Genomic DNA, 72,089 nt, shown 5'->3' with positions numbered 1-72,089 from the left:
GAGAATTGTCCATGGGATTTGGATGAAAATGGTCCAGGACATTGTCAAGGGTGGTGTCTGTGGAGAGTTGCAGGTGCAAACCTGATTGGGAAAGGCCGAGGAACAAACGAGAGAGGAAGAACTGGAAACATCAAGTGTGAAAAGTGGAGTGGATGCTGCCTCCAGGAGATGCTTCTTTTATGGGGAATGATCCTTTAATTTTCTCGTAAATCTGAGTGACTATTTTCTCTAAAGAGCTTCCTCCTGTTCTGTCTATATTGCAGCACAGATTAAGGCACTCTGAAATTCCTCTCTTTTTGGTGGTTATCCTTGAGGTTGGATCCAAACCAAACAATAAATTCCTCCCTAGACAGAAATCTGGACACTGTGACACTCCCCGAACAAGACTATGTGTTCTTCCCCTGCCTGGCTGCAGAGCTTGACGCTGGAGCCTTTTCATGCTTCCTATCACAGGGCCTAAGGTAAAATGGGGCTGGATTATATATATGCAGTGTTATAAACTGCCAGATTTTATTTTATGTGAATTTAAATATTTTCCTAAATTCTGTTTGAGGTAGACACTTGAGTTAATTGCAATGCCTAAACATAAAGTCAGTCTATAGATTTCATCTTCTAGTAATAGGGAACAAATCTGGTTGAGCATTCTACTTCAGAAGGGGACAATGGAGTCCTAAGGAGCCTGTGAATGCTCAGGGCGAGTTAGGGGTTTTTAAAGTGCTGTCTCTCCTGTGGATAAGGCAACATCCCAAGTGAGATCCTCAGGTTTCCACTGATAAGGCTCCTGGCACCTGGCAGGAACCCCTACAGAAGGTAGACCACCTGGAGCTATCTCTGCCCCACACCTTCCTTTTCTTCTTCTTTCTTAAAAGAGACAGGGTCTCACTCTGTCACTCAGGCTGGAGTGCAGTGGCAAAATCATAGCTCACTGTCATCTTCTCTCCTGGGCTCAAGCAATCCTCCTGCCTCAGCCTCCTGAGTAGTTACGACTGCAGATGTGCACCACCATGTCCGGCTAATTTTAAACATGTTGTTATTGTTGTTGAGACAGGGGTCTCACTATGTTGCTTCGGCGGGTCTTGAGCTCCTGCCTCAAGTAATCCTACCGTCTTAGCCTCCGCTGGGATTACAGGTGTGAGCCACTGTGCCCAGATGGTGCTCGTCCCCCACGCTTTCTTTACAAACACAGGTAATTAAAGACGTATAAATAGGACACTCTTCTGACTTCTGTGCCTTTGACCCTGTTAGTGTTACTGAGCAATGGGCTCACTGTCTAACACACATGGAAGCCAATACCATGCAGAGGCTAATGAGAAAGAAAAAGCTTTCTTGTGAATCAACTGGCAAGGACATGGGAGGCAATGCCCAAATCGTCTCCCTAATGCAGGTGTGGGTCCAGCTTCTGTGGCCTTTCTAACTGGTCCCAGGTGATGTCAATGCAGCCGGTCTGCCAGGCTGGTGGTATTAACAATCAGGAGGTTAACACTTTTCCCATTGCACATGCCCAGGCAATTTTGGCTCTGCATTACCTGTAACAACTTAAACAATGGCTAATCAGTCTCAGCTGGTCCCACAGTTACACTAGCATAAGCCCAAGTCCTATTTAGGAGTAAAATGAAAGCTCAGCCAAAAGTAAATAAATGCATAAATACATAAAGAGTGCCAAAAAGGAAGCTAAGAGCCTCAAATCATAGAAGCCTATTATTCGGGGTTGGGGGGGATTGCCCTCAGAAATCATCCAACCGAGCCCCTGTATTCTGCAGGAGAGGAACCAAGGGCAAGGGCAGGAAGCCCTGAGCTCAGCCCTCCTTTGCCCCATGATCTGTATTCTCCAGAAGGCAGCATCTGGCAGAGAAAAATAAGAAACCTGCCCAGAGAGATCTTGTGTAAAACCCCCTGATTGTCATCTTTCCTTCCTTAATTTTTTTTTCAGTTGTGAAAGATATATATTCTGAAGAACATATATGGCAGGTATGAGTAGTTTCCTCCTGCTTCTGGTTCTACATTCTTACTGTGAAAATAAAATCCTCAGCCGGGTGCAGTGGCTCACACCTGTAATTCCAGCACTTTGGAAGGCCGAGGCAGGTGGATCACCTGAGGTCAGGAGTTTGAGACCAGTCCAGCCAACATGGTGAAACCCCCGTCACTAATAAAAGTACAAAAAATTAGCTGGGCATGGTGGCATGTGCCTGTAATCCCAGGTACTCAGGAGGCTGAGGCGGGAGAATTGCTTGAACCTGGGGTGGAGGTTGCAGTGCGCTGAAATCACGCCACTTCACTCCAGCCTGGGAAAAACAGCGAGACATCGTTAAAAAAAAAAAAAAAAAAAAAAAAAAAAAATTCCTCCAGGCTGCAAAGAATGAGGCTTTTGAATTTCTAGGCTAGGAAGTGCGTGCTGGTGAAATGAGACCCTGCATGACATCATGCAAATATTAATGCCGACCCACCCGGCTGGCCTGTGTAGAACCACCACCTCCCAGCTTGGGCTGGCTTCTGGCCACTCACAGCACTGCTGGCAGTTCCTGTGCAGGCAGGGATCAGGCCCAGGGCTAGCTTGGCCCACCCAAGCCCAATGCCCCCTTGCAGCCAGCTCAGCAACTAACTGGCAGGGGCCTTCTTGTCATTGTTGTCGCTGCAGCACCTTCCTGCAAGAAATTCCACAAGGTCACATCCTGCAGGCATGTCTGCTAACTCTGCACAGCCTAATCCAAATATTTAAAGGTGCCACGTGCATGTAAACTGATCATTCAACTCATTGGGAAAAAAAATTTTAAAACCCTAGATCCTGACTGTCGGTCCGCATAGTAGAAGCCCTTTTATCCAAACATTATTGACTAAGGGATCATTATTGATTAGCTGGTCATCTAATTAGAAAATAATTCAAATGAGCGGATGGTATAATCCTAATGGCATGACAGAAGTGACCCTTTCATTGATTCTTAACAAGCTCCATGGTTCTTATTGGTAAAATGGAGTAGTTGTCCAAATGGGTAGGGTGCCCATGCAGCTTCCTCTTCTTCCCAGGGGTTGGCAGAGATGCCAACCTTCTTGCCCAGTGCTCTTGAGTCCCAGAGCAGTTCGAGGCTCCCATCTCTCAAACCCACTTGCTCCTTCTCTGTGGCTAAACTTTCCCTTAGAATCCACCTATGACCCAGCCTCGATGGATCAACTCCCCGCCTTCTGCCCTAGGCCCATTTCCACTCCTAGGCCCAGCAGCCAGGCCAAAGCCCAGACCTGAGTTCACTGGCCTGGGGTGGGGCAGACAATTCACTCCTCACATGCTAGACTTAGGGAAGAACTATTTTGCCCCCAGATACTCAGCCTGGCCTCCCAGGTTGGCTCATGGCCTGGTCCTGCTGCTCCCCTAGATGCCCTCCAGGGGTGGATATGCCAAGATGAGAGCTGTGATCGAAGCAGTAGGTCTTTTTGGCAAGCAGGGGTCTAACAACTAGAGGAACTGTGTCTGGGCATCAGAACCCACCAGAACCACACCTGCCAGCTCACCGCGGGCAACTTCTGCAGCTTCTACCACCCAGAGATGGACACCACGGCCTGAAGCCTTCCTGTACTTCCTCCCACTGGTGGGCTTATATCAGCCACATTCATGGCCAAGTTGGTGAGGATGAGCTGGGAGGGAAGTGGTGCCTCTGGTGGGGAGTCCCATCCTGAGCAGGGGACACTCTGTCCTCCTGGCTGCACTGTCATCAATCTGGATCATTCTCATTTCTTTACTTCCTCTGCCACGTGACACAGTGTGCTAGATGGGGGTAGAGCACCTGCTGTCACATCTGTCTTTGAGCATGACCATCGGAATTACTTTGGCCAATGGGATGTTAGCAGGCACAACATGACCAAAGGCTTGACTTACACGTGCTTGTGGGGATTGACTTGTCCTCTTGCACATTGCAGGGTCTGCTCTTTCTCTTCATCTTAGGCTACCTCTCTATTGCAATGGCCTGGCCTAGGAGTCGAGGTAGGTGTGGGCCTCAGCTTATTTTCTAGTTGGCTGCCGCTGGACCCTCCCTCTCCAGCTTCTACCGCCTCTAAGAGTAGAGCTCCTTGGAGTTGTTTCTCTTTGTGGAGTGACTCCTTTGTAGCTTCCTTCCCCATTTCCAGGGCTGCTGCTTCCTTTTTTAAGTCTGATCCAACATCCACGTTGACTTACAGAATCTGAAAGGTTTGCCTTATCTACTGAACTTTTGTCTTGTAGCTGAAATCACACTGTTTGCCTCTCCTACTCTCCTGCCAAATAACTTCAATGAGACAGTATTCCACAGAAGCACCTAAGCAGACCAAACTTTTGAGGGTAATAGCAGACAGTAGTGAATAGATTCCTACTAAGGGAGAAAGCAACAAAGGAAGTGAAATTTTAAGAAATAATGTATTTTCAAAACTCCACATACCAGTTTTTCTATACAAAAGTAATATAATTCCAAAGAGTGTTAAATCCTTCCGACATCAGGACGTTTGCAAACACATGTGTGGTACTCAGGTAGGCACTGACAACCCTTCCCCCAGCAGCTCACTGACAAGCATTGGTTTGAACCAATTAGACACGTGTGTTCTAGGGAAACCCACTCCTTTGCAAGCTTAAAGAAAAATTATAGACAGTCTAATCTTGCTCTACCTAGATAAGACAAATTCTTAGTAGGCAAATGAACTCTTTTATTGTAAATTAGACACATTTTGAAAGTTGCTTTGGCCAAGCACAGTGGCTCATGCCTGTAATCTCAGCACTTTGGGAGGCTGAGGTGGGTGGATCACCTGAGGTCAGGAGTTCGAGACCAGCCTGACCAATATGGTGAAACCCTGTCTCTACTAAACATACAAAAATTAGCGAGGTGTCATGGCATGCGCCTATAGTCCCAGCTACTTGAGAGGCTGAGACAGGAGAATTGCTTGAACCTGGGAGGTGGAGGTTGCAGTGAGCCAAGATCACGCCACTGCACTCCAGCCTGGGTGACAGAGCGAGACTCCATCTCAAAAAAAAAAAAAAGAAAAAAAAGGTGCCTTGAACTTCCATGGGTGTGTGATCTGTGTAGCTGCGTGGGGCTCCAAACTCAGAATGGTTTAATGCTCTGGGTTTAATGCTCTGCTCTCTTGAGTATAGAATTCTTAACTTTTGAACAGGGGGGCCCTGCATTTTTGTTTTGTACTCGGCCCCTCAAAATAGGCAGCCATTCCTACTTTTAGGTCACGATTAAGAAAAGAAAGGTTCTAAGTGTACTTCCATGGCTTTTGCTCTCTGTCTAATCTCTTGTTAATTCACACGCATGGCTAGAATCTACTTTGAGACTGGAACCCTCTTCCACAGTAAACTGAGCTTGTAAAACTTTGCCCCTTTTAATTGTGGTGGGAAGGGTCATGGGAGTTGCTCTTAGTGGCTTTTCATGGCCAGTGGAAATATAATATTCCCTCCCACCTCCCCTACTCTATTCACAGCAGCCCACAGCCATGGGTTTATGGTCATCACTCCGGGCCTGCTTTTCACCTCTGTCCTCCCAGAAATAAAACAAACGGTGAGATTTTGCTCTTTTAGGGGAAATGACAAGTTCAGCAAACTTAAGACTGCATTTGTGGCCATGGTTTGAAAAGAAAGCCCAAAAAGTGAAGGAATATTAACATGGTGGGCAGTGGTCCAGCCCCAAGGATGGTTAATTTGAGATGTGGAGTGGCTGGGACCTGAGACAGCCACCAGCAAACTGACTCCAAGTGAGATGGATGTCCCTTCCCTGAATCACAGGAAGACATCCCACCTCCCAGGCTGCCTGTTAAGGATGTGGGACTGTGTTATGAATATTTAATCAGTACCTTTTAATGGTTTGGTTTTTATCATCTCTCTTACTTAAAAATAATTCTGACTTCATTCCTCCCCCCAAATATAAATAAAAGCAAAATAGCGCTGAGAGAGCATTTGCTGTGGCTTCCTAATCATTTTTCTCATTGTAATGCCCAAGACTCAGTGCTTCCTGGGTGTACTTGAGGTTAGAAAGATTCTCTAAAGTGCTCCATCCTTCCTTGTTCCCCTCCCTCAGTTCCTGGCCTTTGCAGGAACTAAAGTTCATGCCTCTTTTACTGGAAGATTGTCCGAGTGATTAATTACCAAATAAGAATAGAGTTAGCCCTGGATCTTTAGTTCCCCCACCTCCTGCAAGACATTGAGTATAATTATCTAGAGAGTTCATTAAATGCATGATAGTTATGCTAGTTCTCCCTGAACAGAGACAAATGATGAAAAATGATTAAACTGCTCGCCTAACTAATAACTCATGGCAACAATTTTATATGGAAAGTCACATAAGGAGTGACACAGCATGAATCAAGAATAACCTCTGGAATAAACTGCAAATAGTGGTAAGTATTGAAGAAAAGACAACATTTAACCATCTAAACTGTCCTGCAGTGACCTAGCCCTAATTTTGCCTCAGTTGATCAGTAACAGCTGACATTTATATGGCACTTCACTGGTTATAAGTGTCTTATAGGTACACAGTCGTATTTTTAGGTTCATGATCTGAGAATATCCAAAAGGGTAACTTCCCACTGGAAATCCTCATTGTGGACTTGGACAATAAATAATGAAGATGAGACTTCATCACAGGAACCAAGTGACCGGAAGGGCAATGGGGACATGGCAGTAGCGCCTGGCACAATAGCACCTACATATTCATCCTCTGCAAAACTACCCAACACGCAGAGCTTCCTCACCCCTCCTGGCTTTTCTCTCTTCTACCTCTGGGCCTCCCTCCCCTCAGCCTGTTAAATGGCCAACTTGCCACCCCTCCCCTCCTCAGCTTTAGCATTCAGTTCTTATTGCTGCATCTCCCTGCTTTCCAGAGCTCCTGATTACACAGGAGCAACATCTAAGCAAGGCCCATCACTTTCCAGACCACGTGGCCCCTTTGGTTGCCTTGGCCTCACTGTCCAGCGTCCTCTACCTTACCCTCCTTGCTCTGAGAACACTGCTTAAAGCAGGCAGCTCCATGCACAAACCACAGATGTGTTTTCTCACCTTGTGCCTCTGCCCAGAGCACCTTCCTATCTGGACCAAAAGTCAGCACACTTTTGCTGTCAAGGGCCAGACAGTAAATATTTGAGGCTTTGCAGGCCACACAATCTCTGTTGCAACAACTCAACTCACAAAAGCAGCCACAAACAATTCAGAAACAAATGAGCATGGCTGTATTCCAATACAACTCGATTTATAGAAACTAGAGTTGGAATTTCATGTTGTCATGTGGCATAAAATATTATTCTTCTCTTGATTTTTTCAATTATTCAAAAACGTAAAAACTATTGTTAGCTTGTGGGCTATATAAAAATAGGCAGTGGGCTGGATGTGGTCCAGGGAATGTAGTTTGCCAGCCCCAGGCCTAGACTATTACTAGTCTTTCACAGCCATGTCACATATCACTTTATTTGGTAAACTTCCCTGAGTGTTGAGCATTTTAAGCAAAAGGCCCCCTGCCTATGATCTGATGGTGTTACGGGATCTTTGGGGTGTTGCTTTTCTTGCTGGAAACCTGTGGCCGGTGGTGTCTTTGCCCGAGTTTTGCTTTGGGCCTGCTGGGCTTGTTCCACCCACTTGGCCATGTAGGCTGTACTCAGCTCATACCACCAGCCTGGATCCCACACCTCCAAGGGAGACTGTGAGTCACGCATGGAGCGGCGAGGGCTGTGTGAGCAAGTGAGGGGTCCAGCCACTGTGCAGTCAGACACACCGGCTGCTGCCATGATGCGGGCAGCTCCAGGTGCCAGCATGGATGCCAGCTGTCTGCAAGGCTGCGGCTGGACCAGGCACACCACAAGCAGCTTCCCCTGCTGCCACCAGGAATTGTGATGGTGCCCAGAAGCTTGGGGATACCAGGAACCACAGGGTTCCAGAGACGGAGTCACAGCCCTGGCTTGGGAACTCACAGGTCTGGGCCCCCTGAAGGGCCACAGCTCTTCTCTGCTTCTCTTCACTTGCAACATGGTGAGCAAGGGGCATGTTTCCACTCTGTGTTACAGCTCTTTTAGCCCTGCCATTTGATGGGTCTGAGTTCTCGTCCTGCAACCAGAAAGAATGAGTGATGCAGAAAAGTGGAGGGTGAGCAAGACAAAGGGGAGCTTTGTTGAGCAATAGAACAGCTTAGAGGGGACACACAGGGGTTAGGCCCTTTCTGCAGCCAGGGCATCCCGACGAGTGTTCAGCTCCTTGCACAGAGGAGACCCTGGAGTGAGAAGCTCCTCTCTGCAGGCAGGTCATCCCATCATCTCTGCAGCTGTCAGCAGAGAGGCAGCACTGGACTGGGTCATTCCTGTCTACATGCAGGTTGTCCCATCATCTTCCCAGCTCTCAGCATAGAGGAGGTCCTGAGTGGGTAGCTCCTCTCTGCAGCTAAGTCATCCTGATGTCTGCTCAGCTTTGGCAGAGCCTGGGGCTTTTATAAGCCACAGAATGGAAGAAGTGAATGCCAATTGGCCCATGACCGTGGGTGGGCCTGGAAAAGGAACCACAAGCTCCCACTCCAGTCGGCGGGACTGGCAGCCCAGCCCACAGCCTTCAGGCCCTCCCTGATGTGAAGGTAGGGCCTCACCGGGGACTCGCCCCCCTTCCGCCAAGGAACCTGTCTGCCTCCTGTCGATGTTTATGGTACCCAGGCTGTAGGTGCCAAGGGGCACCTGTAGGCCAGTGCCAAGCTGCCCTCAGCGCCCCCTTGGCTTCACACCTATACTCGTTGGCACCCAAAGTCCAGAGGGGGCCAAGGTGGAAGGGGCCTGGTGTGTCAGCACTGCCCTAAGCATGCACACCCAGCCAGGCTGTAACAGCATTTGACTCAGCCCTGACTTTGCTGCATGATCAGAGCAGGCACTGACAACAGGGAGAAACTAGGCAGCGGGAGCAAGCACTTTGGAGCCTGTGAGGGCAGGGGTGGCCTTCATGGGCCTCCAAGAGCACAGAAATGTCTGGGTCTGCAGTTTGATTTGGGTGGCTGCAGCTGCACCCTGAGGGGCGGGGCTCCTGCCTGCTCCATGGAGCAGGAGGCCTGGGTCTGCAGCTGCAACTTGGGTGACTGCAGCTGCACCTGGGAGGGTGGGGTTCCTGCCTGCTCCTGGCCCCTCCAAGAGCACAGGGCTGCCCGGGTCCACAGTCATGGCTTGCGTGGCTGCAGCGGCACCCAGGGAGCTCCTGACCCAACTTGGAAGGGGTGGGGCACCTGCTTGTCCCCAGTTCCCACTGGCTTCACGGAGTGTGCATACCTGGCCGCACCTCCCTGCTGCAGCCAGCGTGATGGCAGCGGCTGCTCCAGATGGCCCGCCCCTGCCATCAATGGGACCCAATTCATACTTCTTTGTCAGCTCTTTCCATTAGATACTGATAATCTGCTTACATTTCTGACTGTCTACCAGCAACTAAGGCCCTTACGGGCAGGGCTGGTGATCCAGGCCTGGCCTGCTGCTCCCAGCAGCCACTGAGTGGAATTGGGCACTCTGGGATGGTGTCTGAGCCATCTTCTCTGATTTGCCTGGGGCCCTAGAGGACAACAGATCACTGAGCGTGAGAAAGGGGCATGTGGGCCACAGTGGGGGCCAGACCCAGTCACCTGGTCTGGAGAGAAGGAAAAAGTCATTATGGAAAACATGTACCGTGGTCTGAATGAGTGTGTCTCCCCAAAATTCGCATGTTGAAACCTAATCCCCAAGGTGATGGCATTAGGAGATGGGGCCTTTGGGAGGATTAGAGGCCCCAGAGAGCTACTCTGCCCCTTCTACCATGTAGGAACAGTGAGAAGTCACCATCCATGAATTACAAAGTAGGCCTTCACCAGACACAGAAGTTTCCAGCACTTTGATCTTGGACTTCCCAGCTTCTAGAACTGTGAGAAATAAATTTCTGTTGTTTATAAGCCATCCAATCTATGGCATTACAGCATAGGAGCCTGAATGGATTAAGATGGCGTAAAACGATGCTTGAAACATGAAAACTCCGGGAAGGAGAGTAGGTCCTCCAAGGGGGGCATGTGAAGAGGAGGGCATTTCCCTGCTGTAGGAGTCTTCTAAGGCTTGGAGGTAGTTTCCTGCCTCAGAGTAACCAGCACTAGCCCAAACCCATAGGCTCAGGATTTCCCACAGTGCCTGGGGATCTGCATTTTAAGTAGGTACTGCAGGTGATTCTTCTACAAATCACAGCTTGAGAATGACCCTGCCCTGCTTGAGTTCAGACTATTTGGCAGTCTCTGAAGATTGCTTCAGGCTTCATCAAAGTTAGGGACATTGGGGTAATCGCCTGTCCAGCACCCATATAGCTCTAGCAGGAAGCACAGATATCCCAAGGACTCCCAGGGGTCCAAGACAACACTGGCCACCATGTGGGCATCCACAGAGCAGTAGAACACAGTGCATCCATGCAAGTGAGCTCAGCAACGGTGGGCAGGGCCAGAGCAGCGGCAAGACACCGGTGGAGAACAAGACATGAGGAATGTGAGGAGTAGGAATGTGAGCAGTTGGGTAGACACTAAGCCAGCAGATATAGGACAGGCCTAACTCATTACTCAAGCCACCTGGAAAGGTCAGACGCATAGACTCTGCCGTTAGCCTCTCTGGTTTAAGTCCTAGCTCTACTTCTTACTAGCTGGGTGGGTGACCTTGGACAGGTTATTTCATCTCTCTTTGCCTTAGTGCCTCATCAGTAAAATAGCGACAATAACAGTTCCTACTCATGGATTGTTGTAGGATAAAATGGGTTAACACATGTGAATATATCAGAACAGTATCTGAGATGCCATTGGCATCATGCTGTCATTGCTGTCATTGTTATTACCATCAAGAATCCACAGCTAGTAGGACCTAAAAAGCATTTATGCTACCAAATTAGTGTTTGGCAAACAGTTGTTCAACTGCACTGAACTATGTCAAGCTGCAACCTGGGTCTCTCCTTGGCCAGTGTGTACCAGTCTCCAAAACTAACTCTACCCTCCTGTTGGGGTCTCGACTCTTCACAGAGAAAAATGATTGACTTCAGGTAGGCTTAGGAACCAATAAGGAGGAAACGCAGCTTCTAGAATTGTACTACCCTGACTCTGCCATTTAGAGTATGGTCAAACTGCTTAAACTCTATAAGACTTCATTTTCTTATCTGTAAACATGGCAATAACCTCCAGCATATGGTTTTTGTGAAAATTTGAATAAATTACATTCTATTTAAGTTACTGATCTTTTCTTCTCAAAAAGAAAAGCAATCTAGCTAGGGTTATTTATATGGTAATGAACTTAACCTGGTTGAAGTGCCAGTATTTTTATGAACATTTAAAAAAGCAGAAAGCGAATCTATTTAAATCATACATATTTCTAATTGGTGAGATAAGATCAGGGGTCCCCTCTTTTGCCTTTTTTCTACTGTTAACCCACCACTCCAAAACCCACAACAGGAGAACAGATTGTCTGGATATACTGTATTTATTTTAGATGTTCCTATGGAATAAATTCCTTCTGAATTTAGTGGCTTAAAACAACGATAAACATTTATCATCTTACACCATTTCTATGGATCAGGAAATTGGGAGCAGCTTAACTGAGTGGTTCTGGTTCAGGGTGTCTCAAGAAGTTGTAGTCAAAAGTCATCTAGGGCTGCAGCCAACTGAAGGCCTAATTAGAGGTGGAAGATTTGATTCCAAGATGGTGCACTCACATGGCTGGCAAGTCGGTGCTGGCTGTTGGAAGAAGACCTTATTTCCTCATCATGTGGCCCTCTCTGCAGGGCTTCTTGAGTGTTCTTACAATGTGGTAACTGGCTTTCCCAAGAGCAAGTAATCCAAAAGAAAGCAAGGGAAGCTGCAATGACTTTAGTGACCCAGTCTCAAAAATCCCACTCTCTAATTTCACAGTATCCTATTGGCTGCACAAGTCAGCCTTATTCAAAGTGGGAGGAGATGACACAGGGTGGAATATCAGCAACAGAATCACTGGGGGCCATCTTATAGGCTGGCCACCACATTTACAAAGGACTTAAAGCCTGTTTTCTTAAGGACTAGATTAAATTGACTTTTAAAATATGCTGTTCTACTCTGAAATTCCCTTGGTCAACACTTCACCAAGATTCTTTAGTTTAAACAAATGCTGGAAATAGGAAGTTAATTCCCAAGGCCATATTTTGCTTATTCCTGACTGGGTATGGTATGAGTGGGCGGATTCTTCTGGGGGAGTACATCAAGGAATGAGACATGGCATTTCTCACCCTGAAACAAATAGTTTAGTATCTTCTCAAACTTTGTATTGCTGGCACATGCGTGCTAAAAGAAAAACCTTAGACAGATTAAATTTAACACGGTTTAGTTGAACAAAGAATGATTTGCAAATTGGGCAGCCTCCCAAGCCAGAGTAGGCTCAGAGACTCCAACGCAGCCATCTGGTGGAAAAGTTATGGTCAGAAAAAAGAAAGTGACATACAGAAAACAGAAGTGAGGTGCAGAAACAGCTGGATTGGTTATATCTTGGCATTTACTTTATTTGAACATGGCTTGAACAGTTGGCCCCCTTTGATTGGCCAAAACTCAATGATTGGCACAGAAATAAGTTACACTCTGTTTATACCTCCATTTAATTTATAGTTCACCATATAGGGAGAAACCTTTAGGCTAAATTTAAAATACATAAGGAGGCAGCTTTAGGCTAAACTTGATTTAACATGTGTGTATGGTAGATACCAGAATATTTTGTAACAATATCCATGTTCTCTTCTTCTTGAGATAGGTCCTTTGGAATAGTTCTTACGACTGGGATGTAAGCAGAAATTATGTATGTCATCTTCAGACTGAGGCGGTTGAGTGGAATGTGATTTATCCATTCTCTCTCTCTTTTGTCACCTGTTGATAGGATGCAAAGCATTGGTAGAGGGAACCATGGTACTAGAAAATGACAGAGCAACCAGTTTGAAAGAGCCTGGATCCCTGAATGAATGTATGGAGCAGAGCTCTCTCTCTGCCTCCTGAGAGATCCATGTTGAATGGTGGTGAGAGTGAGAAATAAACCTTCATTGTACGAAGCCACTGAAATGGGTTTTTGTTATTGTAGCAAGTATTACTTGCTGCTACTAATGCCAAGTATAAATCATATTTAAATCTTTGCCATCCTGGGATTCAATTTAATTATTACAAAACTAAATTCTTGTCTACTTTAATATTCATGTTTTCTCATAGAAGATACCATTTTTTAAACAATAAGAGTGCCAAGCCCCAGAACATAGCTCTAAGGTGAAAACGTATAATGTCATAACTTATTACATGACATTTGGGTCAAGAGAATAGAGAAGATGGTGGGGTTTAAAAATAAAAAGTAAATAAGGGTTATAAAAAATGCAATACTATATAAAAATTGATCCAATGTATTCAAAATTTAAAGACTCTCTATCTCTTAATAAATACCAAAGTACCACAAGATTCTTTATATACACCAAGGAGAGGCCAGTAGAAAAAACCTTATAATTCTAGAATGAAGGATCATCTCCAGAGTCCTCAGTAGGGCACTTATAAACAGCTCCTAAAATCTTATCAGCACAATCAAGGGCTGTTTCTCAATCTCTTTCTATAAAAAACTAGACTCTGTATTAGTCTGTTCTCAGGCTGCTAATAAAGACAAACCCAAGACTGGGTAATTTATAAAGGCAAGAAGTTTAATTGACTCCCAGATCCACGTGGCTGGGGAGGCCTCACAATCATGGCTGAGGACGAAGGGGAACCAAGACACATCTTACCTGGAGGCAGGCAAGAGAGCATGTGGAGGGAACTGCCTATCATAAAACCGTCAGATCTCGTGAGACTTACTATCACGAGAATAGCACGGAAAAGGCCCACCCTCCCAATTCAATTACCTCCTATAGGGTCCCTCCCACTACATGTGGGAATTATGGGAGCTACAATTCAAGATGAGATTTGGGTGGGGACACAGCCAAACCACATCAGACTTTATTCGTTTTGGTTCTTCCTTTGAGGAAACTGAGTCCCATAAGGAAATGGAGGAAAACATGGCCAGCAGTGCTGACTCTCACCCCATTCACTTCCCGCCCTCAAGGGTGTGCTGCCCTTTCCTTAGCACCACCCACTCCAGGGCTGTCACCATCGCAGTGGGGGCTCTCCGTGTTTCCTGAGATCTCAAACGCAAGCGTTTCTTGGGGCAGCAGCGAGGCGCCTCGCCATGGAACCCCCGGCTCCCACGAGGGCTTCGGTGCCTGCTGGCTCTTCCTGCTTTGAGCGTCCGCAAGAGAAGCCCCCTGCTGGCCACATTCGTGGCGTGGGGACCTCGGGCTAAATAAATTTCATTTCTCTCTTCTCCCTCCTAAGTGTCTTCCACTATTTTCCTTTGTTGGCTCTGGACTTGTTCCAAATGCAGCCCTACTAAACTTTCGGGGGGCCTGAGTGTTTCTGGCTTCAAGGGGTGCAGTGGGGCGGGGCGGGGCGCAGAGGGGCCGGGGCTGCGCTGGGAGATGGCGTGTGTTAAGTGATCGTGGACACAGTGGTATTTACAGCCTCACTAACGTGCCTTGTCTTGCTGCCTTAGCCTCTGACTGTGAATAAAACAGTTCTCCTATTTTTTTTTTTAAGACAAATGACAAATAAAGCTGGGTAAAGAAAGTAATCGTTTACCTTGTGTCTTGGGACATGACATTTCTTTTCTAACATCTTTCGGAAAGCTAGAGTTCCCTAATGCCCTGCTAAAGAAAATGATTGACATCTTTCAGAGGGCGAGGAAATTTATGCGCTGTAAAACAATTTCCAGGACGTTGGAGATGAGTAATTTCCCTCTCTATCAGTATGTGTACAAAAGAAAAGGGACCCAGGGCACTGATGTAAACTGTATGAAAAATAAATGAGTGGCAAAGGAATAGTAAAAATACTTGAACTGAAAACAAAGAGAAGTAATCATGTTTTATAGTTTGGCTGTAGTTACTGAACAGTTGATTTAGATGACTAAGTCTAACCCATCTGTATTTACATGATCTGGAAGACATAAATTACTAACATGTAGAAAAATTTTGGAGAGGGGAAGTAAGCTACAGCTTAAGTATCTGATGAAGTTATCTAGCAACTCACTTTTTCATCTCTGCTGAAGTCCTGATTACATCTAGCATGACTGTGCCATCTAGTGGTTTCACAGTAACTGCCTGGAGTTGGAGGATACAGTTCGGAAAATTGCTTTGAATATCCCATGAACTCTTGGGTAGGTGCAAAAGTAATTGCTGTTTTTGCCATTAAAACAGCAATTTCTTTTGCACAAATTTGGCCCAATAAGAAAGAGATTGAAAGAGTATTTCCACGGCACCCACATGCAGCTAGTTCTGAATGACTTAAGCCAATCATGGCATGAAAGCTCACGAACTTCAAACAAATGCCTAAATTGAAACCACTGATTTCATCATCTAAAAGCATCTACTCGGTGTCAAAATGCGTATTGTGGCTGTATATCAAAGACACCATCAGGGTCTGTGGGCTTTGTCAATGTCCCCAGATGTTTATCTGCTGAGGAGAGGAGCTGCAGACTTCTCTTTCCTCTGTTTACAAGGTGCTAAGAGATACTGAGAGTATCTGTAGCAACTAATAAGGATACAGAAGAACCCACAAACTCAATAGCCATCCGTCAAACAACCAAAGGCTGATGTTCTTCACACAATAACATTGACTTCCCCATATTTCTTGCTCTGAAATGTTGGGGATCTTTTATCATTTTACCTTTAAAGTTAGAGCCCAGCCACACCAGCTTGTGCTCTCTCTTCCTCTACCTGGAATCCCCTGCTCTCTCATCTGCATTCTGGAGGCCACCAGTGCCCACCTAAGGTTGTTCCCAGCTCGCAAATGTCTCCAGTTCTGTGCAATCCCCTTCTAAGCCACTCACATTCTCAACTGCCAACCACAGTAAAAGAGCCACAAGAAACTCAGGGAAGAAAAATTAGAAAACAACATCCAGATCTCCAGGGAAGGAATAGTCATAGTTTACGTTACAAGTTGTTTTGAATAACTGCACACTTCATGTAGATCTATAAAAACGTCAATGGACAGAGTGGTAAAACAGCTAGGCTAAGAGGGGAGCAAGGCGGGGCCAGAACCCTCTATAATCTTTGGAAATGTTAGAAAAATGGAAAAGTGTCATAATTTTTTAAACGTAATTCTACTTTTGAAACTAGAGTGTTCCAAATCATTGACACGATTTTGAGATATAATTTACATAACATAAAATTCACCGTTGCAAAGAGTGCAGCTGAGTGGTTTTTAGTATATTCACAAAGTTGTGTAACCATCACCTCAAACTGATTTTAGAACATTTTCTTTACTCCTAAAATAAACCCGTATCCACAGCAATCACTCCCGATGCCCCCTTCCTGCCCCGGCCCTTGGAAATCACAAATGTACTTTCTATCTCTATGGATTTGCCTATTCTGGACATTTTACACAATTGGAATCATACAATATGTGGCCTTTGGTGTCTGGCTTCTTTCACTCAGCATGTTTTCAAAGCTCATCCATCTTGTATCATCACAGTACTTTCTTTCTTTGTATGGCTGAATGATATTCTGTTGTATGGGTATACCAAACTTTACACATTCATCAATTGATGGACACGTGTTTTTCCTGCTTTTACTATTATGAATAATCCCGCTATGAACATTCTTACACAAGTTTTTGTACATGACTTTTTTTCAGTTTTTGTACATGAATATTTTCAAAATGCTCTTGGGTATATATATCTAGGAGTGGAATTTCTGGTTTACATGGTAATTCCATGTTGAGAATTCTATGTGACAATTCTTTAACTCTGAAAAACTGTCCAGATGTTTTCAGCAGCATCTGCACCATTTTACATTCCCACCAGCAATGTATTAGGGCTCTAATTTCTCTATATTCTTGCCAACACTTGTTATTTTCTGTGTTTAAAAAATATATTACCATTATAGCCATCTTAGTAGATGTAAAGTGGTCATTGGTTTTATTTTAAAGAGCAAAAATTAATGCAAATACAGACTACAAAACAAATCAACGCCCTTTGGAGATTGAAAAGATCCCATTATAATAAAGTCAACTACATACTTCTACCTCACTTAGCACAGAGGAGAATAATTATACAGCCTGTTCGGGTACAGACTTTGCTACTAGGGCGTTTGTAGGGTGAGAGTGTGAGTCAGAACTGTCTTCGTTCATCCCACTGGTGCAAGAAGGTTCTCTACAATTTATCTAACAGTTAATCATTTCATTCAGTTTATCCAGTGGCAGGAAACTCTTTTCTTACCATTTTATTTATAATTTCTAGAATGCCCTTCTTGACATTTTCAGTTTGTCATCTTATAACTTCCTGTAAAGTTTAAAACCAAGTGACAAATTTTAAAGTATACCAAGCCACTTCCCATGTCCTCAGTCTCAATACTTCTTTCCATGAAGCCACCTTCACATATTAACCTTTTCTATATAGTCATAGTTTCCATTCCTATACCATCTCTGACACCTTCCTCTAGATATTACAATGTGTCAATATCCTTCTAAGCAGCTATCCTCAAATATGAACAAAATGTGCTCTGGCCAGTGGGGAATACCATGAGACCTTTATCGGTTGTGGTACTGTGTTTCTCTTAATAACACAGTGCAAGTCTGCAGGGCTTTTTGCAACTATATAAGATAGCTCAAATAGGGCTTCCACCGAATCTGCTAAAATCCTCAAGACTTTTTCAAATGACCTGCTGTTACCCTGCTGCTCTTGGCTAGTTGGTTTTTGAAGTTTATATTTCTCCATATTAAATCTCATTTTAAAAATTTTAGTCTATAATTCCAGCTTGTTATAATCTTTTGGATTCACGTCACTATGCCAGCTTTCTGTCAGTTATGAATTAGAAAGATATTTTTATTGACGTTTGACCAATTCCTTATTATGAAACATGTGGAAAGCCTCCTCTCCAGATGAGCATCTATTCTAGGAGGCAGCACCATCCAGCAGCAATGACAGAATAGCTGTTCACTTGTCTGCCTACTATTACACTGAAATCTTACTGTCCATGTTAAATACTAGTCACTTAATAAATATTTGTTTAATTGAATTGAATAATTTCCCTTTCAAATGTCAGCCTAGAGCTTTGTTGATGTCCCTTGATAAAAATCCCACTCTTTAGCTATCTTAAGCCATGGTTAAAAAAAAAAAAATCAATGACACTTTCTGTACAGCTAACAATTCACTTCCTAATATATCCTCCTTCATCTTTCAAGTTCTCATAAAAATCGCTTACATTTTTTCAAGCTTTTTTATGTGCCATGATTTATGCTAAGCATTCTATGTAAATTAGCTCATTTCATCCTTACATCAAACCTGTAAGTTCCATTTTTATTTTCATTCTAGGTATGAGAAAACTGAGGCACAGGGAATTTAAGTAAATCATCCAGGGTCACATGGTCAATTGCTTAGCAGAGTCAGAATCTGAACCCAAGTCAGTTCCAAGCTAGAGCTAGAAAGCCTTTTATGAAGTCATGACCATCCCCTAAAAAAGGAGAGAAACTCCTATTAGTGATATGCTACTGACAGCATACACTTTTTTAGCCACATCCCAAAGATTTCTGCCAGTAATTGACACCTTTCATTCAAAAGTGACCCACAGGGGAGTGGTTGCCTCGGAAAGAGGAGGGAATGAATTGAAACTGAGGTAGGAGGCAAGACTTTACTCCAAATTAGGTTGAAGACTGGCTGAAACAGGCAGGAGGTGAAAACACCTCTCCATAAGACATGTATTACTCAGGGCTCTCTAGAGGGACAGAACTAATGGAATATATATATATATATATATGAGGAGTTTATTAAGTATTAACTCGCATGATCACAAGGTCCCACAATAGGCCATCTGCAGGCCGAGGAGCAAGGAGAACCAATCCAAGTTCCAAAACTGAAGAACTTGGAGCCCAATGTTTGAGGCCAGAAAGCATCCAGCACGAGAGAAAGATGTAGGCTGGGAGGCTAGGCCAGTCTCTCTTTTCACATATTTCTGTCTGCTTATGTTCTAGCCATGCTGGCAGCTGATTAGACTGTGCCTACCCAGATTGAGGGTGGGTCTGCCTTACCCAGCTCACTGACTCAAATGTTCATCTCCTTTGGGAGCACCCTCACAGACACACCCAGGATCAATACTTTGTATCCTTCAATCCAATCAAGTTGATGCTCAGTATTAACCATCATACATGTCCACCAGTGCCATGTCAATTTATCATTGCTATGGCAACACCTGGAAGTTACCACTCCTTTCCATGGCAATGACCAGGAATTTACCACCCTTTTTCTAGAAATGTCTGAATAACCTGCCCCTTAATTTGTATGTAATGAAAAGTGGGTATAAATATGACTGCAGAACTGCCCCTGCTACTCTGGGCATCCTGCCAATGGGGTGGCCCTGCTCTGGAAGGAGCAGTCCCTCTGCTGCTGCTGTGCACGGCCACTTCAATAGAAGTTGCTAACACCACTGGCTCATCTTTGAATTTTTCCTGAGCAAAGCCAAGAACCCTCCCAGGCTAAGCCCCACTTTGGGGGTTCACCTGCCCTGCATCAAAACCAAGAAGAAACTAATGAGGTATTACCCATTCATGTGTAATGCCTTGTCACTTTTATTTTTAAAAGAATGCAAAATTACAAAATGTAAATATGTATTTATTCCAAGTGCTGGATTCCTATGTGTTGTTATGTTCTAGACACTTGCCTTCATTTTTCCAGTTACTGAAATAATATTTTTAAAAGCAAATCTGCAGATGTGTGGACATTTTGATGCATGTGAAATTGCTGATGTGGCTGCCCTTTTGACATAGCTAAAGGAGGTAGGTCTGCAGATTTTTACATTTTATCACAACAAATTTAACATATGTCAGCAAAATGCAATTGAAATCCCTTTAGAATGGTTATAATCTTCATAGTTTCTTCTAGAAGATCAATTTACCTTGCAACACTAGGGAGAAAACACCCAGAACCCCTTCAGGTCCGCTGATTCCTCTCAGTAGCTCCAACAATTAGCTTCTATTTAAAGAGCAAGGCCAGGGCATTAGGGAATGGCCTAATGATGAGATCTTAGTGTATGCAAATTTACTGCACATGGTGGCAGCAGGAGGAAATTAAACAATTGTTGACTGATTATTTCTAAGATACAAGATCATGATGGCTTTTTTCATATACTTTTCATACATGTTCCAAATTTTCCACAGGAAAAGAAATTATTTTAATATATCCTCCTTTGTCTTTCAATGTTTTAATTCACTTTGAAGTTTATCACTGAATGCATTGACAGCCTTAAACACTATTCAATTGGCAAGTACCCTCGAAAGTGTACTGTCCCCTGATTGCAGTGAGTGCATCTTGGCTTCTATCTTTCTGTCTGTTGCCTACCTAGTACACAGTCAGCTTTTACGTCTTTCTTTATTTTATTTACTTTTCAGAGAGGGAGTCTTACTAATGTTGCCGAGGCTGGACTTGAAATGGACTCAGGTGATCCTCCCATCTCAGTCTCTGGAGTAGCTGGGGCTACAGGTGTGAGCCATCACCCACTTGGGCTCACATCTTTCGTAATGTTGTTTCTTCGTGTTTTTTTCTTCTCTCACCTTCTAAATTCCTGTTTCTATGTACTATATGCTGGGAAATTAAATAAGTGTGCTTTTTAGAATTGATGGTAAAATAGAGTAAACTAATTCTAAGTAAATGTTTGAAGAATGTTTTGTTGTGGAGGATTGTTCTGCATCTTTAGGATGGGTTTTGTGACAGTTATTTTACGGATCTTAGAGGGAAAAATTACGTGGGGGATTTGGAGCATCTGAACCAGAGGGCTGAGGTTTCTACAGATCCAAATATCTGTCAAGTGAGTCATTCTTATATTGATCCAAACTCTGCACACTATTTGTTTTACCCTTAGAGATCCTATGAATAAACTATGTCTTGCTGCTGAAACTAGTGCCTTGAAAATCAAAACTAAGACACGTGAGCCATTGTGAAAAAAATATATATTTTTTCCATTTCTATACTTTATTAGATGATGAAAGTCAATCTTCTGGTCTTTTCAGTCCAACAATTTATCTTTAGAGCAAGTTCACAGAACAATTTCTGTCCCATGGTTAAGTCATTTGGATTCAACCTTATAGACTGATTTCTGAAGAGTGCTCTGTTTTACAAAGTACATAATTGTGGTTGTTGGGTTCTTAAGACACACGTTACATGATTGCTTATATTAATATTGTCTCCCAAGAAGCCTGTAATCAGATCCATTTTGTTTTGAGACTGAAGATCATTGGGAAAAGCTTTTTTTTTATTTTCAGAGATTATTGAATTGTTTAATTCCATTTTTAGAGTGGCTATTTATTTCCCTTGCTGTCCATTGAATTAGAGAGAGTTGACACTGACTCCATTTTATAGAAACATACTTTGAGTTATTTTTTAGGAATAAGAATAGTTTGAATTGAATCTCAAATATTTCTCTTCCCACTGTGACTATCACATCTAATATGTAAATTGTGCTTTATGGCTTCAAAATATACCTGATCTCATCTGGCTCTTAAATGAAGAAAGCAGGCATGGCTGATGTTACCCAAAGAGGAGGAACACAAAGGTTTTCTTCTGACTCCTGCGGAGGAGGTTTCTCACCACTCTGAGTGGCTGACAGCATTAGTCTTTGAGATGCCTGGTTTTTCCCTCATTAAAGAATCTTTGCCAATGTTGACTTAGCAGTTTTTATCTGCATTTGCTTCCTAATTTTTAGGTTTGATAAGGAAGTCTCACTTCAAGGCTTCATTTTATGAATTAATGATTCCAAATGAGAAACAGTGAAGAGCACACATAATTTACTATATAGAAGAAAGCCAGTGAGCTGTCAGAATCTCTCCATTCTAAACTTGACTTTGAAAAAGATAGATCTGAAAATTGGATAAATATTCCAGCTTTCTTTTTGTGATCAATCATTGAAATATGGTTCATAAAAAGGAAAATGGCATTTTTAAATCATATCTATTTGTATGTAAGACTTGGAGAAGTTTTAATACCTCAATATAATTTATCATTTTGAAGTGAGTCATTTATCTCCATGGCTATGATCTATGGCTTCTTCTATGTCTGGAATGCCACATGTCATGTTAAAATTAAGACTGCAGCTTTAAGTGATGAAGAACGAACACTGGAATATTCTTTAGAAAAGCCTTTCCACACTCAGGCTATTTTCAAGTGAGCTTATGTTTAGAAAACTTAATGAAATGTGATCCTCTGAATTAAGGTATATATATTTACACACAAGAGTGCCAGAAAAAGGGAAATAGCTTATTAGAACTTGCCTTCCTTATTGTCTTTAACTCTCCTGTTTTTTGTTTTTTTAAACAAGTTTTAATAGGGTCACCTGCCTTAAGTCTTTATTGAAAGTAGACGTATTTTTAAAAATAAGAAATATTCATGCAATTAACAAATACTCATAGTACCTCAAGTATGGACTTAGCCATTAAAACGCATGTTTAGATATGAATGCAGTCTTAAAGAATTAAAGCCACCACCATTAGCTTTGATTTTAATGTCCTGTATTAGTTTTAATTAGTGGACATCCTGTTTCTTTTAAGCTATATTTTCTCTCCAGCTCCTCCCCGACAATTTCCCGCTTCTAAGGTCACTGCCAGTGTTCACGCTGGCTCTGGTTGAGTTTCTGCCTCTAAGCTAGGAAACTCTGAATTTGCTTTCAACATGGAAAAAAAATCACGCATGGATGAAAACTGGCATAAGTTAAATCACTGAATTCCCTTAGTCTTTAATTAAGGGAATTGCAGAAGTGTTCATTTAATTACATTTAAACACCTAACTGAAAATCAGAAGTCCCCTAACTTCTAAGTTCACAAAGAGTCTGTGATAAAAGTTTCACAAGGCCCCATTTCAATTTTATGAACTGAATCCTTGCTTGATACTTTGGGGGTCTCATATATTTCATAGAGTCATTTTTTGTTTTGATGGTTAATATATGTTGTTATGGGATCACTGGCCCAATTTTCATTCTTTCAGAAATTAATACTATAACTTTGAAAGGTAAAGAAGAGACCACACAGGAACCAGGGAAAAAGCTACTTGAGAAACCAATTTGTAGTGTCATGGGCTTTGAAGGAGCTGGCCCAACCTGCCAACCAAATGATTGGGCCAATGCACTCAAACCCCTTCAAGCTCCCCTGGCCTGTTGCTGGGTGGCCACGTCACAAGCTGGTGGCTGGGCCCTGATTCTGCAGGTGCAGCACATTAACCCTAATTTGTGCTGGGGCAGCAGCTAAGCCTGGCAGTCTTTGAAATGACATTTTGAGACAAAAGTGGGGGGCTTATTTTGTCTTTCCTACTTCCTGCTTCTAGTATAATTGAGTCCTTGCCAGATGACACTTGGCAGGATGCTAAGCCAGCACTTGATTCTTACTGCTGAAATAGCGTGTGTGTGATTAAAAGCTAAAAATGGATGATATTTGATCCCTAAGTCCAAATATTGCCCCATGGAGGCATGCCAAAGCAGGTTTTCTATTCTGAGGAGCCTTGCTGGAAGACAGCTGAGTACACAGGACCATTTAGGAATCTCTGCAAAGTCACAGTCCTCATATTGTTTGCCAGGTGCTGTTCTAAGATCCCTAAATGTATTAACTTCATAATCCTTACACTGATTCCATGAAGTAGGGACTACTGTGATCTCTTCCCCCTTTCTACTTGTAGATGTAGATCTTCAATGGAGGTGTTGAAACACTTGCCCAGGATCACCAGTTAGGAGTAGGGCCAAGTTGTCTGGCTCCAGGGCCCATGCTCCTACCCACTAGTCACTGTGTCCCAGTGTCCCACCGCACCTCCAGTGAGATGGGTTCATTCGTCTGCAGTTCACATGGGTGCTTTGAAATCCGGGAGGAAAAGGCATCATTCCTCATTGCTGTCAGGGCTACAAGGGCACTATCTTTCTTACTTCTTTATTGTAAATGTGCTACTCTCTTTTCTAGAGATACTGGTGAGCTCTAGAAAAATGTTCCCTTCTCTTAAAAAAATTTTTTTTCTTAAAACAAAGATAGAGAAAGAAAGAAGGAGGAAGGCAGAAAGAAGGGAAAAAAGGAAAGGAGGGAGCGGGGTTAATTCAGTCAATGGGAAGCATTGGTGGGAGGAAGAGAAAACTCAAGGTATGCCTCCTCCACCTCTCATCCTCGGGTGGCGTCGTTGGCTGTGGCTGCATTGCCCTGGCACCAGCTCTACCTGGCAAGCTCGCTATGGTTCCAGCTTCCTCCCGGTGCTCCCAGACCTTGGGCTCTAGTGAGACCCCTCCACCCCCATCCCTCTAGCACTGGGTAGGAGAGGTCACGGCTAATCACTCTTGCCTTGCTCTCCCCACAGTGCAATCAATTCCTTGTTTTAAATTCCCCTTCTGGAAATAATTAGCATGGTATCTCTCTACCTGGCCAGACCTTGTCTGAGCGGCCCTGTAATCTCTTAGAGTGCAGCAGCGTGGGGTGCATTCATTCCTTCCAAGAGCAGAAGATGGACTTAGAAATAGCCTTTCAATTTCTTTTCCAGTGCAGAATTTCACAAAAGCATAATGTTTAGTCAGCTCAATGCTACCAGTCTGTGACCAAAACTATATTACGAATGCAGGGCGCCAAAGAGTAAAGAGGTCACACTAAGCGTAACCCCCTCCTGCTGCCCCACGCTCTTCACACCCCCGCCCCCAACACTCCCTGTAATTATGTGTTGTAACTGGTTCATCTAGCTACTAAATCAGAGAGACTCAGGCACCCTTTTTTCCCAGGAGTTCTCCAGCAAAAATGCAGAAAAGCTTTTGAAGTCTTGTAACCATCCAGTGGTGTCATTCACATTGCAAGGATTCTTTGCAATGACAACCTTACCAGCTGATACCTGCCATGGCCCCCAGGAGCCCCAGGACACAGAGTTGAGGTAGACTGGTCTCTGCTCCCTGAGAGCTGAGAGTCTAGCAGAAGGCTTGGCACCAGGAGGAGGGTGGCCAGCATCATAGGAAGGGAGCCCAAGATGCTCAGAGGAAAGAGATGAGCCCAGCCTTCCTCTTTCCCTACTGAAGTCTGATGGGAGAATCCAGGGAGGCTTTGACAAAGTGACATAAGGCTTGGCCTTCAAGGATGGGGACGTAAATCTGGGAGAAGGACATGGAAGGGGATTCTTGATCTGAGCAAGAAGGGCAAGCCAGGGGCCCACAGGGCATACAGAAGGTTCAAGTTGATTCAGTGGAACCCCCTGGTGGGAAGCAGACACTCTGAGTGATGGTCAGGCTCCCTGAAGCTAGATTCACGGGCTTGTTCTATTTTATATTCCGTCTGCACTCATGCTCCGTATAGCTTCTCCTCTCTCTCTCTCTCTCCAGGTACCCCAGTTGGCTGAGCTGATCCTCAGGAGACGAGGAGGCACAATCACAGCTCACGTCCTCAGCTTCTCTCTGCCTCCTGCTCACCCGTTCTCTCCCTCTTTGCCTTTATCCAGTTGCCCTTCCTCAAACCCACTTTAGGGATTTTCTTTTCCATCCTCTAGTGGCCCTGCTGTTTGCTTGCTAGTTAAGTGATTTATACATTCCAGGCTGGACCCAAGACAGTGTGGAATGAAAACCAAATGCAAATTGTCTAGAAGGAAGGGCCAGAATAAACACAAACTGAAGACCCCAAACCAACAGTGTCCAAGCTTGTGCATGCATCTGCGCTGTCCCCATGGGGCCCTCCAACTCTGCTCAAAGCAATCTCCAGGGCTGTCCTCCAAGGATAATGGGTGAGTTGGAGAAAAGATCTCTTTGTGCTTCCTTCTTTCCTTTTTAAATTTAAGGTGGACGTGACCTCAGGGCTTTGTACAGAAAACCTCTGAGGGTCAGTTGAGTGACCCACTTGCCCTGCCATTCCCCACCCTGCTGGAGTCCTCCTGCTATTTCAGCTCCATCACTACAGAGGCTCAATTCCTGCACTCTGGGGTTCAGATCTGCATCTGCTAAAGAATCTTCCAGAACTGCAACTCCCATCTGCACCGGGAGCATATCTGGCCCACACCAGCTCAGGCACTGCGTGAAGGGCCCCAGTTATTCAGTGTGAAATTGTGTAAGACTTTCTCCTGGAGACAGGACCTTTGCAATTACAGCTTGAGGAATTGTCTTTACAATAGCCACTTCCTCTTAGGGAGTCAGCAGCCTGGGCTCAAATCCTGCTTGGTCACTAAGATAGTTTTGTGACTCTAGACAAGTCACAGCACCCCCTCAGCCTACATTTCTTCATCCATTCAACAAATATTCACATAGCAACTACTGGCACCAGGAATAGAGAGGGGAGCATGTTGATAAGTCATCTTAGAATTTACGATTGCATTATGGGAGTTACTCAGTAAATGAGTTTTTAAAAATCAGGGGGTGGGGGGAAACCTTTGAAGAACAATTTGGCAAGATCTAGAAAAGCTGAAATTTGACTTCTCTTTGACCCAGTAAGTCTACTCTTAGGTATATGCCCTAGAGAAATTCTTAAACATTCCCACAGGACAAAGAATGAATGTAAAAGAATTTAAATGACAACTCATAAGAAAATGAAAAATGTGCAGTATGTTCATACAATGGTGTAGAGCAGTGAAAATGAATGACCTAGAGCTGCACATATCAACATGGACTATCTGACAAGCATAACTGAAGAATGTTGCAGAAAAATATGTAAAGTATAATGCCATCTATGTAGAGTTAAAATGGACAAATATTAGATATTATTTAGCGGTAAGAGTATTTTTTACATGCATGGGCTTTAACAAGACCACATTAGATTAGTGCTTTCTTCTGTGGAGGGAGGAAAGAGGATGGAATTGGGAGTAATACATAGGTGGTATTAACTGTATTGATAATGTTTTGTATCTTAACCTATGTTGTAGTTACATAGTTTTTGTTATAATATTCTTAGGATTTTGTGTCTATATTTTAAACGTTGCCCTATAAAAATTTTAAAATTTATTAAATAATGATAAGTGCTCTGAAGAAAATAAACATCTGAAGTGATTGAGAGTGACTGGGGTTTGGTTGGGGGTACTGGAGATTGGGTGGTCAAGGAAAGTTTCTCAGCAGAGGTAGTGGATTGAGCTGAATCATGACTGACATGAAGGGAGCAGCCATAACAGTATCTAGGGGAGGAGCATTGCAGGTGGATAGAACATCTAATGCCAAGGGTCGTGAATTGTAAAGGACCTAAGAATTTACCCTCCTCGCAAAATAGCAACGTAGCCTGACTTAGTAGTGTGGATGCTGACAGAAGATACGAGACTACTGGGTCAAAGCAAGATATTTTATTATTCACAGCAGCAGGCAGCATGCTCTTCCTGTTCACACTGCTTCTCCTTGTTCCCCTCCCATGGTCAATGTTCAGAGATAAAGTCAGTATAACCTGCTCATGGATTTGGATGTGCAGAATAAGAGAATCACAGAAATTTAAGATGATGATATGGTTTGGCTATGACCTTACCCAAATCTCATCTTGAATTGTAGTTCCCATAATCCCCACATGTCATGGGAGAGAACTGATGGGGGATAATTGAATAATTGGGGCAGTTTCCCCCATGTTATTCTCACGAGAGTGAGTGAGTTCTCATGAGATCTGATGGCTTTATAAGGGGTTTCCTCATTCACTCAGCTGTCATTCTTCTGCTTCCTGTCACCATGTGAAGAAGGGCATGTTTGCTTTTCTTTCTGCCATGATTGTAAGTTTCCTGAGGCCTCCCAGCCATGCTGAACTGTGAATCAATTAAACCTCTTTCCTTTATAAATTACCCAGTCTCAGGTATTCTTTATTAGCAGTGTGAGAATGGACTAATACAGAAGATTTCTAGATTTGAGGCTCCATCCCAAAAAGTATGAATTGAGGGGCCAAGTAAGGGGTAGAAATGACTCAAAAGTAGTATTTTGAGCATTAAAAGGTTGTGGTGCCTACTGACATCTAAGTGGAGGGACAGAGAAAGCAGCTGGGAGTAAGAGTTTGGAGTTTCAGGGCAAGGTCAAGGCTGGAGGTCTAGACCAGGGAGGGCCTGGCAGATGGAAGGTGCTAACAGCCCTAGGACTGATGAGCTCACTTGAGAGCACTTGCCACATTTACCATACTCACCTAGTCAGCAAAATCACCTGGAACACGTTAAAAACACAGATTCCCATGTCCCTTTCAGATCTTGCATTCTAAAATTTTATGACTAGATTGAGATATATTTCTGCACACATTCAATATGTACTGAATATTTATTGAGCACCTATTATGTTTCAAGCACTGTGCTTGTTGTGATTGGTGAAGCTATAACAGCATCCTGTGGTTATGAACAAAGACCAAGAGAACCACTGAGACTTTGGCACTAACTTCATTGAACCAACAGACCAGCATCTAATATCTACCTCCAGACTTCTCACTAGGAGGGAAAAATAATCCCTTATTTGTTTGGGTTATAGTGAGGTGTTTTTGTTTGTATTACTTCTGTCAAAAGCATTCTGACCTCATACACACATTTTATTATTCTATTTATAAAACTAGTAAGCAAATAAATAAAACAAATCTCTTTGGGGAAGGGGGGCTTTAATTAATGTTTGATTAACTCAAGCTGAATAAGCCAAACTCCCTTAAACCATCAGTCTCAGTTACAGGCTTTGTTTATTAAAATCTTTTAAACATTCTAAACTTCTTGTGTAATTTATCATATTTAATTTTCTATTTTAGCACTTCAAATCATTGATATGACAAGATTATAACCAATTAAGACAAAACATTCTCATATATTTAAGCATCTCTTGTAAATCTAATACATTAAACTTATAGTAAATCTAGTCTAATACTGTTAATGAGCCAAGTTAAATATTCTTATACCTTTCAACTTCAAATCACAAACTTAAAATCAATTTCACATTTCAAATTGGAATCATAAGCTTTTTAAAGATTCAAATCATTTAAGGAGCATATACAAGATTATTCCTAAACTTAACATGAAAGTATCAGTATTATGGATTTGAATTATTGCATTATTTCCATAATGAATTCTACACATTCCCAGACTTGGAAAATCATTTACCCAACAAGAGAACAGGTGTACTATTTACTATTGTCAAGGACTCATGCCCACCAAATGGTGGACAACTCAGATGAGCAGAGGTTGCTTAGGATCTCGGGTCATAAGATAGTACTCCAGCGCTGGGAGACAGTGCCCTGAGTGCTGTGGTTACTATGGGAACAGGAGGCTCCCAGTTTTCACCCTTCAGGGGGGTTTGATTTTAGAAACTTTATTCCAATTACTTCCTAAGTATTAGTTTTATTTTTAATTATTAGAGTAGAAGGAAGTTGGCGACTCCACCTAGGTTAGCTAACAACTTCCTTTATGATCTCATTGGCTTTTGCGTTTACTTGGCACTCTGCAGGCATTGCTAACATATTTCCATCCCGCTCTAAAGACATTTAAATGCTGTTGAATTTAATCCTGAACATTTGGCTCTGAGCCATGACTCTCAGGTCATGATAATAACATAAACCATTCCCCTGCCTCATGACTTTTTAGGAATTTCCCAAATGGGATTATAGCCTCTCACATTTCATTAGAACTACTGTATTTAGCTTGGCAGGATCTCAGCTTTGGGGGCTGTTCTCCCTCGAGCCTGGCCCTGGATGTCCTGGACGTCATTCGCTGAGGCCACCCAGATAGGGAGCGGACCTGGCATCAGCCTTAGATGCGTCAGCCCATTCCCTCCACTACCCCGCTGGGAGTTCCTTACCGTTCCCACCTCCAGTTCTCTGCTATTCACCCTCTCTAAAAGGTAGATAAACGCAGCGTTTTTTGAGTGTCCAGCCTTTTTTGTGGGCTGAATGGGGCAGGCGAAGGGAGACACAGTAGCAGCAGAGCTGGAGCAACATTTCTTCTGGACCTCTAATTACTTGTTTATATGTGTGAATTGAAAACACGATGTTACCTCTGTTTCCATTTCACACAAATTATAAGAGGGCACTCTGCTGATACCTAGCAAAATAAAATTATATTTCTCATGCCTCTCTGGCATAACATCCACTGATAACTATGTGTTTTTCTTCCACTTACTGATATTCCTAAAAGATGCTTACAAAATGTCTTTTAAAATATCACATCAGTTTGAATACTCTTTGGGAATTCCAATATTTAGAAAAACTAGCCTGGGTGTGGTGGTGTGCTCCTGTATCCCAGCTACCTGGGAGGCTAAGGTGGGAGGATCACTTGAGTCCAGAAGTTGGAGGCTGCAGTGAGCTATAATCACACCACTGCATTCTAGCCTGGGTGACAGAGCAAGAATAAAGTAAATAGAGAAACCAATTGGTGGATCATCTTTGTAAGGTGAATCACCCCCAGTTTGTAAATTTGGCTTAAAATGGGGTGCACTTTGCTGGGGTTTGAGCATGTGCAAGAACTATTTACCCCCAATTTCATGCATCAGAGAAGTCACTCTTCCTTTCATAGGGAGGAGCAAATAAGAAGAAATATTGAACTGTCCTCCAGTACTTCTTGATGGAAGTTTCCATTTTGTGGACAGAGGCAGGAATGTCTAGGAAGAAGTCAATCTTAGTTCCACTTTATGTATGTTTGTATCAATTTTCTTTGGCCCGAAGTGATACTCTATTTAAAGCTGTATTAGACAAATATCAACCGATCTTAGTGTTTCAGAAGAAAATCTTTATGCCTTTCACTGTCCTATTCTGATTTCACCAATTTCTTCAACTTTCCTTCTCCCCTCCTTTTCTTTTTTGTTATATCCAGTTTTATTTTCCAAATTCAGAGTTATGTGTTTTGGGGAAGAGACATCCAGCACCTACACACATCTGGGCCTCCTTCCTTGCAGGTGCAGAGGGATGATAACACTGATGACACTGCTCCACCTCCTGTGAGGTCACATGACTAGTTCTAGCCAAAGGGCTGTGAGCCTGAGGGGGTCACTCCTGGGCCAAGGTAGGATGGAATTGTTGGGGTGAGCTCTTCCCGTGTTTTCTCCCCCTGCTGCCTCTAGGAAAGAGGCAGCCATGCCCTAGAAGGTGCATCCCATAGGATTACTGGGTTACCCCATGCAAGTACTTGTCTCGGAGGGTTTCCAGGCCTGCAGAGGACTTTGCCTGCCCAATAAATGAACTTTTATCATGTCAAGTCACAAGCATTGCATTTGTTGATTGCCAATGCCCCATGATTCTCAAAATGTAGCACCCAATCACCAGCATCAGCAACACCTGGGAATATATTAGAAATGGAGCATTTGGGCACCACCCAGCCCTACTGAATCACACACACTGAGGGTGCGGCCCAGCAATCTGTGCTTTAACAGACCACCAGATGTGTGATGCCAGCAAGTATGAGGACCATGGCTCTACCCTGTGCTGGCTAACACAGCTTTCAGTTAAAAATTCCTTCTTAGCAAAGTGGAGTCTTCAGGTGAGTCCTATTGGTAAGACACAAACCATTTTCAACTTTCTTAATTAAGTATACTTCCTCGCAGTGACGCAATCATTCCATTATTTTTTTGGTTTTAAGGCCTCAAAACAGCAAGAGGATCTATAAGTCTCCCAAACCACTATTTCTAACTTGGAACACAGTTGTCACATGACTGCATTTAATGAACACATAAAAGAAGGTTAATAAGAGCTTGGGGCTGCAGAGAGAAGGAAGAAAATTATCTTTACTTTTCTAGACATCACTGATGGCTGGGAGGCTGTGGTGATTTGCCCTGATCGTGATGCTACAGCAGAAATTAGTGTGGGGTGTGCTTGGGCAGAAGAAGTTCTGGTGTTTCTGGTCCCTAGAAGACCCTCCATTCCAAGAGGCAGGCAGGCTGAAATGGATTTTATGTTCCTTCCAAGGGCTTCCTTCCTCTTCTTGATTACTCAGTCGGTTCCCTGCAAGCAATGTGAGCCTCTGGCCTTATTTCTCCTCCTATTCTCATTTCCATTCCTCAAACTATCCAACTGGGGGACATTCCATAACAACCCAATGAAATAAGCATGATATCTGCCCCTTCAGTAAATCGCTTAACCTAATGAGGGACTTAGAGGGCATTTTAGGCAAATAATTCATATGACTGAAAGAAATGCTTATTTTCATGTATTTCCATTCAGATTTGACTGTGTTCAAACATAAATTTAAAATAAGAGTAAAATGAGAACTGTACATGCTCCACCTAACATTTTACCATGTTAGTTCTTGCTCACACTCTCCGAACACAAATCATACGCACACACCATTTTTCCTGGAGTAAGTTGTCAATATGATGCTTCATCTCTCAGTACTTCAGCATGCATCACTCACATCACTAACAGTATCACCTACCATCAGATCCACATTCAACATTCCCAGTTGTCTTTTATACCTATGAGATTTTTCCTAAACCAAAATCCAATCAAGGCTTACGCTTTGCCTTTGGTTGTTGGGTCTCTGGTTATCTGGAACAGAGCTCAGACTTTAACAGGCATGCAGATCACCTGGGGATCTTGTTAAAATGCAGATTTTGATTCTGGATGTCTAAGTGAGGCCTGAGAGTCTTTGAGTCTAACAAGCGCCCAGGTGGTCCCAATGATGATACAGGCCCAGGACCACTCTTTGAGTAGCAAGGACAGGACAGTCCCCCTCTTATTCTTCCCACAGTGACACTCGCTCCTTAAATAGTCCAGGCCTATTTTTTGTAGAATGATACACATTTTGGTTATTCCACCATGCCATTAACTTCTTTATCCTCTGTATTTACTGTAAACTGAAAGTTAGGTGTAAGACTGATTAGTTTCCATTGACATCTTTGGAAGGAATACTTCATAATGCATCCCAACAGGGACACTTAATGTCAGTTATCCTACCATTAATGGTGTGCTAGGACTTTATCACTTGGTTAAGGTGATGGCCAGATGTTTGCATTATAATTTTTAAAATAAAAATTTAAAGAGTGCCTGCAAAGAGTGAGAACCACGGGGCAATGGCAATCAATAACTCCAATGCTTCAGAAGTAAATAACCTGGCTGCGTATCAGATTGATAACATCAACTACACAGAGAAAAAAATCTTTCAAGTTGGTCTCTGATGAGGTAAGGCTGACTTCCTGCAGGCCAACTCCATCTGGCCCTGCAGCTGCCCCTGAGCCACAAGAGGGCTTCTCTGAAGAGGAGGGAGTCCCCTCACCCACCCATGTTACATTTGCTCACCTGAATCCCAAGCAGGGCTGCCCTGCAATGACAATGGTGTCTACCACAGTAAGGGCCTCCACCATTTATGAATGTTAACCATGTACCGAGCAGCATGCCAAACCCTATAAAGTAGGTGCCATGGACGGAATGTTTGTGTCCCCCACAATTCATATGTTGAAACCCTAACCCCCAATATGATGGTATTAGGAGAGGGTCCTTTGGGAGGTGATGAGGTCATAAGGGTGGGGCCTCATGATGGGATTAGTGCCCTTATAAAAGGCATGCCAGAGGCTCTAACCCTCTTTCTACCACATGAGGACACAATGAGAAGTCAGCAGTCTGCAACCCAGATCAGGGTCCTCACCAGCACCTGACCATGCGGGCACCCCGACCTTGGACTTCCAGCCTCCAGAACTGTGAGAAACGAATTTTTGTTGTTTATCAGCCATGTACTCTATGGAAATTTTTTATAGAGAGGGTTTTCTCAAGGCAAACGAGGACAAGAAGAAGAAATGCACAGTGGGAGGGGATAAAGAGGTGAGTAGAGTTGCTTGATGAGAAATCATCCAAGCTGTAAGTGTTTGCCTCTGTATATGACACCCCTGGGAGGACGACAGAAGGTGATGGGTGAAGACTACATCTGGCCTTCCCAACCTGGCACCTGTGACCCTATCAGTCCCAAACAGCTGTGCTATCATCTGGAGAATAGGGGTCAGTGTGTTTCAGGGGGTGGGGTAGAAGAGAAGGGAGACACTCTGGGTGCTATGTATGGTAAGCAGCTCTCTTTAAGAAAAAGAAAGCAAGCACTGATTTGTAGTGGTTGTGATGTAAATTCTCCCACCATGGTCAATTTCAAGCTATGAATGTTTAATAACTGTCTTGCAAGATTCTTGAGTATTGAGCAGCTTCTATGAATTGCTACAAGTCAGATCTACCACACCACTAGGCAGCGCAACTGACCATTTACATGCCAGCCAGGCCCGTGCAACCCAAAGGTACCCTGTCCTGTTCTGTGAAGGTGACATTTTAGTAACTTTGTTTTTGTTTTTTTGAGACAGGGTCTCGCTCTGTTGCCCAGGCATGAGCCACTGCACCTAGCCATGTTTTAGTAACTTTGATGGTTACTTATTCAAAACTAGCAGAGTGTCCCTAAAGTTCGGTAAAAAAAAAGTGGTTCTCAAAAAGTAATGTCTAAAAGCCACCAGAAATCAGAGAGCAGGAGACCATTTGATTAATCTAAATTTAAATTCGAGTCATCATGTAGCTGAATTCTTGGGACCGTGATAAATTTCTGATTGTCTCCTGTATGTGAGTTTTCTCAAAATAAAAGAAAAAAGCCAATAGTGATTTTCTAGAATAACTTTTAAAATGTAAAAACCAGGGCATGTTCTTTGTAAAGTGTTCATGCATTTCCAAAGTGGATAAGAAACAGCACTTATGGGACTGGAAGTGCCACAGAGTGTGGAGAGGCTTCTTGACGCAGTGTGGCCACCTGAGAAGAGCAATGAGGGGACCTGACACCCAGAGAAAGAGAAGCCAAGAGACCCGAGAGGAGCAGGCGAGAGGCGCAGGGAGAAGCAGGGGTGCCGTCTCCCTGCCACTCCCTTGGGGGGCCCTGCCTACACCATCACCATGATCTGGTCCAGAGGTTTGCGCTTGAGGTCAGGCACCGTGGCCTCCTTGCTGGGGTACCCCACGGGGAGCAGCATCAGCAGCTTTTCATGTGCGGGGCGGCCCAGGAGCACCCTCAGTCGAGGGCCACAGTTGAGAGGAGTGGTAGTGACCGTCACCAGACCTGCATTCTAAAAGAAGAGGACAAGAAAGCATTTTAAAGTCAGCAGGCAGAATGACTGCTCTCCCTCTAACCTGGGGACCTTCTTGTCCTGATTATACCTGCTCTTCCTATCATTTCCCTGAAGTTGGGCGGCAAAGAGGCTGCCAGCTCAGGTAACGATATTGTGAACCTCCCTGCCCCCGTCAATCTCCCCACCCCCTCCCTTCTTTTAACCAAGCAGTGGCAAGCTTCTGGAAGAAGAAAAATACTATTATTTTTCATTGATGCTTAAGAAATAGGAATGGTTATTTTACAGAAAAATACTGTAGGAATCCAACCACAGTAAAGGCAAGGCAAAAACAGGGAGTTCCTTTTAGCTAAGGGGTTGGTCTGTGTCCTGGTACAATAACCAAATGATAAGAGCAGTCCACCAAAGCAGTGGCCTAGCCCAAATGTGATATAATTTTTCTACTAAATATTCTTTTTTTTTTTTTTTTTTTGAGACAAGATGTGGCTCTATCACCCAGGCTGGAGTGCAGTGGCATGATCTCGGCTCACTGTAACCTCTGCCTCCCGGGCTCAAGCCATCCTCCCACCTCAGCCTCCTAAGTAGCTGAGACTACAGGCATGCACCGCCATACCCGGCTATATTTTGTATTTATTTGTAGAGATGGGGTTTTGCCATATTGCCCAGGTTTGTCTCAAATTCCTGAGCTTAAGTGATCTGCCTGTCTCGGCCTCCCAAAGTGCTATTACAAGTGTGAGCCACCATACCTGGCCAATTTTCCTGCTAAATATTCTTTCCTGAACTCCAGTGATCTGCCTGGAATCTATGATTTGTTATCAATAACTCTAATATTGGCATTTGAACCATGTATATATATATTCACACATATATGAACCCATATATATATATGAACCCATATATATACACACATATATATGAAGACATATATGAATCTAGAGTGACTTGATATAGTTTCTTGCTGAAGGTCTCTTATACAACATCATTATATACCTTGATTAACAAAGATTTCACAATACCTGAGAGACTGTTCTCAAGAATACATGCATCAAAAAACCTAACTGATTTCTTCTTTCTGTCATTAGCTCTACTTTATCATGGTGTTTCTTCTCCTTGATCATATCTTCACATAGTATTTGAACTTGGAATGGATAAATCTTAAACTTTTTTGAGAAAATATTTACAACTTAATTTGGTGTCATTTTATATTTTGGTCCTTTTCAAGACATAGCTTTTACTCCATACTGAATTTTTTATGTCTCTAGCAGTGGAAACCTGCAAATACACAGATCACATTAAACACTTCCTCTTATTAATATTATTAATGTTAACTTGACTTCTATTATTATTTTATCTTTCACTCTCTTGATGTGAGTACTTTGGTCTTATTATAGGTCAGGATTTTTTTAACTGGAGTCCTCAGACCCTCAAAGGGCCGAGGATTGAATTTGGCAGGTCCATGAACTTGAATTTGAAAAAAAAAAAAGTTTTTATATTCACTAACATCTAACTGAAATTTAGCAGTTTCCTCCTTTATAAATGTAGGCAGCAAACCACAGTAGCATTAGCAATATCTATGACTTTATCACCAATGAAATCCACAGTTACTTTCATATCATTTTACAGCTGTTATAGATATTTTAAAATATCATTACATTCATCACTACTTTAAAATTATAGAGCTACTACTAGCTCTTGGTATTTAATATATTAATAAAGGCTTGTATATTATATTCTAAACAACCACCACCATGGCAAGTTCCTATGACTACAGAGCCAACCACGGAAGCAGAGCATCCCCACCCAGTGAAATGCTGATGCCCATTGATAGGGGACTCAGTGGCCAAGGGGTACCCCATCGACCTCTTTCCAAGCCTCCAAATAACAAACATCTAAGTAAAAGCAATGAGTAGCTTCCAGACACTTCCCCCACTGCCCCTCTCCAGCTTTTCAGATCAGATCACCACCTCTAAACCTGACCAGGAAGTTCTGGAAGCTGCCTCTACAAGACATGCGTGGCACACTTACTGAACCCAGTCACCGTACTGGAGATGGGGGCTTCATGGAGATTTTTCTTTCCTCCATCACTAATCATAACCTACTCTCAGGATTATGCCTTATGAAAGCTAGGGGGCAGCAAACTCAATGGCAAAGTGAAAAAGACTGCCTGCTGCAGAGGCACCCCGGCGGCCTTGTGAGCTGAGCTTGCTGCAGGCTTCGCTGCTTCTTCCAGGACCCTCAATCAGATGGCGGTGCCCTGCAGTCTGATGCCGCATGGTGATTCCATTATTTACCTGCTTACATATTCAGGAAGGAAATCAATGCCAGCTCCTTCAGAATAATTTTTCCGATAACCTAAATCACATTTCAATGACTACATTTTGGGAAGTGTTATTCAACATACATGTTTTTCTTTGAGATAGTGAAGAAGCTCTTTTTTTTTTTTTTTAATCCATTGTCTCTCAAAAGTATGGTTACTTGCTCTTATAGTCTTGTTTTCTACATTTATTTTATGGGTTTACCATCTCTCTCTATCCCCTACCCAGCCCCCAGTCTCTGCTAGAATATACAGTCTATCAGACAACTATCCCCAGTGGCTCCCAGGAACTGCCACATAGAAGGAGCTCAGAGGCCGAGCATGGTGGCTCACGCCTGTAATCCCAGTACTTTGGGAGGCTGAGAAGAGTGAATCACTTGAGCTCAGGAGTTGAGACTAGCCTAGACAGTATGGCAAAACCCCATCTATACAAAAAATGCAAAAATTAGCATAGTGGTGCATGCCTATAGTCCCAGCTATTCAGGAGGCTGAGGTGGGAGGATCACTTAAGCCCAGGGGGTCAAGGCTGCAGTGAGTTGTGATGGTGCCACTGCACTCCAGCCTGAGTGACAGAATGAGACCCTGTCTCAAAACAAACCAAAAGGAGCTCAGAAAATATTTGTGGAGTGAATGCATTGTTGAGTGAATGCATGAATAGTTTGAAAACTATACAGCAATCCTGCTCCATTTTATGTTAGCATTGCTCTTGTTCCTATGCAGATGGAATTTTTGAAAAGCATGTGACCATCTTCCTAATGCCATGCAATGCAAACTTCTCAGAAAAGGGGCTCTATGAAGAGCCCTTCTCATGGCTTTTTAGTCATTCCATCATCTCTGAGAGCAACAGTAAACATATCCAGGGAGTTAGCCTCTGTGACTTTTAGGCTCCAAAATTCTTCACGTGTGTCTGCCAAAACCCTTGAAACTTCACGTGTGTCTGCCAAAACCCTTGCAGATGATTGCAAACACAACACCAATTTTTCTAACCTTGTAATGATGTTATAAGTGAATTCCCAGCTTGTTGAACCATCATATTCACCAATCCAGGTTTCCAGAGTCAGTTTTCACATCAGAGTTACCTCACTTAGGAATTCTACTTTAAAATTAATTTTTAAAAAATTAAAAAACAATTCTACTTTAAAATTAATTAAAAAAAAATTTCCAAATGTCCCTGAATTGAAAACTCAGCTGAAATGTTCTAATAAGGCCACCCTTTAACCCTCGATGTCTCAACATACCTGCAGGGCAGCTAGCAGGATGCCACAAGCGATGGAAACACTGATCTCATTGTAGTAGTGGACTTTTTTCTTGCCATTTGCAGCAAAACCATGTACTTGTTTGAAAATGAGAATCAAAATAGGGGCAGTATCCAAGTACTCTTTAATCCAATTGGTTCTATGAACAGAAAAGAGATTCAGGATAATATTTGCCCATATTTTTTGTTCTCTTTTACTACCTTAGCTTCTTTATGATAAAAATAAAAACATATTTACTCATCTTTTATATTTAAATTGAAAAGCTGCAGAATTTTTGTTTTTGTCTCATTCCTCTTTCTCTGACCAGGATCGTTCAATTTCATAAACATGTGTTAATAAGTGCCTAGTATGGCAAGACATAGGAAATGCTGAAAGATACAAGGGCAGGTCCTATTACCCAGCATGCACTGGGTCAAAATTCAGCAAGGGAGAAGGCAAGGATGGCAGTGAGGTTTAGCCAAAATCACAGATGGGCAGATGGCAATGCTGTTCATCCAGTTATAGAAAAAAGGAAGGGAACTTCTGTGAGAGAGAAAGATCATTCATGTGAGGTATAAATGCAGAGATGAATTTTTGTTTTCCAGCTCAGAATATCTCTTTCTTGATTTCATTACCTGGGCCACACATTTTGGCAGAAGTTTTATTCTAGCACAGATAGTCAAAGGACAGAGAATCATATAATCCCATATATTGGGAGTTTACCTTAGGATATCTTATATCATTCATTAGCAAGAGACAATCACCATTCATTTCATTTCTAGCCTGGTTATGCTTCCTTGTTCCAAAGCACAGGAAACTCACTTGTGTATTTCTCCATGGTTCCTCTTACGCTATGAACATCTGTATGTTACACTTTCAAAGCTACTTAACCATATTTCAACAAGCTTAGTCACATTTGACTATTATCATTTCTTTTCTCCCTACAAAGAGGGAAAATGGTAATGCTTTAGAAGATCCGCACTGGAGCTGGACTGTCTTGGCCACTGCGCAAGCTACTTGGCCTCCCATGGAGCTGTTACCTCTTCTGTAAAATGTACTCTTGTGTACCCACCCCCTATGGTTATTGCAAGGGTGAAAATAGTTAAAATACATAAAGTGGCTTTTAATAAAGCCAAGCATCAAAATTTTAAATCACGGAAATACCAACACAGAGGAGCCGCTTGTAATCCACTTTCCTGACTCACTCGATGAGCCAACATTCTCCATTCCCTCCATAGAGCATGCGGACTGTGCCTCTGGTGCCCGGAGCAGACCCCGGGGGCTGCAATTGTTGAGGGACCGCAGTGAAACTACTTACACTGAATTCCCATCTACTTCTTTCCTGGAGTTGAGGAAGCCAAAAAGTTACTAAGGCCTCACAGATAACTACACTTGTGTTAAACTTGTCCTAAAACTAAAACCTGCTTAGTAAAATCATTTGGAAGACCTGATGACTTTAGCAAAATGTAATTTGCTTCATGCAAGATCTTGAGAAGAATTTCACCATTTTATGTTCCAGATGGGTGAAAAGTGAAGTAATTCCTCAATTATTTACTAAGCAAATAATTGAGTCAGAGCCTATTTACCAAACGCTCACATGGCAATACAGGATTGAGCCCTGACTTAACTTCCATAATTCCTCCAAGAGGCAGAATAGAATCAAGCTTATTCACGCTTACAACAAAGCCAGGACATGGTGGTGATGGCTATTTTATTTTAAGAGGCCAAGGCAAACATCCCCAGTTCCACCACTGTTTGTACCTCAGTTTCTTGAGGTCTGTGACCCAGCGATGTCCCATCCTTTTCATGTAGTTGATCTCCTCTTCCTCCTCAATGATCTTTCGAATCTTGTGCTTCACGTCTGGGTCCTTCACAACCACGAAGGTCCAGGGCTCTGTGTGGGCCCCACTTGGGGCTGTTCCTGTCACCCATTCCATTAAAATCAGAAATTAAAACTGCAGGCAAGTGTGAGGCTGCTAATTAAAAAGAGGCTCATCCCTGTAGTCCAAGCACTTTGGGAGGCTGGAGCTGGAGGATCAAACAAAATTTTGCAGATTTTTTTTTTTTTTAAACTAGCAGGGTGTGCTGGTGTGTGCCTGTAGTCCCAGCTGCTTGGGAGGCAGAGGTGGGAGGATTGCTTGAGCTCAGGAGGCAGTGAGCCATGATTGCACCACTGCACTCTAGCCTGGCAACAGAGTGACATCCCGTCTCTTAAAAAAACATTTTTTTTTTAAGGATAAACATAGTAATTCATACTTGGCCAGGGGCGGTGGCTCATACCTGTAATCCCAGCACTTTGGGAGGCCAAGGTGGGTGGATCACCTGAGGTCAGGAGTTCAAAACCAGCCTGGCCAACATGGTGAAACCCTGTCTCTACTAAAAATAGAAAAATTAGCCGGGTGTGGTGGTGGGCACCTGTAATCCCAGCTACTTGGGAGGCTGAGACAGGAGAATCATTTGAACCTTGGAGGCGGAGGTTGCAGTGAGCTAAGATCGTGCCATTGCACTCCAGCCTGGGTGACAAGAGTGAAACTCTGTCTCAAAAAAATAAATAAATAAAAATAATTCATACTTGCTCAAAATGAGGTTAGATAATCTGGAAAACAAATGCCTGGCAGTGAACCCTGTCATGCTGCTGCCAAGTTGTTTTGCTCAGCATCAGGCCAACTGATCAATGATCAAGCTCCATAGTTCCCGGGTTGTGGGAACTCACCTCTGCTTCTCGAATTATGAGGGAGAAAATATCCCCAGGTAACTGCACCATGCCTACTAAGGAAAGAAACTCAGGGGAAACTTTGACAGCCAGAATTCTCCAGACTGTGATTTGTTTTGATATTCTTGAAAAAGAATAAAGTTGTGAAGGTTATTGAAGAAGGCAAAATGTACATGATAAGATGGTTTTAAAACACTCTTCAAAAGGCAACTTAGCTATACAGTGTTTGGTCCCTATATCAAAGCTATGAGTATGGCACTGTGGTGAGGTTTGTCCTTGGGGACACACAACAGTTGGGGAATTCTTTTTTTTTTTTTTTTTTTGATGGAGTCTCACTCTGTCACTCAGGCTGGAGTGCAGTGGTGCAATCTCGGCTCACTGCAACCTCTGCCTCCCAGGTTCAAGCGATTCTCCTGCCTCAGCCTCCCGAGTAGCTGGGACTACAGGTGCCTGCCACCACGTCCAGCTAATTTTTGTATTTTTAGTAGAGACAGGGTTTCACCATTTTGGCCAGGATGGTTTCGATCTCTTGACCTCGTGATCTGCCCGCCTCGGCCTCCCAAAGTGCTGGGATTACAGGCAGGAACCACCACGCCGGGCCCAGTTGGAGAACTCTTAGACATGGGTACTCAATACGCATGGCCATGTGTCAGTCTGCTCCCGGGGGGAATTCGGGAACTCTCAGCCCACACCTTGATCAGTTCTAGTGTCCCAGGGCAAAGCTTCACAGTGCATCACCTTTGTCCAAGGAGCCTCAATTCCTGTGGGATTCTGGTGAGAGTAGGGGCCAGCTTCTGATCTGGGTGTTGTCCCTCAGCCCTAGAGATGGCCCACTGTTCCCAAGGGGTGACCACAGTGACTCACGGGTGGGATATTTCAGAAGCAACTGTTCCTTCCTTCCCATTGGATAGTTTAATGGAATAAGCGCCACCTATGGAGGGAGGAAGGGCTGCAGACTCTTGGTGGGGTTCTTGCTTGCCACACACCACTCCCAACACTAGAAGTCAAAACTGGCTTGGGAAATGCAAGCCAAAAGCTAAACATGAGGCCCAAATTTCTACACAGAGTGATTCCAGTTAACTTTGTACCCATTTTATTTGTTTACTAAATATTTGTACCTCTAAACATAAGAAATAAATTTTTCCCTAATGTTTTTAGTTGTGTCAAATTTACCTTAACAGCATATGTGTACATACACATATACAAATACAGATACAGATAAAGGCTAAATTTAGTAACTGCTGTTAGGCTAAGGACTCAACAATCTAATGTATTTGTATTCCTAACTGAAGTAAAGTATTTTATTCTTGCTTCCTTCCACATTGGACAATAGATTAATAATGGGCATGTGATAATTTTTGCAAATAAACTTAAATATGGTTTATGTAAGAATAAGACTCCAATCACAGGAGAGTCTCAAGTAGGGACCTTTCTCTTATTTCTCCTCCCCATTTTCTGTAGCTCTCATTTTTTTTTCCTCAGTGGAAATATTAATTTACATTAAAAATGGGTTTTTTCTTGCTTCGGTTTACTTTGCAAATTTACATAAGTAAATTTTGCTAGTTAATGAGAATACTGTACTACAGCATCATGGTGTGTAATATAAGAAATTTGCTTCCAAAAAAAAACAACAAATATAACTGTGAGTATGCGAGTGTGTGTGTGTCTGGTGTGGTGTGTTTGAAGGGGAGGGAAAGAAAGAAGCTGTATCTCCTCCAATATATGAATATATGATGTGATCAGAAATCCTGGTTTTTAATTAAAAGATCATGAACTGAATAATTTCAGAAGTTTTGAACTATTGTCACATCTGCTTCCAAGAAGCTTGTAATAGTCAAAATGTGGAAAGTAGGAGTCATTGTGTTTCTGGCAGTCACTCAGCATTTGGGTAAGACTTTATAGATAAACATATCACTCTAGGCTTTATTCGCTATGTTTAAACTTTGACATTTTTCCATTGTTGGAGTCACACCAGTAAGGTAACTAACATTTCCAAAGACCCCATCTGCAATTACAAACCTGCCGTTCTGATGACATTATCAATGACTTCCATTGGGACTTGCTCATTACTTATGAACCTGACTGACCGTCTCTTATTGAGAAGTTCATAAAATTCCTGAGACCTCTTAACCATTTCCTTCTCAGGATAGTGGGTATGAGAGAAGGGGATGTGTTCAACATTTTCTTCTGATTCTTGCCATTCATCAGCATCTGCAAATAAGAATAAGAAAGGTAACAAACTAAATGATCTCTTGGTCATAAGGTGACTGCTGGGGAGAAGAAGATAAAGTGCTCAAATGTGTAAGGTTATGAACTCAAAAAAATACTATAAAATAAAAAAAGAACAGATTTACAAAATCCTTACCACTGATCTTGACTATCCTTAAAACTCCAGCTGGGTGCAATGGCTCACACGTGTATTCCCAGCTGCTCTGGGGACTGAAGTGAGAGGATCGCTTGAGCCCAGGAGTTCAAGGCTGAGGTGAGCTATCATCACACCACTGCACTCTAGCCCAGGCAACAGAGAGAGACCCAGTTTCTTTTTAGAAAAACACAAAGAAAAGTCCGGGTGTGGTGGCTTACGCCTATAATCCCAGCATTTTGGGAGGCCAAGGCGGGCGGATCACTTGCGGTTGAGAGTTCAAGACCAGCCTGGTCAACATGATGAAACCCCATCTCTACTAAAAATATAAAAATTAGCCAGGTGTTGTTGTGCACACCTGTAATCCCAACTACTTGGGAGGCTGAGGCACGAGAATTGCTTGAACCTGGGAGGCAGAGGTTGCAGTGAGCCGAGATTGCACCACTGCACTCCAGCCTGGGTGACAGAGTGAGACTCCATCAAAAAAAAAAAAAAAAACAAGAAGAAAGAAAAAGAAAGAAAGAGAGAGAGAGAAAGAAAGAAAGAAAGAAAGAAAGAAAGAAAGAAAGAAAGAAGCAAAAACTCCAGACTAATTATAAATCAAGTAAAAGAAAAATTTTACCAAAAAAAGATGAGGAATTCAAATTTCTGTTAATGATGGACTAGGTTATTTGAAACAATCTCCCATCAGCTGAAAACCACTCAGATCTCTAAATAAAGTATTTTTCAAAGTCTTTTTTAAAATCATTGAGCCTACAACATAGCAAGAAATTTGCAGGCCAAAGTGAAGAGAAAATATGAACTCACACAGGTAAATAAGTGCAGAAGGTACGTTTTTTTCCCTACTGTATTTGCCAATCCCTACACCTTTGATTTCCATTTTTATATCTTCAGGGATTAAGGGTGACAGATATCAAAGCCCAGGCCCACACAGAATGTGAAGTCTAATAAGCTAGGACCCCAAAACTACATCCTTGGGGGAAGTGTCAATCATAAATAAATTATTCCTCAATGGTTTATATCAGTTTGACGAGTCTTGCCTCAAACTTGAACTTGGAATAAACTTGTCCTGCCTGAAAGTACCCCAGATGTCTAGCAGAAGCAAATGCCAATATACAAATAATTTTAAGTATAATCATCAGCAACCCACCAAATGCAATCAGGCACATAAAGAAGAAAACATCTTGGACAAGAAACAGCAGAATCAATAAAAAAAAAAAATAAAGTCAGGTGCCCAAAGACTCCAAATACTGGAATTATCAGACCCAAATTAATACTCTAATTCTCTAATACTATGATTACTGTATTTAGAGAAAAAAGACAAGCTTATATAAATCTGTAGGGTACAGGAAAGAATAAAAGGAAAAAAATTAAAAAGAAGAAAAAATAAAAACAACAGCAAAAATAAAGAATAAAAGCTAATATAAACAATCTGAAAAAATAGAGAACTTCTGGAATTGAAAAATAATAGAATTAGGAACTTGAAAGGATGGTTGACTAGCAGGTTAGACTAGCTACAGAAAAATTAATGAACTGGGAAATAAGTCAGAAGAAAACACTTAGAATAGGACAAGGAGAGGCAAAAAGATAGAAAATATAGAGGAAAGGGCAAGAAAAAATAGAGCAGAGTGAAGAGTGAGAATGTCTAATATACCTTTGATCATTTGATTCAAAGAGTATGTGGTGGAGGCAATATTTGAAAAGATAGCATCTGAGATTTTTGCAGAACTCATGAAAAATACCAGATCTACAGATTTAAGAGGGCTGGTAAATTCTTTTTTCTTTTTTTACAAGAACTTTTTTCTTTCTCTTCTTTTAAAATTAGAAATGGGGTCTTGCTATGTTGCCCAGGCTGGACTCAAACTCCTGGCCTCAAGGGATCCTCCAGCTTCAGCCTCCTGAGTAGCTGGGAGTACAGGTGTGCACCATTGCACCTGACGATTTTTAATGACATTAAACACAGCTGCTACAAGGGGAAAAATGTGATTATAAAGAAGGTGCCAAACTTCAGTTTCATAATTGATCTTGACAACAATAAAAGTAAATCAGGGGATGCGTTAGATGCAAAACTACAAATTATTTCAGGCTTCTTGCCTACAGGTAAGCTACATAATTGGCTCATTTTTACTCTGAGGCCTAGTAAATTCAAAGAGTTATTTTTAAAAACTATAGATTTTACAATAAAGTATAAAAATGTTGAAAGCAACTAGAGAAAAAAAAAGTTACCTCGGGAAGAACACAGAAATAACTGAATTTTTAACCATGGCAAGAATAGTTGCATTGAATAGAAATGAACTAAATATTCCTGATAAAGGCCAATGATTATTTTAAGTCCAAGTATGTTGTTTATAAGTGATACACCTAAAACATAAGCATATAGAAGGGTTGAAAGTCATACCATGCATCACATAACTATACTAGTTGAAAAAAAATTAAGGCCAAAAGCATTATTGATAATAAAAAGGGTCAGTTTATAATAACACAATTTAATTTACTGGGAAAACATAATTTTAAATATGTATGCAATTACATTACGTGACCTCAAGGCAGACTTTTAAAAAGAAATGTAAAAATCCACAACACAGTGAAAGATCTTAATGCATCTCTCTCGGTAATGATAGAATAAGCAGAAGAAAAAAATCAGTAAGGATACAGAAGATTTTAACAAGGTAATTGACAAAGATAACCAAATAGACTTACATAGGACACTGCACCAAACAACTACAGAACACATTTTTTTTTAAGCAGACTTATTGGACCAGAAAATAACTCTCAGCATATTTTAATGGCCCAATAGATAATGATCTCTGACTGTAATGCAATTAAGCTAGTAACGAAAAGATTACTGAAAAAAACAAACAAAATACCTTAATGAAAATTAGAAAATATTTCAAAATTAAAATATGAAATTATTACATATTGAAAAATCTATGCAACAACATTAACATATTATACTTAGAGGGAGATTCCAAGCCTTACATACATACATTAGATAGGAACAAACTCTAAAAATTAATGAATTAAAAATCAATTTCAAGTATCTAGAAAAAATACCCAAATAAAACCAAAGATAGTAGAAAGAAGTAAATATTAAATATGACATATTAAGGAAAACAACAACAAACATCCAATAGGGAGAAACATCAAAACCAAAGCTAGTTCTCTGCAGAAACTGATTAAATTGGCAATCCTCTGGCAAGATTGATCAAGAAAAAGAGAAAGTACAAGTAACAAATATCAGGAATGAAAAAGGAGGCATCACTACAGATGTTATTGTCATTTAACAAATAGTATGAGAATATTTATTATACCAATATATTAGAAAATGTATATACAATAGACAAATTTCTTAAAAATATAACCTGCCAAAACTAACTTCAAAATAGAAAAACTGAAAAGTCTGCTGACTATTAAATAAGCTGAATTAGTAAGCAAAGATTTTCCTAAAAGAGAAAGCAACTCCAGGTCCAGATACAATAGAAAAAGAGTAAACACCCTCCAACTCATTTTATGGAATGATCACAACCTTGATACCAAACATAAGTAGGGCATTAAGAGAACAAAAAACTACAGGCTCAACTTCCTCACAAACATAGTACAAAAAATCCTAAACAAAATATTAATAACAGAATTCAGCAATTTATTAAAAAAATACATCTTGGCCAAGTTGGAATTATCCCAAGAATACGAGGTTAATTTAACATTAGAAAAACTATCTTTTTTTCACATTAAAAAGCTAAAGAACGTAAACCACAAAAATCATTACAATGCAGAAAAGGTGTTTAATAAAACTTGACATTTATCTCTTAGTAAATTTGGAGAAAGGAACTTTCTTAATCTGATAGTCTAACTATAGGGGGGAAACCCTACCACATCCATCTATGGTAATGATGAATCTTTGAAACCCTTCCATCAGAGATTGAGAACAATAGGATGTTCTCACCACAATTCTAAATATGAAAGATTAATTTTTAAAGCTTTTAGAAGAGAGTATAAAAGAATGTCTTCACGACCTTGGAGTGGAGAAGGATTTCTTAAACAAGACACAAAAAGATTAAACATAAGAAAAGAACTGTTACATTTAACTACATAAACTTTCTCATTATGTCTGCCTGCTTCTGCCATTTCTTCTGTTTTCCCCTACACCCTCCTGTTCAGAAAGTTCTGCAAGCTCATTATCAGTAGTTCAAGATCTTAGAGAAGATGAAGATGCAACAGAAGGGTCAATCACTGGAGCTAAAAATGATAAAACTGAGGAGAAAGAAAATGAGCCCACAGATATGGCAGAAGATAAGAAGGATGATGTGTCTAGTGCACTAAAAGCTTCACCAAGGGCAGACCCAGTTATATTATTTCAGAAGAAGATTTTCCAATAAATAACACTGTGAAGTTCAAGATAGTCTCTACAAACAAGGGTTCTGAAGACTGTATTGACAAATTCCCAGATACTACATTCCAATATTCTCAAAATTGTTCGTTATATATCCAAAATTTCACAGCTTTTCTGAATACTGTTTCTTCATTTCACTTAAGCTCATGAAAAGACATACTTCTGAACTACAAAGATTTCAACAGAAAAAAATTCTAAGATGCTGTCTTCAAACAGTTAAAATTATTGAGGGGAAAATTTTTGGATGGCAAAAAATAATAATAATAATAGATATTCCTTGCTTGTCTTGGGCTTCCGGTTGTTGCTGAGTTTTATCAAGTCCTAGAACCCAGGAGGCAAAATATACCAAAATGAGGCCAGTACAGATAGTAAAACTCAGTATATCTAATCAGAATGAATTGCTGTGGGTTGGAATTTTTTCAGTGAAATTTGAATCGCATAAAGAAAGCTTCACTGAGAAGGCTGCCCATGGAGTAAACACTGAAAATATTGTTGGGATCTAATGAGTAGATGGTTCTTTTACACAATAATTCAGCCTTTAACAAACCTACCTTAATATTTTTCAGCCTAATGGGAATGGATGCAGAGAAGCCATATCACACAGAAAGCAACTCCTACTTAGATAAGAACAGATCATCAGTCTGCTGTGATATTGCTGAAAATGCTCAGCACTCACTTTCCTAAAATAACAAAGTTAAGATCTCTTAAACCATTAAAATGTATGTGTGTGCATGTGTTTGTGTCCTAGCTGGATCATTATTGTACTACCTAAACTGTATCTTTAGGAAACTGAATATAAGGTTGTTATATATCTTCCTCATTGACAACCTCCCCAAAACCCAATTATATGTGCTTGATATGACATTTATCCCATGCCTTGAGCTGTGTGATGGAAGAAAATAACTTGTTAATTTTTTCTTTTAGTAGATACAAATCCACTTTGAGGGTTTGTTTTGGGAGGAGGGGTTTTTTAAAATATTATTATTATTATTATTTTTAGAGACTTGGTCTCATTATGTTGCACGGGCCTCAAACTCCTGGGCTCAAGCAATCCTCCCACCTCAGCCTCCCAAAGTGCTGGGATTACAGGCATGAGCCACCACACCCGACCATAAATCCATTTTGATCTCATTGATTAGCTGATGCAGCTGTGGTTATAGCTGTTGCAATTTGTGGTTGTGGCATCTATTAAAGTATTTCCACTTTTAGTAGTGGTTAATTAGATAATTTTTATGAATGCTGTAAGCTAGAAAAATGAAACACACTGAAATCCTTTGTAAAATATATTTTAAAACATTTTCTTATATGTATTGGAATGCTCATCTGTTACTGTAGGAAATTATAGTCAAAATCTAGCTGAAGGTTAGTACCACAGAGGTAGACCAGCATTCAAATGCCCAGAGTATTATATATTTTCCAATTACCAAGAAACAGCTGTGAGGTTGACCTGAGGTAAAGGATGATGACAAAAGCCAAAATCTCAGGTCTACCCAGGGAGACTTGACAGGCCCTACACTTTAAGCTGGGACCCTGAAGGTCTACAGTCTCATAGTAAGGGGGAATTTTAAATAAACCAGCCTTGATACGTAATTGCAGCCTAAGATAATATCATCTGAGTGATCCAGGGAACCACAGGATTTGACCTTAGGTTAAAGTCATCCCAGAGTATAGTATCACACCACGTAAGCACAAAAGTGAATTTTCCCTGGAAATAAGTACAAATATCCTAGACCTCACAAAGTTTTTATAAGTACTTTTCCAAAAGAATGACTAGCAAACAATGAAAAATAACAATGTATTTAGGAAAACACAAAGTTATGAATAAGAACCATTAAAAAACTATAGGCATCAGAAACAGACCAACAACGACTTATGATACTGGAGTTATCAGCCACAGATCATGAAACAACTATGCTCACTGTGTCCAAAGAAATACAAGACACACGACTTTGGCAGAAAAAAGTGACAGCAAATTTGAAAAAAAGAACTAAAAAGTCCTCTAGAAACAAAAATGAAAACAAACTTAATTAAACATTCAATTAATAGGTTTAACATCAATGTAGGCACAGCTGAAGAGGAAATGAATCAATAGAAAGATAGTGTCTTCTTACCTATCCAAAATGTAGCATGGAAAGAGAAAGGCAGAAAACATAGGTGAGAGTGTAAAAGACATCAGAGGACACAGTGAGAAGGTCTAACCATTTAATTGGAGTCCTGAAAGAAGAGAGAGAGGAAATGGGCCAGAGGCAATATCTGAAAAGGCAATGGCTGAAATTTTTCCAAAATTGTTGAAAAATACCAATCTGATATTTTAAAACTCAGTGTTGTCTAGTAAAATTGGATAGAGGTATGCCCTACATGTCTCTACTTAAGTTCTGCAAGAAGCTGACTCTGAGACTGAGTCGTGTGTGAAATGTTTATAGGAAGTATCTTTGGGATCAAAACCTATGGAAGGGAGAGGAAAGAAACAAGATTGGGCAAAAGAAGCCAAGCTGCAATGCCAGCTGAGAGACGGCCTCAACCACAGCAAGGGCTATTTTGAAACTAAAATTGCCCATCAGAGTTGTCTCAGATTAGGCCATAATGGCTGGACCTTTATACGACCACTGCAATCAGTCATTAGATGTGGGCCATCCTGGGAGAGGTGGGATCTCAGGAGATAGCTATCTACAGCAGAGGCCATCCCTGCAAGAGGCCGACAGTACTCCCAGCAATAGAGACAGCAAGCCCTTCCTCAAGGGGGGGCCTGCTTGGTACATCATCAGGCCCTTCACACCATGACTCTGCAATTCCATGCACGCACCAGAAAAATCCATGCACATATGTACAAGACTAGTATTAAAATGTTTACAGAAATAGTTTATAATAGTCCTAAACTAGAAATAGACCAAATGTTCATCAACAGTAGAATAAATTGTGATACAGTCATATAACAGAATACTATACAATAGTGAAAATGAATGAGCCTCAGTTACATGCCTAACCTGCTTAGCATTATATTTGACTCTTACAAATATAAAACAGCAAGTCAAAAGAATATAAACAGTATAATTTTAATGTTTAGGAATGTTTAGTTGTGTAAGAGTGATGCAACTAAGAAGAAAAGCAAACAAATAATTTTCATAAAATTCAAAATAGAAGTCACTTCTGTTGGAAATAGAAGAGGTTGTGACTGCGGAAGGACATATGGGTGTTTATGAAATGTTGGATGTGTATATTTCTTAACCTAAGTGATAATTGTGTAAGGTTTTGCTTAATACTTATTTGTTAAGCTGTTCATCTGTGTTTTATACACTTCTTCAGTGAGTACATTTCACAATTAAGAGTTTTTTCAATGAGAAGAAGGCCAAGAGATTAATTGCCAGAGGAATCAGGAATAGGTCAGCTGTCCAGAACTTTTAAACAAAACTTCTAAAAAAGGAGAAAAGACACTTGGTATTTTCTCAATGCAGTGAAAGTTCACGTTCAGCAAAAGTAGATAAAGTCTAGATACAGTGGAAACTTAGATCCTTAGAGATGAATTTCTTGCCATGTTACCACTTCTCTAAGTACAATAGCAAAACCAATATTTTTAAATTCCTGTTTCGTGTTTAAAATATCAATACTTTCAAGAAAGATTTAGAGTTTAAAACAATGAGTAAGAACTTAAAAGTGTAAACAAAACTGGCCATAGGTACTTTTGCCTTTTGAGCAAAGTAGCATCATTTGTGGAAAATAAACCTCCTGTTGCACACATCCCCTCACCAGGCTGATGAGGGAAGAAGACAGTGTAAAATTGTAAACCTCTGATGATTTTCCTGTGCTGCCATGTCCCTAGATTCCATGGACCACTCTTTTTCAGAGCATAGGCATGAGTCTTTGGGGGAGAGGAGCTGAGCATGATCAAGTGAGGGGAACAGAGTTTGGGGAGGGGAGCCCAAAGGGAGGCCTACGACAGTGGCTCAAAAGACCTTTAGGAGGAAGAAGGGCTGCCCCAAATGCTAACATGCTGTGTGAGGAGTTGGGAAGTGAGAGACCAAAGAAGCAAACAGAAACAAAGGTTGATTTCCACAGATAAATTGGTGTGAGGTGGAAGAAGAAAACACATAGAGGAAATCAGGGGTCCATGGGGCATGAACCTCAGAGCCAGAGGTGGCTCCATGGACACAGGTTCTGTGGGGATTCTCAAATCCTTGAGAGGGAATTGGGCTCCTCAAAGCATGTAGGATTGAGGATTCAGCCTTTTTTAAATCTTATTTTTAGTTTATTTATTTTTTCTAAATAGGATGAGCTCAGCTGACCCCTGGGTTATGTAAGTATTACAAATTAGCTAAAAGAACAAAGCATGAAGAAGCAATGCAAGTCCTAAAGTTGATCTATTTTATATTAGTGGAACTAAACAACTTTCTTTTTTTAGACATCTGCTCAGGAAGTGCCAATAGCAATGATTTTGCAATGGTTGTTGTTGTGGTAGTGGTAGTGGTAGTTGTGGTGTTTTAGGCAGAGAAGGGGGGTACAGTGGAATAAAAATCTCTGGTGGGTATGATTAGTTGGGAAAAAACAAGTTTTCAGGTTATAATTGTAATTTACAAAACACCAAATACTATGTATAATGCAAATTACACTTAGTAAAGCTCTCAAAATCTTCCTGGAAGATGGAAATATAGAATTCATTCAACAAGGCTTTTACTGAGCCTTTGATATATATATTAGTGAACAAGATAGATGTGATTTTCATACTGTAGAGGTGAAGAGGGAAAGCTTCCTCCTTCACTCTCTGAAGGTTCACTGAAAATGAATTCACAAAAGACAGATTAATAGGAGAAAAAGCCATACAGAATTATCCTAACATGCATAGCATGGGGCAATAGCAAGAGAATGATCACTGAATAACCCAACTGTGTCCAAATGCTTATACACCCTTCTTTATAGAGGAAGAGGAGATGGGAGGTGTAGGAGTAATGAATTTCAGGGGGAATGAATGGACCCAATGATCAGATGATGGATCGTCAATAATTCCCTTTGGGAATTGAATGGGACCTGAGAACAAACAATGGTTTATGACAAAGTTTGCCTGGGCTCTAGGAGTGGTGTTTAATTTTCACTCTCTTCCTCTATGATATGAATTTTAATCTTCTCCGATTAATAAAATTTTAGGGAAAGGATTGAAGGTAACTGTTTTCCTCTTTGGAACAATAACCTTACTCCTTATATATTTAAACAAAGCAGCAAATGTATGTATGCATAGAATTACAAACTGTAATCACTCCTATGAGGACAATTAATTCTCTATGAAGTGACAGAGAATAAGAAGGGATTGTACAAAGAGGGAGGACACAAAGTGATTCCCAAGGGGATGGCATGTAAGGTGAAACTTGAGCAATAAGGAAGAGGCTGGGGATTCAAATGTATTGAAGAGACAATGTGAAAAACGCAGAACCATACAGACGCTGTAGACATAGCCTGACTGGGGGACGATGATGGCTTGGACCCTTGGAGAGGCAGAAAGAATGACAGGGGTGTGCAGATTCTCGAAACACCTTAGAAATACAAATCGAAAGATGCGCTAACGTGGGTGGTTGAGAGTGGCTGGGAGAGAGAGGGAGGAACCAGGAATCAATGGCAGGTTTCTGGCTTTAGTACCTGGTTAGATGGTGGAACAATCCACTGAGCTAGGAGGACTAAGAGATGAACTATTAGGGGTGGGCAGGAAGGAGGAACAGGAGTCAACAGTCTGCCTGATTCCAGATGCTGCAAGCCATTCAAGTGCAGGTGTCAAGTACAAAAGGAAATGTGTGAGCTTTGAAGGTGAGATCCCATTTGGAGCCCTCTGGAAGCGATGCGCATGACCAGGAAGAATAAAAGGAAGAGTGGAAGGTCAAAGACCCGCCCTGAGGGACTCGGCCATTCTCCAGGTAGAATTCAGGTAGAGAATTCACCTTCTGAGGAACACCAATAACAATGTTAGCAGGAGCTACTGTTGGCTTATAGCTCTTAGTGAGGAAACTTCTTTTTATATTTCTCTAGCAGGGACAGTTTGGGCCTATTTAGAAGAAAGTAGATGTGATGGGGGAGCGGTAATAAACATCTATCAACTTTCTATCAATCAGTCCTGAACGAAATGCCAATGTCATCAACGTCACAGTGACAACCCTGAACTTTATCAAGGTGTCAATAAAGACTTTCAACACCAATGATACTTTTGACACCGTTTAAGATGAAGTCTGGCAGCCTCTGTAGTTAATAAGTGGTATATAAGCAAATGCATTAAATGCTTCCTTAACTCTTTGAAAGGTAAGTTACTAACTCTTAAGACCCATTCAGCACTTGTAAAAACCAAAAGCAGTCTAAATGCATGACTTGGCAGTTTCTGCAGCTTCTAGAGTCCAAGGCAGACTCTCCTAATTAGCAGAAGGAAGCAAACTGTTACCGCATTATCAGTGCTAGCCATTATCCCTGACCATGGAATGGTCAAACAAATGATCCTCATCACCTCCTGATGGGATTGTTCTGAGTGCACTCTCGGGGCAGTGCACAGCTGGGCTGCCATTCCTGGAGCCTTTCACAGGGCAGAAGATCTATACCATGGCTGGGGAATGAGACTAGCAGGGCCGGGGCAGGAGCACAGTGAGCTTCCACTTGTCCCTTTCTCTTGAACTCCTGACTGCTCCCGAGGAATGTGGCCCTCACCCAGAGGCAAGAGAGCAGCCTGTGTAAACCCCTTGTTTTCCTGCCTTCACTCTAGAGCAGTCAAGCCACTAGGGATTATTCAAGCTCGAAGGTCCACACAGTGCAAAGCAAATGTATACTATTATGGCCTGCTTTTTGAATGAAATCTTGTGCTGCCACACTCGGAACTTGCTATTGATACCAACAGTAACTTGCCTTGTATCTTTGCACTGGGGGTCTGCAAACAATACCCTAAAATACTGACACTTGGCACTTCACCTGGTGAACTGAAGAAGCACCTCCAGGTCTCCCTCTGACCTGCCTGGTCTCTGCTCTCTTATCCTTTTTCCTGAAGCACTGACAGAGACTCTTTCTGGAATTTCCCTATCTGACTAAGGACATTTCTTTCCAAAAGAAATGTAATAGGGACAGGCCCAGTGGCTCATGCCTGTAATCCCAGCACTTTGGGAGGCTGAGGTAGGAGGATTGCTTGAGCCCAGGAGTTCGAGACAAGCCTGGGCAGCATGGAAAGACCCCGTCTTTACAAAAAGTCTAAAAATTAGGCATGGTCGTGTGTGCCTGTAGTCCTAGCTACTCAAGAGGCTGAGGTGGGAGGATAGCTTGAGTCCAGGAGTTTGAGGCTTCAGTGAGCTATGATCATGCCACTGCACTCCAGCCTAGGCAACAAAGCAATACCCTATCTATTAAGAAAAGAAAAGAAGAAGATGAAGAAATGTAATTGTCTTAAGATCCCTTGCCTAGGAATCCAGGCAGACAGAGACAACCTGGGGAACTTTAATTGCATAATGAGAAGACTTTTGTTCACAGTGAAGTTCCACCTCTCGACTTCCCACTACCTCTCAAAAGCTCAAGGAACTTCATCCCAAGGCATTGTTCTTTGGACCCATTTATTTTCCCTGAAAATCATTTACTCTTACACACTCCCACCATCCCCTCATCCCCTATGAAGAAGGATATATAAGCATCTGGACCCCACTGGGTTATTGGGGATTCCCCAGTGCTTTTACATGTTAAATAAGTTTGTATGCCTTTTCTTCTATTAATCTACCTCTTGTCAGTTCATTTTCAGTGAACCTTCAGAGGGCAGAGGAGAAACTTCTTTTCATATTTCACTAGGAGGAACAGTTTTGGCCCAAACTGTATGCTTTTAGTTAGAAGGAAGTAGATGTGAAGAGGGAGTGGTAATACACACTATCAGCTCTAGCAATCAATCCCTTGGTCCCTACAATCGCTTTAATGCCAAGGAATCCATTAATTGTGCCATAATTAGGTTGAGCCAGCCAAGTAATTCTAGGTCACTTCTATCTTTTCGCATTTAGCATGGAAGTGTTTTAATGGTTGCATCTCCAAATACATTGCTTTAGTGTTTTTACAGTTCTACTACACAGTTTTTGCAAATGGGCCACTATTTTCTAATTAAGAAACCAAGGACAATTTGTGTCACGTCATCCTTCTTCCCTTCTTGCAATTTTGGGAGCCTTGAGGAGTAATGTTACTAAGGAGGAGGGTGATACAGATTTCGAAGGTGAGGATGGGAGCCACTTTAGGGCTCAGCACATGCCCCGACAATGCCTCTTTCCCAGCTGCTTCACCATTGCTGTGCTCCCTACCTGGGCCTCTCAGTCATCCCACTTCCTGTGAGGCCATCCTCATAGAGCTAACAAGAATTATGGACAGAAGTACAGTTATAATCAAGCATTCATCAGGCTGCTTTGACCCACTTCCTTGTTCTGAAAGTCTCATAGCACTAGTAGATACTGACCATTTGCATCCCCGCTGTTCCTATACATAGAATTTCTGACATTAGAATCACAAGGCTTTTGTTTGAGATAGATAGGATCTCTCTATCGGGATCATAAGGATTTGATTTAAAAATTACTTAAAATGTTTTTCAGATCACGAATTCCAGTGAAATGGCTGATGCCAACCAGTTTGAAGACTCTCATAACAAAGTGGAATCAGCATGAGAATACAGTTTCTTCATCTCCCTGTCCCATGACTTCACCCTGCGCTCTGACCAATCAATGACCTCCGCACTTTGCCCCACTCCAAAACCCTAAAAAATCCTAGCTCCAAACACTTCAGGGAAATGGATTTAAGGTTTCCTCCTGTCTCCTCATTCAGTAGCCTTATGATTCAACCTCTTTCTCTGTTGCAACCTGGTGTCTCAATGTATTGACTTGCTGTGTGCATCGAGCAACAGAACTATCAAGGTGACGCCTGGCTGCTGTATAGATGGATTATTTCATTAGTGGCACTGAGGCAGGTAGGGATTGGGAAGGCTGAAGGGTGCCCAGACAGAGAAACCTTGAATAGGGCAATGCTATCCTAAAGCCAATGGGGTTCAGAACATATTACCCCAAAGCATGCCAACTTCAGAGCAAAAAGGGCTTTCTGACCTTCCACTGCCCTTCTTTCCTAAAGCGGGTCAGAAAACCTAGGAAGAATTTTCTGCCCCTCCCATGAAGCAGGTCATATGGCATCCATGTAAGAGGTGCCCACCCAAAGGAGCATTCTCATCTCTGAGGACGTTAGGGACACTGAGAAGAATCTGAACAAATAGATATTGCAAAGTGATATGGTTGGGCTGTGTCCCCACCCAAACCTCACCTTGCACTGTAGCTCCCATAATTCCCATGTGCTGTGGGAGGGACCTAGTGGGAAATAGTTGAATCATGGGGCAGTTTCCGTCATACTGTTCTTGTGGTAGTGAATAAGTCTCAGGAGATCTGATGGTTTTATAAGGGGAAGGCTCTTTCGCTTGATTCTCATTCCCTCTTTGCCTGCCACCATGTAAGCTATGCCTTTCACCTTCTACCATGATTGTGAGGCATCTCTAGCCACATGGAACTGTGAGTCCATTAAATCTTTTTCTTTATAAATTACCGAGTCTCAGGTATGTCTTTATCAGCAGTGTGAAAACAGACTAATACACTAAGTTTCCCCAGTTTATTGCCATTAGACCGCATTAGACCATAGCCTCTCTGTTTTCTTGTATGTCTCCATGACTGTTCACTTTTCACCAAACCTAGCATGAAAACACACAGGTTTAACTGTTCCTTTGGGTCTTCATTTCCCTATGAAGGCTCCTGTGTCACATGAAACTTATGCTAAATAAACATGTATACTTTTCTGTTATTCTATCTTTCATTATAGGGGCCTCAGCCATGAACCTGGATTGGGTAGAGGAAAAGGATTGTTATCCTCCTCTCCAAAGCAGTGGAGTGAAGACAGGATTTGTCCTCTGAGACCCTTTATCTCTTTTGGTACCCCAGTGTCCTGTGCTGACCCTAACTTTCCCCTCGTAGAAACCCACCCAGATTTGATCTCAAGAGCAATGTCTTCATTCAAGTCCTTTTCCTTTCCTACTCTTCTCTCATCTAAACTTACCTGACTCTTGTTCTAAAAGCTTAAGGTCTAACAGGAGTCTAGCAAACCAACTTCTTAAATTAGCCATGTGAAAGTATTAATGACTGGGTGTGTCAAAGACAAAGCTGATTGCATTGCTTCCCATAGTAAAAGACAACTATGTTGGTCAAGCTCGACTCTCTGAGCAGAGTAGAATGCTGACTTAATATAGAATTTTTGGCAGTGGTGTGCTGGTAAGCCAACTCTTTGTGGGGTGGAAGGGAGAAAGCACTGATTCATAGCACTTGCCAGTATCCATGATGTAAATAATCACACCATGGCCTGACTTCAAGCCACTAATGATTTAACAAAAAACTCCTAAATATTTAACAATTGGCTCTTGCTAATCCCCAGAGACTCGCCCTAGTACGCTACTTGGTTGGGAAGCATGAAGTTCAGGAACTGGTGGACTTTCAGAATTGCAAGTGGCACACATCATTTGTAGGATCAGTGTCATTTGGTTGAGACTGTGACACTCAGAGGAGCTGGCCCTGGAGTGAGTCCACCCCTGGTTGGCTGGCTTTCAGAAGCACGAGGCTGACACTGATTGGTTAGCTTGCCAAGTTTATTCTGAAATGAGTTGTCATTGATTCACTGCTCAGGCTTGGAACCAGTTCTGAAAGCTACTTGTTATTATGGGCACATAACAATCTGTTTCTCAAGTTTGTAGGAACATTTTTGTTCTCAGATGCTACTCACACTGGATAAAAAATTTTAATTCAGGCCTTTCTTAGAAAAGACTGGACAAGTTGGGTTACTTATTATTCAGTTAGTGACTTCAGTTAGAATAATAGCTTTTGGATGGCCAATGAAGCTAAGTGCAGAAGAATCCCCCACTAACATTAAAACAGATTCATCTTGATGAGATGTGTTTCCTATCTTTTTCTTCTTTTCCCATTTCTACGGACTTCTATGAATCTGAGCCTAACTAGAGGATTTGTGGGTAGGATTTTCAGTTCACTTTATTGGGACAATCTGAGACTTATTTCTTTGAGATAAACTTCAGCAGCTCTTCTTTCTTGGACCCTAACTGTAGACAAACAAGGTATTAACAGGACACCAACCTTGGCTGGTTTGCAAAGGAAGACTGTACCCTACATCTAATAAGCATGGTCACACAATGTTCCCTCACCACCCCCCACCCCACCCCCACACACACGTCTAATAAGCATGGACACACAATGTTCCCTCACCACCCCGCACCCCACCGCCACACACACACGTCTAATAAGCATGGTCACACAGTGTTCCCTCACCACCCCCACCCACCCCCACACACACACATGCCGATTCTCTGACCTGTGAACATGGAGTAGGAATTCTTTGTGAATCAGAGCTGCAGGAGGTTGTATTGGTACCCATATTTTCCATAACTCATGCTAGAATGGCCTACAATACTTATTTTACCATTTAGTGCCTTGTTAATATTAAAAATGGCTTGAATCTGGTATCTATTTGCAGTCAACAACACCATTTCCATGTGTCTTCAGTAAAGGAGTCTGTTCTCTTCTCCAGTTAGCTCCTGCTCAATCCCTTCTGGACCTACAGTAATATCCCCACTTAGATCATGTCCACCCACCCTGTGACTGAGAGCAGGGACTCAGGGGGCTGAGAAGCCTGAGTTTAAGCATTGGTTCTCACTGGTCACCTGTGTGACCTTAGCATGCACCACTTATGTAAACAACATAAGAGATGTGGAGTAAATAGTTTCATCTTCATGACAATACAATGAGGTAGGCCCTATTAGAATCCCCATACAAGAGATCTGTGGACACCACACTCAGGGCAGACTTTGTCCCAGCTGCTAAGGAGGACACTAAGGCTGTCCCGTTCATTCCTCTGTATAAAGATAAGAGAAGAATGAGGATGGAAGGGAACAGAGAACGAAGAGGCAAAGCATTTTGCAAAAGTAAGTGATCAGGCAGAGAGCCAGAGAAAGGCCCTCCAGTTCTGCTCTATGTTCCCAGCATCCAGGCCCAGCCCCAGGACCTGACCCTCAACAACCTGCCCAAGCTCTCCTGTGTCCTCAAACCTCTTGGGTCTTCAAATCCCGTGGCCTTTCCTCGATGCACACTCTTTCTGGTCTCTCAGAGAATGTTGGTCCCTGCTGGCTATCTCCTGCCTCCTCCATTCTAGGTCATTCTCCCAGGGGAGAGGCAGCCAAGCAAACAGCTATATGTCTGGACCCTAGAGCCAGACTTCTTGGGTCCTATCTCTGCAATCACCTTCTTGAGCTTACCCTATTGGGGCCTCAATTTCCTTATCTGTAATATGGGAATTCTAATAGTGTCTACCTCACTGTACTGTCATGAAGATGAAATGATTTACTACACATAAAATATGGCTCTGATTGCATACAGTAAGTGCTATTAATATATAAGGGCTTGTTACTGTTATGATCCCAGGGCTCCCTTTCCCACAGCTTCTCCCTTTCTCTAGTACATTTCTCTTCCACAGTTCCTCTTAACCGCATGTGTCCCCCAAGTTCTATCCTCAGCCTTCTCTCTAGCAATGCCCACTTTGTGGATTCATTATTTCTCCAGATTCCAAGTATCTTACCCATACTGGTGACTCTCCAGTCGGTATCTGTGGCCTGGGCCCCTAACCTAGACTGCTCTCTCCCTTTTCTGCTCAGGTGTGTCAGTGTCATCTGAAATCAAACATGTCCTCAATGGAACTCAACGTCTTCCCCTTTAAGCTGGATCCTCATTCCCTCACCCACTTATGAGAGCTTCCAGTCTCCAACTCTCCCTCTCTCCTCCTTTTCCCAATATCCAATTTACTAGCAAACCCTGTTGCTCTTCCATTAACTTTACTCTGATCCAGCCCTTCCACTGCATTCCCACCTGCCCCCACCATCCGGGCCATCCTTACCAGCACAAACCATTACCCAGCTTCACAGCAGATGTTCCCTGGATTAAGGGAAGTGCTTCTCCGCTGGGTAGAATTGACGTTCTGAGTGGAAGAGCTTTCAGTGTAGGAGAGCAAGAGGCAGCCCTGCTAAGAGGCTAGACTCCTGTGCGGTGCAGTCAGCACTACAGGCTCCTAGCACTGAGAGCCAGCTGGACACCCTGTGCCCTGGTCCTGAGATTAGGACACACACTCACGCACACACACTCTCACAAACACACTCATGCACACGTGCGCACACACACTCATGCATGCACACACAAACTCATGCACGCTCACACATACACATGCACACATGTGCACACTCAAAGACACACACACACTCGTGCACACCCACTCTTATGCACACACTCACACATGCACATTAATGAACTCACATGCACACTCACACACGCACACACACATACACTCTCATGCACACACACATATGCACGTGCACACACACATGCACATTCATAAACATTAACACACACAGTCACACACACATACAGTCACACACACTCACATGTCCAGGTGGCCTCTGTTTGGGGATGGGGGCATCATTAGCCCAGCTGAAGATCACGGAGCCTCTTCCAAATCGAACCCATCCCAGACAAAGCTTCTCAAACACTGATGGCTCAAGCCTCCTCCACAGTCTCTCCCTTCCTACCTACCTCCTTCATCACCTCTTCTTCTCAAGGTGGCCATAACCTTCCCGCCCTCAATTCTCTACTTCCATTCTTACCCCTTCCCTCCGCCCTCAATTCTCCACTTCCTCTCTTACCCCTGCCCCAGGCCTCCCAGTGCTACTGCTCCTTTGGCTCCTTGTTGCCTGACAGGCCTCCTAACACTTGCTATTTGTACCCTATTCATCCTCCCAGCCTGGTTCGTCCTTTCCCTGACTGCACTGTCAAACTCCCAGGCCTGCTCTAAACACCTTAGAATCAGTTCCACCGGGTCTATCTCTTTGTTACTCTCTCTGATTCTCCTGTATCATCTTGGCAGCTGAACTGGACATTCAGTTTGTTGAGGAGAGAGGCCATCCCAGGCTTTCACTTCCAGGGCCTGGCACAGGGAAAGGTAGCAGCCTCCTAGGTGATGCCACTTGGTAGATTTCAAAGTTCCTGATCAAAACCTGGCCACTTAGTCCCTGCCCACTGCCAGCCTGGGATGAATTCCCGCAGAAAGATTTTAACAACCAGAACATAATTGGAGCCAGGGAAAACTTCAGCCTCTCAACAGCTTTTTCACTGAGCATCCAAAATAAAAAAGGGTTTGTCCCAGCAGGTGACAAGCTCATCACTGGAGAGAGATGATCTGTCTGTGCCAGGCACTGATTCATTAGCACAATAGAGGTTGATGTTGAAGCTGGCCTATGTGTGTTTCTTCCTCTCCACAAGCCCTGCCATTGACTCACACTCATCATCAACACAACACGACAGCGAAGCTAAGCAGCATAGCTGGTGTCTTTACCTTCTTCTGCTTGGTGCAGGTCACTGCTGTCTTTTAAGTCTTCATCCACCCAGGGGCGAGCCTCGGCCCTGGTTCTAGGCTCCCCCTTCTCTTTCTCCATGCTTCTGTCAGCATTTTTAAAGATCCACACAACCAAAATGCAGAGAATGGCTACCAAGATGGGAGTCAGGAAATACATGGTCTGGAGTCTGATATCACAGGCGTGCACACTTCCCACACCGGTTTTTAAACACACAGAGACAGGAGTGGAGAATGCTGGGAGATGGAAGAAATGCAGACAGAGGTGTGCCAGGGAAGGAACAAAGTGCAGAACTCTGTAACTCTATGAGGACTTTGCATAGGAGCAAAGATCACAGTCACATGTGTGGGGTGTTGTGGCTTTGGTTATACACCAGTCCATTAACTTTTTAAAAGTATGTACTCTGTCGATACATTCTTAGACAACAATTGCCAGAATCTGAGTAAGAACTTGCATGTGCTAGATCTAGCTAGATCACCTGAAGAACTTGTTTTTTGCTTTTTCGTTTTTTTAAAAAAATAGATTCCCACACACCAACTCAGATCTGCTGGAAGAAAATGTTCAGGAAAGAGGTTTGGCACCATGCATTTTAAATGGCATGTTTGTGAAAACAGCCCTAGGGTTTTGATTTTTTTTTATGATACCTGAGCCAATATATGGAGTAAAGAGAATATCATGTTTTGCATCAGAGAAGAACTTTGATCCGGGAAAAGTGACACAAAAAATTAAAGTGACAACTTGATTATTTATGTAACTACTTCAGTAGGGCTTTTTATGTGTTAGTTTGTCTGTCTGTTTTAGAAAGTGCCTTAGTCAGTTATGGCTGAAATAACAAAAATACTATGGACCAGGTGGCTTAAACAATATAAATTTATTTCTCAGTCAGGTGTGGTGGCTCACGCCTATAATCCCGGCATTTTGGGAGGCTGAGGGGGGCAGATCACTTGAGGTCAGGAGTTCGAAACCAGCCTGGCCAACATGATGAAACCCCATCTCTACTAAAACTACAAAAATTAGTTGGGCATGGTGGCACACACCTGCAATCACAGGTACTCAGGAGGCTAAGGCAGGAAAATAGCTCCACCCAGGAGGTGGAGGTTGCAGTGAGCCGAGATTATGCCATTGCACTCCAGCCTGGGTGACAAGAGTGCAAGTCCCTCTTAAAAAAAAAAAAAGAAGAAGAAGAAAAAGAAAAAGAAAAGAAAGAAAGAAAGAAATTTATTTATCATAGTTCTGGAGGTTGAGAAGTCCATAATTAAGGTGCTGGCAAATCAGCTCCTGGTGAGGCCTCCCCTCCTGGTTTGCCAACAGGTACCTTCTTGCTGTAACCTCACACGGTGGATGGTGGAAACATCATCTCTATCATCTTTTTTCTTATAAGGCCACTAATCTCATTAATGAGGGCTCCACTCTCATCACCTGTTCACCTCCCAAAGGCCCAACCTCCAAATACCATTGTACTGGGGCTTAGGGCTCCAACATATGAATTTTGCCAAGACATATTGAGTCTTCAGCATCAAGGTGCAAACATATGTATAACATGATGCCATTTGAATAAAACAGAGTGGAAAATATGATACATTTATACAAGCTTATATATGTATTTCCTAGAAGAGTATACTCTAAACTTTAAAGAGTGGTTATATCAGGAATCCTCTTTATTAATTTTGCAATTTCTTGTGAGTCTATATTATTTCAAAATAAAGAGTTAAAAAAAACTGTTGTTACTTGTTTTGGAGGGAGTGTGGAAACTGGATAGATGGGGGACAAGGGCGAGAGAATTTCTACTGAATATTATTCCATAATTTCAGAATTTTGAGCTGTCATAAATTCAATATACGTTATTTATTTCAATAGTCATTTTGATGGTTTTATTGTATCATATATTGCAATATTCCTTTTTGTGATAGTTGTTTTTTAAAATGTATGTCATCCTGGTTCTCTAACTCCAGAGAACTCTGTAAAAGATAATAAACAAAGTTTACTATGGAAGCACTGGCCTCCGCAGACCATTGAATTTGGCAGTGCTGCCTGCTGTGCCGACAGCTTTTGTGCAGGAAAGTGCCCTCCCTGCGCCTGCTGAAAGGGTGTCAGAGGGGACATGTCCAGCCCATGTGATCCACCTCCTCACAGGCAGCTGAAAATGGCAGAGCCTGTGTTGGGGCCCAGCTTCTCTTTACATCCCACTAAAAACGCAGAATAAAGAAACTACTCCATAGCAAGAGAAGAGCAGGACAAATGTGCAGAGAGAAGCAGGGCCTGCGAGGCAGCAATGCCTCACAGCCCAGGGGAAAGACAAGGTGAGGGGCCACGGGTGGCAACTGCCTCTGTTCCTGGGGGGTCCCAGGCCTGCCTCGGTTTCAGCCCGTGTGTCTCCTTACCTTCAAAGAATCAGAAAGATCCTCTGTACCTGTAACTACAAAAGCACAATTCATATCAGTGTCAGGAACGGGATTAAGCCCAGGAAAAATGGGGTAGTGGGAATTGGTTATAGTGCACTGGTGGGTGAAGTCTAGGAGGCACCTCCATCTCAGAAGGGAATACTAACAGCTGTGGCATGCAGAAGCTGGCTGGCTAATTAGAGTATTGCCTGAGTCTCTTGGGTTTCAGACCATGTGCCCAGCAGAATGAGTCTGTAGGGGATTCTGAAGCCACTGAGAGCCCCAGAGGAGCAGAAACATAAGGACAACCATGCCAGAGGGCGTCTTTCCATCATGTTTGGTGACTTGCAATGGGAAAGAAAAGATTCTTGCTCTCAATTGCTTGGTTCAAGATAGAGAAGAAAAGCAAAGTGACCATGCATTCCTTCATTCGTTCATTCACTCATTCATTCAACATATATTTTTTGGGATCCATGCAAAAGGCATTGCATTTGGGGCCAGACATAGAACGGAGGGCAGTAGGGACTGCAAGTGCCTCATGGAGCCACAGAGAGACAGGCGGATCGAATCTCACATACTAATGCCGCATTCCAACTTCCCTAAGAGCTGCTAGGGAGCTGACTGGAGTGTGACTGGGCCGAGTTGGTGAAATCAGAGGCTGCCCAGAGGAAGGAATGGCTGAGTTGAGGTCAGAGCTGTGAGTGGGAATCAGTCATGGGGGAGGAGAGAGCCTTCCAGGCAGAGGTCATGGTGTGCAGCAGGATAATTAAGGCATCAGAGAGACCGACGGGTTGAGGAGGAATTATTCAATTATTTAGGTGCACTGACCCAGTTGGATTAACAGCCAAAGGACTGAGCCCCGAACAAAGAGTCAAGCTACCTTTTAAGCATTTTGTGGGGCAGGGGGAGATTTGTGCAGGGGGAAGCGTATTACAGAAGTGAGAAACAAAGACAGTTATCCAGTTAAGACATGCATTACATTATTTCTTACTTTTCAAGGAACAACATGTTTTATGACTTGAGATTATCTGACTAGTGACCTTGCAGCTGCACAGCTAGAGAAACAGGGTCTTCACAATGCCTGGGAAAGGGGGAAACAAGGCTCACTAGCCTCAGAAAAACAGGCAGTCAATTTTCAAAGGACTTCAGCTCTTTCTCTTCCTCAGGGGGAATTGGTTTTTCTTACATACAACTGAGTTTTGCTTACACATTTTTAAATTTATTTTAATTCCTGTTCCAGGTGTGGGCAAAGGCCTGTGCCTTGGAAGGAACAGGTACCTGTGGAGAGGACTGACAATGAGCTGAGCATTTCAGGAGGGCATAAACAGGGATGCAGGGAGCCAGAGAGGTAGCAAAATGCCAGATGAGGCAGGTCTCTGTAGGTCATGCTGGTAAAGTTTTTCTTCACCCTAAATGGAATGTGGGGAGGGAATAGTGACAGGTTGAGAATCGGGGACACATCAAGCACATACCATGTGGTACCAGGTACTCTTCTTAGCACTTATATATATTATCTCATATATGCCTCACAACAACCCTGTGCAATAGATCCCATTAGTATCCTCATTTTTCAAATGAAGAAAATGAAGTACAAGTAGGCCTAGGGTCAGTGTCAGATAAATGGGCAGAAATAGCCCCTGTGTGTATTCCCCTGGAATGGCTCCCCCATTGTTCACTTCTTCGTAGCAGGCCAGAGTCCTTGGCCAGAGCCCGCCAGTGCCACACTGGCCTGATTGGGGAATGGAAAGTGGGAGGTGCAGGTTTCTTGCACAGATGCAAGAGGTACAGGTACTTGGCATCATGTGGCTCCAGCTTAGCTTAGGAGAAATACAGAAAATAGGTTTAAAAATGCATATAGCATAGAGGAAAAGAATTGGCAGTGGCTACCAGGGGGCAAACGGTGGCAGGAACAGGTAGTGGAGAGGGGCAGGGCATGTCATGGTGATGCCAGGAGGGGAGGCACACAGCCCCGGAGCTCTGGTGTCCACACTGCTTTATATTCCAAAGCACCTGCAGGGTCAGTGAAGTGCATCCTTCCCAGGACTCTCACTCTTGGATTTCCACGATACCATCCCTGCCTCCTTCTTGATGTGGATTCCCACAATGCTTACCTGAGCTAGACCTCTAGTTCTCCATATCCAACCCATCTCCATGGCCAGGCCTCTCTTTCACGGTCAAGTGAAGATAGCAAATGCCTTGTGGTCCCCACCAAGCTTGATGGGAAAGGCCTCTGCTAATATCAGGCTTTCCATTTGGTTTTACTTTAGAAGCAGAGCTGTGGTTGGGGGCATAGTGAGCTGCCACGCTGCTGACTTGTGGAAGGCCCAACTATCTCTCTACTCTGAGTAGCTCTAAAGCATCCTGGTCAACTTGTTTTCACAACACGTTTTCCTCATCAAGTGAGGAAAAGGGAGTGAGTGCTGAGGATGGATGCGTTGGAAGATGGTATGAGACACTTTCACACCGGTTGTGTTTCATTACTCACTTCAGATTGGCTGTCTGGTTTAATCATTTCATTTCCACTGATGACAGGAAATTTAATTTTGCTATCAAGACAATTTTGGCTGGGCACGGGGGCTCATGCCTATAATCCCAGTAATTTGGGAGGCCGAGGCAGGAGGATCACTTGAGGCCAGGAGTTTGAGACCAGCCTGTCAACATAGCAAGACCTCATCTCTACCATAAAAAAAAAAAAAATTAAAAAATTAGCCATGCATGGTGGCCCATAGCTACTTGGGAGGCTAAGTGGGAGGATCACTTGAGCTCAAGTGTTTGAGGCTTCAGTGAGCTATGATAGCACCACTGCACTCGAGCCTGAGTGACAGAGCAAGATCCTGTCTGATATGGTTTGGCTCTGTGCGCTCACCCAAATCTTATCTCGAATTGTAATCCCCATGTGTCAGGGAGGGACCTGGTGGGAGGGGACTGGATCATGGGGGTGGTTTCCCCAGGCTGTTCTCATCATAGTGAGTGAGCTCTCGTGAGATCTGACGGTTTAAAAGTGTTGCACTTCCCCCCATAAATTACCCAGTCTCAGGTAGTATCTTTATAGCAGTGTGAGAATGAACTAAGACACTGTCTCAAATAAGTAACAAATAAATAAATAAATAAATGATCATTTTACCCCTTCTATTTTAATACAGAGACAAATAGCACTCTCTCTCTTGCCCTTCCATTTCCCTGGGTGCCCACAGAGTGTCCTTGTACTGAGAGAGAGAGAAGCGGGTCTTGGTGTGGCCCCATCTTGGTGGGTCCCACGGAAGGGTCTAGTCCTGGTGGCCTCAGGCAACAGCCATTGTGCAGGCTGCACCTACACCCAGACATAGTCTGCCTCCCACCACCTCCAAACCCAGATCACAGGGCCCTTCTAGCTGGTCCGTCATCAACCAATCTCCACGCCCCTTGGGGGTAGTTTCCAAGTCTTGGGATATTTGTTCCCTTGAGTTTTTGGAGACTAGGGGAAGGGAAGGAGGGTTGTTGCCTATCTCAGGCCTCTCTCACCTTTGCTATTTATATATATATAATATTTATATATATATATATATGCTATTTATATATATATTATATATATATACACACACACATATATATAATTTGATTTATATATATTTGATACATACATATAATTTGATTTTTTTCAACTACACATACATATATATATAATTAGATTTTTTTCAACTAGCATGCACTTAAATTTTTTTAAAAAATATTTTGAAAATTTTGGGGATACCTAGTAGATGTATATATTAACATGCACTTTTTGTATTTTTTATTGTGGTAAACTATATATAGCATAAAATTGATCATCTTAACCGCTCGTAAGGGTACAGTTGGTGGCATTACAGTTACATTCACAATGTTGTGCAACCATCGCCAGTATTTCCAAACCTTCTTCACCAGGCCAACAGAAACTCAAGACCCATTAACTAAAAAGCCCCATTCACCCTCCCCCAGCCCCAGGTAACCTCCAGACTGCTTTCTGTCTCTGTGAATTTGATGACTCTAGGCACCTCGTATCATGTGAAACTACACAGCATTGGTCCTTTTGTCACCAGCTTATTTCACTTAGCATAATGGCCTCGAGGTTCATCCATGTTGTAGCAGGCGTCAGAACTCTCCCAAAAGATTACAAAAACTGTAATCTCACACAAAGGTCATCATAACCTTACACAAAAAAAATACTTCTGGGAGGACATCTGCCCAGCAACCGCCTGTCCAATCTCGAATTGGCGTCATTCCTATTATTGGTCCTTGTAGCCAAGGATAATTATCTCAAAACTTTGAGATAGTTATTCTATATCAAAATAAAATATGTGTGCCATTAATAAGCTACATTCATATTTGGGGAGGTAAGGGAAAATAATAATAAAATTAAAATTAAAAATTAAAAATACTAATAAGAAAAGAAAGAAATGATTTTCCCTTACCTCCCTGAATATGAACATAGCTTATTATGGCATGCGTATTACCTTGCAATTTCCTAATCCTTAAGTAAAAATTATTTTTTTTAGAGAGCCTCTCTTTGTTTGTTAAACTGTGGGCTGACAATAGAATCGCACACACACAGAGTCCCTGATTTAGGCTAAGAGGGGACAGGGCCCATGGAGGAGTCGAAGCTTTTATGTAGTCTTGAACTCATTGTCTTCTGGGACAGTGCTGCTCAAGGTGCCAGTCCAGAAAGGGGCTTGTGCCAGAGTGTAATCAATGCAGCTTCCTTCCTCAGGAAAGTCTTGTCCCCTCTCCCCCACAAAAAGGCCAGTGGAACGAAACAGTATGTGTAGAGATGTGGTTGGTTTCCCTGAATTTACATTCTAGTACACGTTTCTTATCTCATTTGGGGACTGGTAACCAAGAGTCATATTCAGAAGCTCATCTGCAGACCACATTTTGAATAGTACTATTCTAGAAGACACATTTCCCCAAGACACAGGTTATTTTTAACTCTTAATGCTGACATTAAATCTAATGATCCCTGTGTTCATTTTCCTTTTTGCTTTTCAACTATCCTACATGTGTATTCGCCAAAGAAGCCAAATGTGTTTGAAAAACTTTCCACGAAAGAGAATTCTTGGGGCATTGAGTGAGTTAACTGTTCTATCCATTCACACAAGCAAACTGATGTCAAGCATTTAAATCAACTGCTCATTTAGCAAGTTCAAGTTGAAGACTTGAAATAGGATGTGCCTGTGTTGTACTCCATGGTCTTATCTCTGTTCCAATGTGAAGCTGGAAAAACTTAAGGAATTCACAAATGCTTTAAAACTTAATTGGCCTTATGCTCACTAACATCAACCCACCAAGGGTATTTATCATATAGCTAATTGCTCAGAGGGTTTATGATGCTGACATTTATCATGTGTTACCTACTATGTGCCAGCACTGTATTAACCCTTTATCTACATTACCCCAGTGAATTCTCAGGATGAGGCATCCTATGAGAAACTCCACCGCTCTGAAAAGAAAAGCAAATGAAGAACTATCTACCGTGGCCCAGGCGCAGTGAGTGAGTCAGAGCCGGAGTCCTCAGAGTGTGGTCCTGGATTAGAGCATTGGCAGCACCTGAGAACTTGATAAAATGCAGGTTCCCAGGCCTCACTCCAGGCTTACTGAATCAGAAACTCTAGGACCATGACCCTGCAATCTGTGTTCCAACCGCCCTCCAGTGATTCTGATGCTGGCTGAAGTTTGAGAGCCACTGGTCTATAGCAAAGGCTCCTTCTCACATGCCCTACTTTATTCCAAATTCAGATTCTCCAAACCCAAGCCCCTACATCATCCAGAAAAGCAAATTATTCTAAAGATAAAACAATTATTGAAAATTGTTCTTACATGGTGTCTTAATAAAGCACTATTTTGCTTTTCTGCAAGTAAAAAAAAAAATCACCAGAGCTAGTAATTATTTCTCACTCTTATTTTTCCTCTAAGAATAAATTATTGGGACACCATTTTTGGAAAACAAGATGGCTCTTGACAAAGGCGTTGGCTGCTTGGCATTTAAGAAGATGCCTGATTGCATTAGTTTGCTGGAGCTGCTGGGGCAGAGTATTGTAACCTCTATGGTTTAAAACAACAGAAAAGTGTACAGTGTCTTGCACATAATAAACTCCCAATAAATAGATATTCAAAGCTTCAATAAAGAATGGAAGTGGTGTTTTTAAAACTATTTTAAGACGAAATAATCTGGTCACAAAATCAGGGGCCAATAAAAGCTGTGGCAGGAAGGTGAGTCAAAGAACCATTGCAGCAGTTCAAATGAAAGCTAATAGGGGTCTTATTTGGAAAACCATGGGACTGGGAAGATGAACTATTTGCATAAAATTTGGCAGTGGTGTCATGGAATACTATGTGGCCATAAAAAAGAATGAGTTCATGTCCTTTGCAGGGACATGGATGGAGTTGGAAACCATCGTTCTCAGAAAAATAACACAGGAACAGAAAACCAAACACCGCATGTCTCACTCATAAGTGGGAGTTGAACAATGAGAACACATGGACACAGGGAGGGGAACATCACACACTGGGGCCGATGGGTGGGTGGGGAGCAAGGGGAAGGAGAGCATTAGGAAAAATACCTAATGCATGCGGGGCTTAAAACCTAGATGACCAGTTGATAGGTGCAGCAAACTACCAGGGCACCTGTATACTGTGTAACAAACCTGCACGTTCTGCACGTTTCCCAGAACTTAAAGTAAAATTAACAAAAAAATTGGTGGTGGTGGAAGTGACATGGTCCTGATATGGAGGACAATGGAGTGGGAATTAAAGGTTATATCCCACCTTCTCCAAGCAAATCACGTATTCCCGTCCTTTGCCTTACTCCTTACTTTCCCTGGGGAAAGGGTTTTGGATTTTCCCAGCTTAATGTACTATTCAACCTGATGAGCATTTAAGTGTAGCCATGATGGGTTTGGGGAGAGGCTCTTCATAGAAAGAGCTCTCAGGAAAAAAACGCTCGAAAGAACATATGGGTCTCAGAAAGTTCAAGTTGGTTCTGGAACGTAATTCATCAAGTGAGTCTGTCTCTGTTCCAATCAAAGCATTAATTTTGAGGTTGAGGGGTTTTCTAAGTGTTTCTTTTTCTTACCCAAACAATATCTGAACAGTGCTGCTTGGGTCTTGGCTAGGGGCCTAAAAAATAAAAATTATAGTAATTCTCCAACCACCACATTGTATGATCTTTTGAAATCAATGCCTTTATATAAAAAAGCTTAACCACAAACAATATGACATGCATTCAAGAAAAGAGGAGAGAATCTCTGTAATGATACTAGTCACAAATGTTTTTAATAGAAAAATG

At 42.3% G+C, this 72,089-nt stretch overlaps 1 protein-coding gene across 3 annotated transcripts; it reads right to left on the bottom strand.

Annotated features, from left to right (window-relative positions):
- Positions 1 to 34,409: 34,409 nt before the first annotated feature.
- Positions 34,410 to 62,642, bottom strand: IYD (iodotyrosine deiodinase). Of its 3 annotated transcripts, none has more exons than XM_003255877.2 (6): positions 62,393 to 62,570; positions 43,221 to 43,412; positions 40,250 to 40,409; positions 38,492 to 38,648; positions 37,119 to 37,230; positions 34,799 to 34,939 (listed from the first exon to the last, which is right to left on the bottom strand). In XM_003255877.2, exons 1-6 carry the CDS (start codon positions 62,568 to 62,570, stop codon positions 34,857 to 34,859), a joined length of 882 nt encoding a protein of 293 aa, XP_003255925.1. In that variant the 3' UTR covers positions 34,799 to 34,856. The 3 variants fall into 3 exon arrangements, with proteins under 3 accessions (XP_003255924.1, XP_003255925.1, XP_003255927.1); XM_003255879.4 differs by lacking the exon at positions 37,119 to 37,230 and adding an exon at positions 37,231 to 37,291 and having other exon boundaries at positions 34,885 to 34,939; positions 62,393 to 62,642; XM_003255876.2 differs by lacking the exon at positions 37,119 to 37,230 and having other exon boundaries at positions 34,410 to 34,939; positions 62,393 to 62,584.
- Between the last annotated feature and the right edge of the window lie 9,447 nt (positions 62,643 to 72,089).

The sequence above is a fragment of the Nomascus leucogenys genome, chromosome 3 (genome assembly GCF_006542625.1).
Source record: "Nomascus leucogenys isolate Asia chromosome 3, Asia_NLE_v1, whole genome shotgun sequence".
NCBI lineage: Eukaryota > Metazoa > Chordata > Mammalia > Primates > Hylobatidae > Nomascus > Nomascus leucogenys.
This window is presented reverse-complemented; position numbering and strand designations above follow the sequence as displayed.

What these genes read in the sequence shown, in the direction of transcription:
- IYD (XM_003255877.2), bottom strand. Translation starts at nt 62,570, where the DNA reads ATGTATTTCCTGACTCCCATCTTGGTAGCCATTCTCTGCATTTTGGTT. An exon ending in TCCTGCTAGCTGCCCTGCAG is followed by an intron (nt 37,231 to 38,491) that starts GTATGTTGAGAC and finishes ATATGTAAGCAG; the next exon opens with GTAAATAATGGAATCACCAT. An exon ending in CAGCTCACAAGGCCGCCGGG is followed by an intron (nt 34,940 to 37,118) that starts GTGCCTCTGCAG and finishes CTCTTCTTTTAG; the next exon opens with AATGCAGGTCTGGTGACGGT.